At 43.2% G+C, this 72,089-nt stretch overlaps 1 protein-coding gene and 1 non-coding gene across 2 annotated transcripts; both read left to right on the forward strand.

Moving 5' to 3' along the window:
* Positions 1-6,535: 6,535 nt before the first annotated feature.
* NDP (norrin cystine knot growth factor NDP) lies at positions 6,536-32,313 on the forward strand. Its single transcript, XM_036122931.2, has 3 exons — positions 6,536-7,089; positions 20,910-21,289; positions 31,012-32,313. Exons 2-3 carry the CDS (start codon positions 21,116-21,118, stop codon positions 31,237-31,239), a joined length of 402 nt encoding a protein of 133 aa, XP_035978824.1. The 5' UTR covers positions 6,536-7,089; positions 20,910-21,115; the 3' UTR covers positions 31,240-32,313.
* A 13,652-nt stretch (positions 32,314-45,965) lies between these two features.
* LOC118555071 (U6 spliceosomal RNA) lies at positions 45,966-46,068 on the forward strand. The gene has a single exon (XR_004926783.1). It is a non-coding gene; the product is annotated as a U6 spliceosomal RNA (small nuclear RNA).
* Positions 46,069-72,089: the final 26,021 nt, after the last annotated feature.

The raw sequence follows: 72,089 nt of genomic DNA on the forward strand, positions 1-72,089 counted from the left end.
GCCATATAGTTGGAATCACAGTATGTAACCTTTCAGATTGGCTTCTTTCACTTAGTAATATGCATTTTTTTAAAGTGTAAGCTTTATTGAGGTATTATTGACATATAAAATTGTAAAGTAATATGCACTGATATGCTCGATTGTTTGATATCAAGCATATAAATTTACATATAAAATTAAATTTTATATGTATTTGTATATAAGTAATTTATATACATATAAAATTTGCATATAAATTACATATAAAATTGTAAAGTAATATGCAATATAGCTTGAGAGCTCATTTCCTTTGAGCACTGAATAGAATTCCACTGTCTGGATATACGACGGTTTGTTTATCTGTTCACCTACTGAAAACATCTTGGTTGTTTCCAAGTCTTGGCAATTATGAGTAAAGCTGCTATAAATATCCATGTGCAGGTTTTGTGTGGACGTAGTTTTCAACTCTTTTGGGTAAATACCAAGGAGTGCAATTGCTGGATCATATGGTTAGAGTGTGTTTAGTTTTGCAAGAAACTGCCAAATTGTCTTCCAAAGTGGCTATACTCTTTTGCATTTCCACCCACAATGAATGAGAGTTCCTGTTGCTCCATGTCCTCACCAGTATTTGGTGTTGTCAGTGTTTTGGATTTTGGCCCTTCTAATAGGTGTGTAGTGGTAGCTCACTGTCATTTTAATTTTTGCATTTCCCCAATGACGTAGGATGTGGAGCATCTTTTCATACGCTTATTTACCATCTGGGTATCTTCTTGGGTGATTGGATACTATTTTGGAGGGGGGAGAAGGTCTTCTGCCCATTTTTTAATCAGGTTGTTCATTTTCTTATTTTTGAGTTTAAGGCTTCTTTGTATATTTCGGATACCGGTCCTTTATCTGATGAGTCTTTTGCAAATGTTTTCTCCCAGTCTGTGGCTTTTCTTTTCATTCTCTTAATATTGTCTTTCGCAGAACAGAAGTTTTCATTTTAATGAAGTCCAGCTGATGAGTTGATTATTTAAATGGATTGTGTCTTTAATGTTGTAAGGGAAACTTAAATTTATTTTAATTAATTTGTTTTTATTCCTTGTCTTCTTTTTCTTTTTTTTCTCCAACTTTATTGAGATATAATTGACATATAACATTGTATAAATGTAAGGTGTACAATGTGTTGATTTGATGCACATATATTGCAAAAGGATCACCACCATAGCCTTAGCTAACATCTCCATGAGGTCACATAATTATTCATCTTCTAACTGAAATTTTGTACCTTTTGACCAGCATCTCCCCGTTTCCCCCACGCCCAACTCTTGGTGACCACCTCTACTTTCTGTTTCTAAGGGTTCAGCTTTTTTAGATTCCATGTGTAAGGGAGATCATATGGTATTTGTCTTTCTCTGTCTGACTTATTCCACTTAACATAATGCCTTCATGGTCCATCCAAGTTGTTGCAAATGGCAGGATTTCCTTCTTTTTCAGGGCCAAATAATATTCCAGTGTGTGTGTATGTGTGTGTGAGAGAGAGAGAGAGAGATATCTTTATCCATTCATCTGTTGATAGACACTTAGGTTGTTTCCATGTCTTGGCTATTGTGAATAATGCTACAATGAACAGGGAGTACATATACTTTTTCAATATCCTGTTTTCATTTCTTTTAGATACGTACCCAGGGGTGGAATTGTTGGATCATACAGTAGGTCTAGTTGTAATTTTTTGAGAAACCAAGGAGAGCTTTTTACTTTTTTTTTTAAGATTTTCTTTGTCTATTTGAGAGAGAGAGAGAGCATGAGTGGGGAGGAGGGGCAGAGGCAGAGGGAGAAGCAGGCTCCCCACTGAGCAGGGAGCCCAATGCGGGACTCGATTCCAGGACTCCGGGATCATGACCTGAGCCAAAGGCAGATGCTTAACCAACTGAGCCACCGAGGTGCAGTAAAGACCCTATTTCTAAATAAGGCTGCATTCTGAGGTACTAGACATACCATTTTCGAAGGGGACACAATTCAACCGATAACAAAGCCCAAACTCTCCACACTGGCCAATAAAACTTTATGTGATATATACAGCTCCCGCTCTCATCTCTGATACATTTCCTACCACTTGTCCTTCTCCCTCTTTCCAGCCACATTGGCATTTCTGCTTACCAAGTCCACTCTTAGCATTAAATTCAAACATCACGTCTCTCCACCCCCGAGAGACCAACTCTGGTCACCCTGTTCACTCAGCCCTCTTCCTGGGCTCCTTCAGTTACTCTTCATCTCCTTACTGTTTTGTTTTCCTCCTAGCACATGTCATACTCTGAAGTCACCTGGTGTACATCCGGTCTCTCTCGCTGTGGCAGATGCTACCAGTTGCCTACCCAACCACTGTTCATCCTCTTTTATCACAAAGAATCTGACTATGTCCTGTGGGCCATGCTCCCAGCTCGGGGCATGGATCATGATGACGCCAGGCCAGTCACAGCAACCAAGTTTCCCTTTGCAGAGATCACTGTTTGGGGGGGGTGGGGGGGTGGGCGGGCAATGTGGCCATGCTCTGGCCAACAGGAGGCAAGGGGAAGCCCCTGGGATTTCTGGAAAGATTTTCCTCCTGCCTGAAGAAGCAGGTGAAGAGCAAGCTCGTTTCTCCTCTCCTCTTGATTCCTGAATTTAGAGGTGATTTCTAGAGCTCTGCTGGCTATCTCGTGTTCATCTGCCAGAGCACAGAAGCCAACCGTGCTGAGCCTGATGGGAGTGGAGGGAGCTTGAGGTTTTGATGATAGCGTGGCCACTAAAGTACAGTACACACTGTACCCACCCTAGACCTACCTGCTTCTCGATGAAGGACCATAACTGTCCTTATGTTTTAAGCCACTCAGACTCAAGGTTTTTTTGGTTATTTGCCTTGAAAGGGTCTTTACTGACATACTCCTCCACCATTACCATAGAAACTTTGTCTGTTGTATCCCGTGCTGGAACCCCTGGGATGAGAACACCTGGAAGGTAGAAGGCACTCAAAGAATACTCATTGGCTGGACATATGGATGCATGAAAGTGCCTATTTGCTACTTACTTTTGCTCTTCTGCCTCTGTCCTCTCCTTCTTCATACATAGCTCTTTTTTGTCCCGGGCTACCTTTCCATTCTAATCTCTCCTTTTGGACCTCGTCTGGCCCAGGTCTGAGCCTGGCTTCTCCTCTGCTCACCTTGTCTCCCGGGCTCATCACAGCATAGGATTATGCCCAGCCAAGGGTCTGATCAGGTGCTACTCTACAAACTCACGTTTGTCCTCTGGTTCCCACTTGGTGCCTTCAAACCCAGACCTAGTGGACTTCTGGACATCCCAGCGCCAATCTCATCATACCTTTTGTTTTTTTGGCAACCCGGGGCACATTTTACCTGGCAGCGTTTTCATAAGTGAACATTCCTCTTTTCCCGGTAGTATCCCAAATGCCCGAAGAACTGAATCCATTTCCTGTTTTGATTTGTTCCCTTCACAGCTAGCAGATAGTAACTATCAAAGCTCCGCTTGGTGAATTTCTGTTGAATGGGGGCAGCATGGCATGGTGGCTAAACCAAGGCCCTTTGAGGACAGGAAAGCCAGGGCTCATATCTGCCATTTGCTTTTGCTGTGCCAACCACAGGGAAGTCACCTAACCGCCCAGGGCTTCAATTTCTTCATTTATAAGAGAGAATAATAGTATTTACCTGATAGGACTGTTGCGTATCTCTCTAAAAGAGATAATACATACAGAATATTTGGCTCAGAGCCCAGCAGAGAGTAAACACCCATTAAATAGTTACTATTATTGATAGGGATTTTTGAATGAATGCTATCATATTCATGAGGATGGTAAAGATTAGTATTCTCGTAGATAGTTATAAACCATGCCTAGCAGATTATGCCGGTATGTGGGATTTTACAGACACACACACACACACACACACCCCTATCTTTATCCATGTAGACATGATATCAAATGTCACGGGTTTTCAGTGGGTGCTTTGATAAGTATTGATATATACATAAGAACTATGGGTCTTGTTAGATGCCCACATAGGAATTTTCTAGCTTTGAAATTTTACAACAGAGACTATAGCAGACTGTCAATGCATCTGAAACCATTTGTTTATTTGGGGCAAGTACCTAGGAAGAAGTAAAGGCTGCATTTCCATCTGTATGCTAAGGATGTTGGTCCGCCTAAATTGGGAAGATGTAATGTTCAGGTCTGGACTCCTGGTTGCCAGCCTCAAAAACTGTCTGTCTCTCGTTAATGAAAGCAGAACGGGATTTATTGGCAGGATCTGGGTGGGTACGGTGATGGGGGGGCAGGTCACAGAATCACCAGGAAAGCTGGAGATCGAGGCTCATAAAATGGTGAATACGGACATAGCCCCCAAAGAGCAGACTGCTGAGGATGCCTTCGTGGACCTTGTGTCCCCGAGACAACCATCGTCAATCAGATGGCTGGGCTCTGTCGCTCCCGACATTGGCTGTTGTGTCCTCTGGGCTCTCCATTCCAGTGTGACTGGAGAGAATAAGCTTTGAACGCCTGCATGTCTTGGTCACTGCCACTGGATGGCACATCGGGTGAGCCAGGCTTGGCTGCACCTGGCTCTCAAACTGCCCAAAAAAGAGAGAGGACATACCTGCTCCCCTCAGGTTCTACAGGGAGGAAACAGGACGCATCTTGGGATTCCCCCATCCCTTCATGGGGGGTTGGATGCTGGGCGACTCCCCTAAAGAGCCCCGAGAGCCACCAAGAAAAAGAGAGACCACCCGAAAGCAGTACCCGAAATGAAAGGCTCAGAAGTGGTCCCTTGCAAGATTTCCCGTCCAGCTGATAGACGTCTCCTCCTCTACACAGTGACCTTTCTGCAAAGCACGATGATGTGATGAAAAGGGTTGCTGTTGCCAGGTACCTAGGGGTAGGCTCAAAAACGGGTCTTCTGGAGCCCGCTGGGCGGAGGCAAAGGCTTTCTCTTGAAAGGGGCAACAGATGGTATTCTTCGCCGCCCCTGACAGTATAACGGCTGGAGGAGGCAGTGAGGCTCCATCTGGGAGAGAGCCTGTCTTCCGTGGCCAAACAGCCAGTGTGTTTGCAATCTTTACACTTTCTGCGGTGCTCTCGCGGAAGGGCAGATGGTAGAAGGCTGGAAAATTGCAACCAGGAAGAACTGTACCTCTTCACGTTCCCTCGGAACAGACAGAATGGCGCTGAGAACCCAAAGGCAAAAGATCGTGGGGTGGGGTGGAGAGCCACACATTATTTATTAAGGGAGATGGAAAGGTGGATGGGCATCAGGCTCTGATATTTGAAAATGTTGGTGGCCAAAGAGTTTATCCTGCCTCCCAATCTGACCCAGAGAACTGAGCCAGCAAATGTGTTCATGACTGTTTCCATGGCTCTTAGTCAGCTCCAAGTCATTTCCCCTTTCAGATTATTTCCATTTTAAGGCCCAATTTCCATTTGCTGTTTGATCTTCTGCTTTTAAGACATTCAGCCAATATCACCATCGGCTCGTGCCAGGTTTTCTTGCGAGGCTTTGAACTTGTCCTTTATCCTTTATCCTTGTAGGTGGATGCTGTTTGTAACTGGCTGGTCCCAAGTAGGCAGGGTTTCGCTGGCAGGGCGAAAGAAAAGGCTTCTTCTGAAAAGGTGCAGGTCAAACTGAAAATTGGAAGACCCCCTCTTGTAAACATCAGTGGCTGTTCGGAGTAAAAGTTCTGTGGCAAAGTAATGATGTGATGATCAATTTATTAATGAATAATAAATGATTTGTTACAGCTGAACATGACAGTTCTGGCATCAACAATTACACGGAGTTCCCGAGAGAAATTTCTTCTTCGGTTTTAGGATACATTTACTCTTCCGTGCAATGCCTTTTTTTTTTTTTTTTTTTTTTAAATATTCTCAGTTTAATTCTTCACCAGTGTTAATAAAAAAAAAAAATTATTCTGGGGCTGGGTCCATCTGACATAAACTAATTTATAAATGGTTCAGTGGTTCTTTGTGTCGTCCAACAAAATTGCCCAATGCTTTTCTGCCTCCATTTTCAGCTGTTGAAGGAACTATTTCCCTTTGTATTTTCACAGCTCATAAGGGCATTATGCGGCTAGCGTGAGTACTTAGCCCCTACCCCCACCCCCCCCACAGTGACCTTTGCCACTTCTCTGCAAAACGAGCTGTTTGGAGGTGGGTTGGCCTTACCTGTTAGTTTCACACTCCAAGGAGTCAAAGACTACACTTTCCCATTGTTTCTAAATCCTATCGAGTTTTATTCTAAACGATGCAGATGAAGGCGCTTATTAAAGTGCCATTGTGGATTTCATCGCGTCTATACGCTGCTAAAAATCACGTAATGGATGAAAAACTCAGAAAAAAAGCTCTCGCCACCCACACAGGTCATGATAAAACAGGGCAGCGTTTTGCACTTGCCTCAGCCGCATCGCCTGCGAAGTCGTTCTGATCCCCATCGTTCTCCCCCCTTCCTTAGAATTTCAACTTCATCTCAGGCAGCTGCTGAATCGTGAAACAGAATGCCACTGTCTCTGTATTTCCCAAACTGTGTGTCTTCACCGCGGGACTGCGCACCTCAAGGGCATGCTTGCCACAGATTTAAACCCAGAATATTCATGTAGCCTCTTATTATTTCCCAAAAAAGAAAGAAAGAAAGAAAGAGAGAAAGAAAGAAAGAAAGAAGAAAGAGAGAGAGAGAGAACTTCCTCGCCCTTGCCCTTGTTCCTCTATGTTGTTCCCATCGCAAGATGCTCCGTGGAAGGGAGCCTAGTGGTGGGCAGTGGCTGAGTCCCCGATAAGGAGCGCCTCACATTTCCGTGGCATTCCCATTTGCTAGAGCGCTGCTGCGGCCGCACGCCTGATTGATATATGACTGCAATGGCACTTTTCCATTTGACATTCTCTCTCTCTCTCTCTCCCTCTCCCTCTCCCTCTCTCTCTCTCTCTCTCTCCCTGTGTCGCTTAAACAACAGTCCTAACTTTTGTGTGTTGCAAATATAAAAGGCAAGCCATGTGACAGAGGGACAGAAGAACAAAAGCATTTGGAAGTAACAGGACCTCTTTCTAGCTCTCAGAAAAGTCTGAGAAGAAAGGAGCCCTGCGTTTCCCCCAAGGTAAGCAGGAAAACAAGCGCTGACGGCTTGCCTAGGAAATTACTTCTTTCCAAACCGAGCATTTCATCCTCCTCTCAGACAAAGAGACAACCTTTAAATACCACTTAAATTTGCATTAATTGAATTTGCATTAATCGGTAGCATGCTAGCATTGTGGGTTTTTTTTTTTTTTTTTTTTTTTTTTGAACCGAACGGGTCTTTGAAGTCTGTGACAGAGCAGGGGAGCCTCACCGAGAGGCTGGAAAATCCCTTTGGGTTTGACCGAAAGGGATTTTATTTTCAAACTCTCTGCGTAGTGCGATGTAACTTTGTAATGGCTCTTCTATTTGACCCGGTGAAAGGAGACTGGGAAGCAGCATTGGACGACATGGATTCCTGAAGCCCCAGTATCGTCCCCACCGCCCTCATCCCGGTTACAATGGGGGCACTATGAACGCGGGCAAGCCTGCGAGTTTAAAAGCGCACTGTTTACTTTTATTACTACTTCTGTATGCTGCTGATCTCCTGCCAGGGCTCCGCTGGAGTGCTTAGAATGACTTCAAACAATAGGCAACATTTATTTCTAGCTTTCTGTGTCACGCTTTGCAGGAATCCTGTTCCTTTGCACTCCCAACGTGCAAGGACTTTGCTTCCATAGATGCAGTCAGGAGCACTGGGGAGAGAGGAGGATGGGTTTACTATAGGATTTTGATTGGGCAAAAAGTCCGAGGAAATGCATGCTGTTTGCCTTGGCCTTATTGCAAAGGGTTATTTTTAGTAGTCAGCTTGTCCCGATGCTACACTGTCCAAGCGGTGACGGAGAAAGGATGCTCCGACCAGCGCAGGGACGGGGACCTGTAGGAATGACTCCTACAAACACCTGAGGAATATTCCGGGGGTGGGGTGGGGGGTTCTTTCAAGCTCCTGAATGCAAGTTCTCTCTTTAAATGAACAATTGGGCTGTAGGAGGCCTGGGCATAACTCTTTCTTGGGGGACGGGAAGTTTGTGTACAGAATGTTAATGACTCAGAACGCCCTGTAACTGAGGCTCATTGTAATTCATGAGCCCAGATAAACCTGCCTGGACGAGCGGACTCCCTTCTCCACTGAGATTCAGGTGCAGGAAAGGAAGCTCTTTGGCAAGACAGGAGTCCCACTTTCTGTCCTTTGTGACTGGCATTGGTAACGGAAATGGATGTTGCGAAATGTCTCTTCATTTCTAATATTAGTGTATTTTAATGACAAGGAGTTGGCATCGGCCAATTGCTCCAACACAGAACATTAAATCCCTGGTGCGTTTGAAAACGTAGAGACGCTTAAAATGCAGTGTGGGCTGGGGGGTGTCAACTGAATACGGGGAGGGGGGGGCTGCAGAATGCTTCTCAAGGGTGCCTTTAGACCAAATGCAAATATCTGCCCATTTTCTTCTCACTTGTCTGGCTTCCGAAAGTGAACTTGAGGGTCTTATTGACCACATTTCATTGTGGAGTGGGAACGTGGTTTATGGGGGAACTTCGCTGATCTCCTCTAATAACTAGCCTAGCGGGCACTGTCGAGTGAAAATCCAGCTTTTGAATGAGTTAATTTACAACCCTGGGATATTCACGATTTGAGAAAGCCTGAAAAGATACTATGGATTCTATTGCTATGCAATTTTGCAGTGATTTTTTTTTTTTTCTTTAAAAACTTCTGCTGTGAACAAAGCAGTTGGCTGAGTCAAAACAATATTCTGGTACCGTTACTCAGATCATTATATGAGAGTGTCTGAACACTGAACGCCAAGTTTTGCATCATTTGCTTTAAGATACAATTTGGTTCAGGTAAAGGGAGGACTGGCGGAGGCCTTCTTGACCAACTGGGTACCAAGCAGCTGACACCCACAGATGGAAATATGCCTGTGGAGTTTTCAATCTTAATTCGAGTTCCAATGACACTGTCAAGGGGAAAATAAATCATTTTTCAATACATTTAACAATTTCCAACTCATGTATTTTCCCGGCCCTTGAAAAATGTGAGTTTCTCAGAATCCTAGCCACAGATGGTGGCCGGCAATTTCTACTGTACTTTAAGGACTCACAATTCAAGCGCTATTATTCCTATTGGTTAATTACTCATTCCATCATCCTTTTAAGAAATGATGCTAGTCCTGCTGGATGCCAAGGTGACCGAGGCATTGTCCCACGGCCTAATTCTTGGTCTGTATGCTGTCTGCAGTCAGGTTTGGGTACTGAAATGGACTTAGCCAATGGCTAAACGGGTCAATGACTTCCCCGTTACAAAGGACCATTTCAAATATCTGCTGACCCCCCGATTCACTTGCAATGATTGTCGCTTATCAATGGGTGTTCTTTCCATTATGATGAAGGGGCTCCCCTGAGGCCTTTATCACCGGATCTTGGGTACGCGTCACTCACAGCTAACGTGGCCCGGATCTTTCCTGCCTGGGTAGAGGAAGCCTGGAAAAAGGGCAGTTTATCCTTTCTCTGCTCCCTTGAGCACACTTTGGAAAGGACCACGTGCTGTCTCTATCAGGGATGGCTGTGAGTCACCTACTCAGCAGCTGACATCAGGGCCACTCGATGAATCACTGAATCAGAAACATGCACGGAGCAAGATGCTATCACCGGCCCCCACCACTTACTTGAACCGCCCCCAGGATCCAAACCAATGACCTCTGGGGCTGGCCTAAATTCAAGGGGCCCCTGGGAAGAAGTTGCCGGAAGTCGTTCCCCAAACCCAGGTCCCCATCGGAGCCACACAGTGTTGCTTTCAAATAATGCAGTCTTGTGTTTTCTGGCTTGGGTAGGTTATTGGGGGCGCGGGGGGGGAACAACCCTTGAAGACAGCATCACCAGAGTCCTTGATTTGGTCTTTATCCCCCGTGGTTGGATTAAAATGCCTCTGACTCCCTGGGGTGCCTGACTCACCCTAGCCAGCCTCAGCTTCTTGGCCATGAGCCTTGAAGGCCGACCTCACCTCTTCCCATGAACGTCAGCTCCTGCTATTTTGTCCAGCACGCTCCCCCCCCACCCCCACCCAGCCAGGCCAGTAGGGGCAGAAGGGATGGGGAAGCAGGTGGATGGACAGAAAGTCCTAGAGCCTAGAGCAGAGGCGGGTAGCTGGGCCAAGTGAGGGTGGGTGAGCTCCAGGGCCCAGATTGCTGTGGCGGGCCCTGGCTGTGATCAGCTGTCATTTCCTCTTCGTGTATGACACTGGGGAACATATTAACATTTCTCTGGGGTGGTATGTTTGGAATCCCTCTGATGCCCCACCTCACCAACTTACCCGGACAATAAAAGCAAGGTTGTAAGCCTTTGGACAGCTGGGAGGCTATATATCTCCCCGCTTTCTTTCGCATAATCTAATTCAGAAAAGAATCTAGCGAGACTGGCAGTGCCATGTCTGGGTACGGGCTCCCTGCAAGTCCTTCCTCCGCCACCTCCTTCCCGCCCGCCCTGGAATCTTCCTGGGTGGCATGTGGCTTTTATTTTCTTTGGCTCTCCACCACTCCCACCCCGCCCCCTTTTCCCTGCGCCTGAGCTCCTTCCATTGTGAGCTCGCTCTTTGCTCTGCCTGTTTTCCAGACAGCCTGGGTCCCGCTCTCCATCCGGGGAGAGTGGCCCGTGAGGTCTCCCCATCTTCATAGTATTCTCAGGATGTCATTCTTGGCAGCGGCTCTGCCGGGCCGAGAGGATTGGGGGGCTTTCTGGAGCCCTGAGCCTGGACCCACTCGCAGAGAGGAGCAACCACATGGCTCGGCTGCCCTTCAGGGCAGGGTTGGGGTGACCCGGGTTGGCAGGGACGAGAGCATACCATCACAGTGACCCGCACGTCTCCGGCGCAGGGCTGGGGGGTAGCGGAGCTCTGGGAATGCCTGGGTGCCCTTCGGCCTACATTAAGAGAAATGTGGTGATTCTCTGTTTCAGGGGGAGAGACAAGTGGCTTGCAACAAAGCGCCCCGGATCCTCAGGCCCTGCTCCGCCCCCTTTCTCCGTCCTGCCCACATCCTTCCCTTCCCAAGGAAAAAGAAGGACAGACAGGGTTTTGAATTTGGCTAGCCCGGGCCTGAATGTCTTTTGGAAACCCATTTGGGGAGAGGGACATGAGAGAAACGGATCCTAGCCAGAGCCGAACTACAAATGCATGGGGCCGGGGAGCTGGGGGGGGGACTTTTTCTTCCCTTTTTTTCTTTCTCTCAACAGCAGAGCAGCCGATTGGCTTACAAGTTGCAAATGGAAGGCACTGGACTTCTCAATTAGACCTTCCCATTTAAGAGCCTCGTGTCACCCCCTCTGTGCAGCATCCTTAAAAGATGCTGCTCATGTCCTTGGGACCAAAAGGTATCAGAGAGCGACCCTACAATGCCGCTTCCTATTCTCTTTCTTTTCCTGGGGGTTTTCATCGTCTTTTCCGAATTAGCTAAAGTTCATTAAAAGACCCAGAAGGAGAAATTTAACACAGTTGAATTAAAATGAGTCTTTTCCTGTTCGCTTGACGGGGGTGGGGGGGTGGGGGGGAGAGCAGAGAAAGGAAAGAAAGAAAAGAAAGAACCAACTCCCCTCCTCTGCCACTTCTTGGGTTTTAATATGAATTATTCCATACAAGTCCCTGGGCTAGAGGATCTATTTAAAGACGCCTGGCAGCATGAAGGGAGAGGGTAAAAATACAACCACTCTTTTGTCCATCAAAGGTTTTCTTTGGGAGGACATTAAGAGCATTCTGATTTTCCTGTCTGCCCCTGCCAGTGGCACCGTTCCAGCCGGGAGTACCCACTCCTCACCCGTCGGATCAGCAGCCACCAACTTGTGTGCCTGATTCCCGCAGAATGCCAAGGGCGGAGAATCCTTGCGCAACGGCCGGTGTGTGCGCAGCGGGGGCGGGAGACGCTGGTAGAGAAGGGGGCGCTGGCCCGGCTGTGCGGGTTTGCGTGCTGCACGTTCACACACGCACACATTCGAGGTTTCGAGGGAGACTGTCCGATGACGTTCTCCCCGCCGCCAGGGCCCTCACCTCCGCAAAGCTTTCCTCCCGCGGGTCTGGCGACAGCGTGCTTGCGGCCGTGGGCGCTCACTGTCCCCTCCATCAGAGGGTCTCAGAGTCTGACGGGTGAGCCCACACGGCTGCGAGTCACACCCCCTGGACCCATTCTCAATAGTCAGAACGTAACACCCTGCATGGGGTTCATGGTCTGGAACAACTACTTTCTTGTTCCAGGGAGTGCTGACTCAGACAATTCAAAGAATGGGTAACTTCAGTCGACAATATAGCCCCAGTGCTTATAATCAGGAATTCATCCAATCGGGGGTCCTTTTCACCCCCGTGTCAAAATCTGCACTTGAACGTTGACTAGTAGCTTTAAACTTGGTTCTGTAAGATTTGCCGTCGATGTAGGTTTCTTTTTTTTCTTTCTTTCTTTCTTTTTTTTTTTTTTCCTACCAAAAGCTAAGAATTTTTCGGACAGTTTTCTCTCTTCCAAGGCCTGGCTCAATCCCAACTTCTCCTTTTAAGCTGTGGTCCAACCAATTGCAATATCCTTTAAAAATGAAAGGGCAACAGGTTAATACATTCAAGAAAGTTGATGAGCTGTCAGAAAATGCTCAGGGGATGACCTTTCTGCAGTGTCGCAAACCAACAATAGCCCTAAACAGGGAGTCCCCTTCCATCCTGCCATCAATAGGGAATATGAATAGGGAGAGAGAGCAGGTCACGGGAGAAGTGACAAAAGAGAAGGAGGAAGGACTATTCTTGATGCTCCAAATCTGCTGCCACAGATTTTTCAAATAGCCCACTTTCAGAAAGGGAAGCTTCCCTTCATTTCACCTGCTCCCTCCCAGGGAGAAGGGTTTGAACTCTGAAGTTGCCTTCTTTACTTGGCGTTAGAAAAGGAGGTCAACTCCTCCAGGGAAGAAAACATCCCCCATCCCCAGCTTGAAGTAAAATGTAGGCATATACATGCCTAAAATGGACGTGAAGAATCAAAGTCCAATTTCTTTTTTAAACACGAAGCGATATTTTAGGACTTGATACGTTTCTGTGATTTTCCCTCCAAACGATGGGAAATTACTCCTTTTCAAGATTTACATTTTTCTTTCGAGGTTTGAAGCCCAAAGGCAGCAGAACGGAATGGTTAAAGGAGAACCAACAAGCCAACGATGTAGCTGTAGTGTGCAGAGCTTAAGCGAAGCAAAAATGCAAACAGGAGACCAACAGCCCAATGCGTTCAGAATTGTGAGCAATATAGAAAAGCGTATTTGATTGTAACCTCGCCCCTTTGACATAAGTCTGCATCCACAAGTGTTCCGGATTGCAATGGGATTGAATTCAGTATTCAACTCCTGCCGTTGGGCAGAAAAGACGAATTGAATGGAGGCTGAGTTGGTCCCATTGTTTATGCCCCATTTCTAACTAAGGGCCCTACAGCTGTTAGGTGAGATCACTACCCACCATTCCAAAACGCTGTTGCGGCTGAGGATATTCAAATGCAGCTTTGGAAACACTTTGCTAGACACTTTGAAGAAAAGCCAACATACTCATTTAGCTCCAGCGTAAGAGGAAGCCTGTACCCTGAGGTGACATTGGTCACCTCTCTTCTCCTAAGGCCATACCAGAGCCAGCAGCTCAGTGGCAGAGCGAATTTCAAATTGCTTCAACACCAGGGTCCCCAGAACACCTGGGCACCTTTTCTTTTCCACAGGGAGAGAATACATTCATGCTTTGGGGGGACTGGGTCCCTGGGCTGGGTGGGTATCTCAAAACTCTCCTGCTTCCTTTCCAAAGGTAAGTGGTAGAAGTGTGTCTCACTCCTGATGTGAGAGCCCCTTCCTGGGAAGGAGCGGGTGAAATGAAGGGAACCTTCCCTTTCTGAAAGTGGGCTATTTGAAATCAGTGGAAGGGCAGTGGCAGATTTTGAACATAAACACATCCTTCTTCCTTCTTCCTTCTCTGTTACTTCTCTTATGGCTCCCGCTCTCCCTGTTTGCATTCCCTGTTGATGGAGGAAGGAAAGGGACTCCCTGTTTAGGGCTGTCGTTGGTTCGCGGCACCGCAGAAAGACCACCCCGAAGCATTTTCTGACAGCTCATCACCATATCAGTCACAGCTCAGAGTGGAGTGGTAGACTTACAGAAATAATCCAAACCCCCAGAGCAAAAGACTTCAACCGTATCGTGCTTTTCGGCACACGGGTAATCAGACTTCATCACTTTCAATTTATGCAAGGTTTTGTACTCTAAAAGTCAGTTGGTTATGTCAACCATTAAGAACTCAGAGTGAGTCTTTCCATAAAAATTACAGAAGCCCGGCACTGGATCCAAGAGCCATAACCAACAGGCAGCTCTTTTAGACCCAAGTCCCCACCCAGGGCTTCAGGAATGTACCTCCCTTAGCACAAAGGTTCTGTAGATGTTTTACCAAGCAGAGTGCCTTGCTCTTGACCGCTAGGACCTTATCCATTCTGCATCTGCACAGGAGACAACTCTTCTAACCAGTCTTCCTCTTCTATCCTGAACCAGAGTGTTGCAGATGGCCCCGCTAGGGGATGAGGGTCCGTGGCTCAAGCTTGGTTTAGGAATAAGGTCACTCACAAGGAAGATCCAGGAGGGTTGAATTCAGCTTATATCACCATCATCAAAAGAAAGAAGTCTACTTCTACCCTGACTGCTCACTATTAGCCTTTGTCCTCTCCCCATTTGGTAAAGACTGGAAAGAAACACTACACATTTTAAGACAGCTCTAAGAGACATAGGGACTGGGTAAATATCCTTGCCAGCCACTCTTTATTATCAACAGCATATTCTTAATTTATAACTATATTTGGTACATTCAGGCACTGAGTCAATTGGTTATTAAAGGCTCTTTTTATTTCAGGCCACCAATATGGCCTCATCGAAAGGGCAAATTGTTATGGCTTGACCTTCGGTTTTGCTTCAGGCACCACATTATGACTTGTTTGGACTTTTCTGCAGTCATTAACTTCCTGAGTAAGAAAGGAACCCTTTCTGTAGTGTTGCTTTGGGGAAAACAAAGCCCCAAAGCAGGTGTTGCCCTCTGAGAAGGTAAGATAGAGTTAGAGAGTGTTAGAAATGGGGAGAACCACACAAGCATCCGGACCAATCTGTTCCAATTTTGTAGACGGGAAAACAGAGTCCCAGAGAAGGCAAGGGACTTGCTCAAGATGGCACAGCCAATGATGGGAAGGGTAGGGCTCAGAGCTTGGGGCTCCTCAGATGGGCCATCCTTCCAGTAGAGCAGACAACAATAAAATGCTCTTCAGGTTTCAGAATGCAGTGGAATAATTATCTAATATTTCTGACCAATGAATGCAAAACACTGGGCCACATGACACTTAGCAGTGGCTGGACATGGGTTTGGGGAAGAAGAGGTCAAAGCTGTAGGTAAGGGGGAGTTTGAATAACAATGAGAGCTTCCTCTGGATGGCCCGAAAATCAGGATTTGAAGTTTCAGTCAAGTCTCAAGGTCAAGTCCTCCCACACCAGTCCCTCCCAAGACAGTAAAACTATTTAATCCAAGGACACACACACACACACACACACACACACACAGAAGGAGCCATTGACAGTGGGCTCATTCTCCGAAATTACTTCTGTTCCCAGTTCTTATTTTTTGCACCTTTGTTTCCTCCAGGGTTGTGATTTATTGCTTCTCTCCCAGGCTATATTTCTCCTGCCCTCTTGCTTCCCCCCGTCCCTTCTCTTCCTCCATCACCGCCACTGTTGAGTTTGGCCATGCTTGGCTAGTAAAGCAGTTTGGGGGGAGCACAGAGTCCTGGACCAGACTGGAGGACTGCTGCTGAATTGCAAAGATGTCGCCCTCTCTCTGCTAAGGTGGCACTGCAGGGGCAGCCGTGGCCACCTCTGATTTGGAGAACGGACACTGTGAGCTGACAGGGGCAGGAGCCGTTAGCCTTGTGACCTTGTGGTTGTCCCGCCTTGGTCCCGCTGCCTCCGGGTCAGCCCAGGCTTGGCTACTGCACTGTTACTGTTGTGAGGCCAGAGAGGAATAATATCAAAAACCATTCGTTGAGCACATGGGATGCTTCATAAAATCCAACATGCTGTTTACAGTTTATAAATTAAGTGCCTTGGGAAGAGGCATCTGACTTATTCTCCAAGGCATCTAGTTGACTAGATCCAACTGGAATTCTTTGAGTTCCTGAGAAGGGGTTACTTAGCACTTCACACTCTCTGATTAGACCTAGAATTCTTTCTTTCCTAAGCCTCGTATGAAGCGTTATCTAGTGGCAAGCTTTCTTCCACACTTAAATCTTTGGACTTTTATTTTTGGCAATTCCTTGGAGAGGGGCTCTCTGCTCTGCCATCTTTACCTGACTCAAGCTTGATATGATTGTCTGAAATGAGAGTAAATATCAAATCACTCTTGTCCATGACGCTGACGCCATTCCAAAGTCATGATATTTTATCTGCTTAACTCGATCTCCTTAGAAATGATGCAGTGCATGTTGGATATGAATTAGATGCTAAGGGACTTTATCCTTGGGTCCCAAAAATCATCCAGGAAACAACAGGCCAAGACTCTTTGCTTGTAGATGCAGTGAGCTGGAAGAAGGCACTAGAACAGGACCTATTTTTTTCCCCCCGACCATTAACTGTTATCTGCTAGAGCAGATATTCATTAAGCTACAGGAGGCTTTACTCGCATATATTAGTACTGAAAACAGCCCAGGGTGGGAATACGGATACCGCAGTACCACCCTCCCTTGCCTGGCAAGCGGGGCAAGAATAAGGCCATTCTTGGCACATGCCCCTTGTCTTAGCCTGTTGCCGGAATAACTTGCGTGAAACCAGCACTTTACCCTCTGCCAGGCAGAAGGTCAGCCCAAGAGTGAGCTGCTCTGTGGACACAACACCATCTCTCACCCAGGAGGCTGGGCCCGCTGTAAGCTCTGCTATATTATTTCCCTGAGGATGACAGGTGGGGAAATCTGGGCACCAGTTGTTCTTTTCCACTGGTATCGTTTGGAGGGTAGCTCCAAAGTTGGGCACGCCGGCCTACGTGCCTCTCCTGCCGGCAGAGGCTCCACATTGGAGCTATGAGAATGTGGGCTCTGTACATCCGCCAAGTCCATGTCTCAGAGACCGTACCCGGAGCACGGAGCAGCCCCGGAGCCCCCGAGTTCAGCAAGCGAGTGGCTTTCTCAGTCAATCCATCACTGGCTGGGCCGAGGTTCTAAGTCTTGATGGGCAGCGCTTGATTTCATGCTCCGTGGCTTAAAAAAAAAAAAAAAAAAATGAAAGCAAGTGGGAATTAATTTAATTTTGAGGAACATGACCGCCGTTGATACCCATAGGCGGCCAGAAATCAGGGATCTCAAGCGATGTGAATTTCCTTCATTTTGATATTCCTCTTTGTGAGGGCTTCCTCTTTGTGAGGTTTTCCTCTTTGTGAGGGCTTCCCTCGGCACCGTGCCCTTCTCATCCAGGCACACCCCACCAACACCATGTTCAGACAACCTGACTTCACGCCACTCGTTTTTTGAGCATTATGCTTATTTCTTCATTCGATTTGAACACTTAGGGCAAAAATCCCAATGTTAAGTTGCAAGAATCTTACCTTTATGTTTTGAGAGTTCTGTGATCTACATTGTTGCTTGAATTCTTATTTCAGGGTATAATATAAAAACTGAACAAAAAGTACCATACTTTGTGAGTGTGTCCACCTGAAAAATGTATTTCTTATTAGCAGTCAAGCAACATCTTCTCTGTCACTCTTTTATACTTGATCTTTATTACTACTTCTGGGTTCAGCTTATCATCTTTAAAGAGAAAATCAGATAATAAAGTTACATTTTGTGTGACATTAACTGTCTCTTTATCATTATACGCTTCACAATATTTGCCTGCAAATTTTTATTCACCTTTCAGGAAAGGAAAAAAAAAAAAAAATTCAACTGTGCTTGCAATTCAGGATGTCACTACTAGGTGGCAGTAGTGCTTAAGAATTGAGTGATAACACCAGAAAGACTATCTGAGAAAAGAGACTAACTAGCATGTCTTCCAATATTTATAAGAAATAAAAATATAATACTACTACAATACTCAAACTGGCACAAACATTCAACATCCATTAACTTAATTACTATTTTTAAGCCAAATTTTGAAAAGAGAAAGTATAATTTTTTTAAATGAAGTTTTGGATAGGTGATACGTTCTCAAGTTCAGAAATTTACAAATAAAAATGTATATATACAGGGAAAAGTCTTTCTCCCATACCTGTCCATAACTAATTGCACAGCTTCTCGAATATCCTTCCAGAGCTTCTCTGTGTAAATACAAATGAGCACAAATATATATCCTTATCCTTCGGTGGTTTAACACAAATCAGTAGAGTTTCTGCATCCTTCTTTATATAGTTGCATAGTATTCCATTGTATGAATATTGTATAATAGATCCAACCAGTCCCCTAGTGCTGGATATTTTGTGCGGTTTCCAATTTTATGCTGTGACAACCAATGCCGAAGTGAATAACCATATGCTTGTGTGATCCCACATGTAGGATAATTCTCAGAAATGGACTAGCTGGGTCTAAACATTCACAAATATAGGGTCTTGTTATTGACTGTTGTTGCTTGTTTTTGCCATCAAGCTATATGTTTTTCTTTCATTTGCTTCTTTCATTTAACCATACCTCCTGGCCATGGCTCTGAAGAGAAGTTGCTAGCAGTGGGGAGGGAGGGAGGGCCAGGACTGGAATGTCTACTTTTCCCTTCATCCCTTTGCCATTGACTCCTGAGGGAAATATCGATAGACTGGAGTGGTGAAAGAAGAAATCTAATAAATTCCTTTTCTGAGACTAATTAAGGCTTCAAAGAGTCAGATAACCACTTGGGATAATATAGTCATATTGAAACTCAGGAAATGGTCAGTAATACTGCAGCCTCTGAATCCAAGAAAACCCTGGCTCTTTGAATTGAAATCTTGGTGAGTTTCAGTGTGATGTGCAGCTGAAAAGAAAACAAAAAATGTTCTTTGGCATCCCTTGCCAATTTGGAGCTTTACCTCAGGTTTGATCAATTTCAATGAGATGTTGCAATTAACATGCTCGCGAGGGAAAGTGGCACAAAGTTGTATGAAAATAGGGTCTTAACTTCAGGATTATCTTCTGCATATGGTGACTGGATCCATAAGTATGAGGTGGCACCATTTTAGAGCAAGAGGGGATTACAGAAGCCATCTTTTCCAATTCTCCTATTCCTACAGATGAGGAAACTGGGGCCAGACCAGTTTAAATGCCCTGTGCAAGGTCTCCCAGTTACTCAAGGGCAGGGCTCGAGCCCAGGTGGGTCTCCTCATTACTGGTCCCTGCCCTGCCTGCAATTTATAGGATTTCTCTGACACATACGCGCTGAGATTTTGCCATTGCCAGGGATGCTCTTGTCTGAAATGGCCCTTTGTCACACACCCTTTTCAGCCTGGGATCCCCTGCCCCACACTCACAAGACAGCTAACTGAGGTTAAGTAGGTCTGGGGCCATTCTATTAGAGCCAAACTAATTGACTTATATGGACTTGAACTTTTTTTTTTTTTTTTAAGATTTTATTTATTTGAGAGAGAGTTGGGGGGGCGGGGTGTGCAGAGGGAGAGGGACAGGCAGACTCCCCGCTGAGCAGGGAGCCCAGCGCAGGGCTCGATCCCAGGACCCTGGGATCATGACCTGAGCCGAAGTTAGACGCTTAATCGACTGAGTCACCTGGGTGCCCCTGGACTTGAACTTCTAATCTTCATCTTATCAATACTTTGCCCTATTTATTTAGACTGTCCATGAGTAGGAAGTTAAAAAAAAATGTTGTACAATGAATAAAATAATCAAACTCTTATCTGAAATACCTTTGAAAGTTTTTCTGAAGCTTTAATTATCATGTTCCTTTTGTTTGGGATGTAATGACAGGTCTCCCCAATTGTCATAAAAGTTTGAAAACATTTTTGACACTGTGTCTTCTGGTGTGATAAAAAGCACCCATGTTGGCCATGCTTAAGAGGGTTGGCGAGGTGATACGGGGAGCTCTCTGCTTTGTCCAAGATGCATATGGTTAAAAGAACAAAGCAAATTTCAAGAAAACCGATATGTCCTGATCCCATTTTAATGGTAAGTCTTTGTTCCAACGACCACTTCCTTTTTCAAATTACACCACGTGCTCAGGCTACCGAGGCTCTGCAGAAATGTGTGACTCTTTGGGGAATAGGCATGCGTTGTTTTAACCACACTGGAGGCCAGTGAGCATAATGTGTATTTCAGATGCAGTTTGTCATTGATGCTGGGTGGCACGGGGCTTAAACCAAAAACAGGATGAGCCTAGAGCAGGATGAGCCCTAGTGGAAAACTAGGTGGGTGGGTGTGTATGGCCTTGGAAAATGTACTTCTTTCCCATGGGACGTGGCCTGTGTTCATTAGGGCTGACCTGCCTCTTTTCTAGCCCCGTGAGCTGAGAAACTGAATAGACCCTCCCGCCCCCACCAGCCAGGGATGAGGATGAGACCACCCAATTCAGCTGTGCTGGGGCCAGAACCACATGTCTAATCTTTACCATGAGTTCCAACTATTCTTGCTCCTCGAAACATGGACTCTGGCAATTAAAGTCAACATGTGCTTCCATTAAACCACTGTGTCCACAGTGGTTTATGTAGCATAAGCTATGGGGGAGGGAGCGGGTTAGAATGGATGACGGCCTATGCTAATGGCACTCTAGAAACCAATAGTCGTCACTCAAAATGTCACAGAAAAAATTCTACTCGATACCTCCTGGGTTCCATTCGTTTTTCTGGGTAAATGTTTCTGGGGAAAATAATTTCTGTTTTCATTCCAGCTGTGCAGCAGATACTGTGATGATGGATTGCAAGTGGAAAGAGTAAGACAAAACTCAGGCCTTCAAAGGACAATGACAACCAGAAAGCTTCAGCCAGATCCTGCCCTTTGCTTGAAAGGAACTGGATCCTAGGAGGCGAAGGCATTTCCAATTTCTAGTCCTCTGCCTCCCTCTGCTGTTCCTTCTCAGAAGTTTTCCTTACAACAATGAGAAATCATGTACTAGCTGCATCCTTTTCTATGCTCTCCCTGCTGGCGCTAATGGGAGACACGGACAGCAAAACGGACAGCTCCTTCATGATGGACTCGGACCCTCTGCGCTGCATGAGGCACCACTATGTCGATTCTATAAGTCACCCATTGTACAAGTGTAGCTCGAAGGTAAGATCCAGATCTCTGTGAAGGTAGCGTTACTTCCCAGAGACAGGAGAGAAGCCCGTATTCCTTTGTCAGGGGATGGAGAACTATGACCGAAGCCCAGACCTGAGCTCTAGGGCTGGCCCATGGGGCTTGCGGGAGAATCGTGCTTTTAGGGTCTCCCAGCATGCTTTGAACTTTTGTCAGTAAAGCTGCCTGACTGACCACGTACATACCCAGACAGCTTCTCTCTTTTCAGGCTGCTCGAAGTCAATAGGAAAGGCTGGAAGGTTCTCACCATAAAATTGTTGCTCCACACAAGGTGAGAGAGGTGTGTTTCGTCCCTGGTTGTCTAATTTATGAGCAGTAGTGTTCTTTATCAAGAAAGAAAAGTGGAGTCTACAGGTTCTCGTGACTCCTTCTACCTCCACCAGCAATAAAGAGGAAGCGGATGCAAGAAATACGATTGAGCAGTAAAATGTACTTCTTGGGGGTGGGGGGGGGCTCTTCAAAGAGATTCCTGTTGGAATAGTTGCTCGCTGACCTTGTGGTCCAAGCCTTTCTCCACCTGCCATGCTTATGTTTAAATGATTTCAAAAGATACATGGCAATTGGATCATTTCTCATTTTTACATGGATTATCCAAATCGTTCTTGTTTGGAGTAGGTTGTATATTTTTTGTGCAGGCAACCTATGCGAGGGATGTCTCAGTGTTGGGACAAGGTCTTGCGAAGGAATACCATGCTTCAAAGGCCACCGAGAGTGGCCGGCCACCTGGACCACCCAGAAGGAAGGCACAGAGTAGAATACACTCAGAATGAGAATCTCACGACCATCATTGCCCCCCAAACAGTCACATGAATGAAATTTGCCCACATTTGGTAAAAAGAATGTGTTTAGCCCAGCCTCAGAGATTTTCACTCTAGTCCTGAGACCAAAACCACTTAAGCATTCTCAGATGGCAAGTATTTTTTAAATTACCGGTATAATTAAGAAGTTTTTGTAATATCAACCACTAGAATTAAGACCATAGAAGTTAATGTCTCTACCCTCCATTTACAAACATGATGACTTCTGTCTGCCTTTAAAATTTCCATCGCTTCTCTGATTACAACTCCATGACAATGGCTTGTTTTAGTTTGGGGAAATCAGAATTTGAGTTAAATCATTTTAACCATTATATTAATAAGATCTAGGACTGTGGGAAAAAATGGAGACTTTCCACTTAAAAACTTTCTGGCTCTTATTTGTACTTGTAGAACTAAAAAAAGGAGTAAATAGATAAACTTAAATTTTTGTAAGGCTGCAATCCCTTCTTAGGCAAAAAAAAAAAAAAAAAAATTAAAGCAAAGGGAGGAAAAAAAAAGATGGGACATGTTTTTGCAATTGTGATTGCTCAGAAATTGTTGGCCTGAGAAATTATTAGCTTCTCCTCCCTTCCCCCTACAGATAGCACCAGTATTTGGTGGTCCTTAGTCCATGGATGATTTCTCCCTCTATTGAGCTGTTCTCCATAATCAGGATTCTTTTAACTAAAGCGGGGGTTATTAAAATTATTTCAAAGAAAATGTCAGTGTGATGATAGGAAGGAACAGAGAAATAGGAGCATCTCTAAAAACTAAAAAACAATCCAGAAGGATTTGATGAAATGATGGAAGAACACCTTAACAATGATCACACTAGTTAAGAGAAGGTCAGAGAAGACATGTCATTAACTCAAGCCCAACAAACTCACGGTGCTTGAGCGTGACTCCTAGAAACAGACTTTAGTCTACCTTTGCTCACATCCGTTCCTTCCAGAATGCCATGGTAAATGGCACAAAATTGTGATAGTAGCAGAAATGTTTGTAATTTCATGGGAACAATCTGTTTTCAAACATCCCAAATGATCTCAAATATAGCAATAGTTTTATGTAAATGGTGCTTGTAATTATAAACCTTTCTTTCTTGGCCTTAAAATATGCCTGGCAGAATCTCAACTACTCAGACCTTTTCTGGATTAGATTTTCTCTATGTATCCAAGAACAAAAACTGTTTTTCATTTTTAAATAATCTATGATTCTTGACTCTCACTGACTCGGGCTGGTCTTCTTTCTAATGGGTCTCATTAACGAAATTGTTCTTTACAGACTTGAGATAAAACATTTAACCTGTGTCTAGAAAACAGCCAGCGAGGGTTTTTACAATGAGACTAGGCTCGATCTTTCCTCTCTGCAAAAAATTTCCTTTCGCATGATGTTCAAAGGCCTTTACTAGACACATGCCTATACCATTTGCCTGTCTGTTGTTGATGCTTCCCGACTTACATTTATCCAGTGTCTGGCCTTGGGAAGACAGGTGTCCGGGAGAGTGTGACCCAGGCTCAGGGGAGGGAGGGCATCTGCTTGAACACCTAAAATGTGTCAGGCGTCTCATAATATATGATCTAATCACTGCCAACAAACCTGTGTTGGAAGGCATTACCAATCCCATTTTACCAGTAGGGAAAACTAAAACGCTAAATAGTATTCAGATCATTTCTCTTTCAACTACTTGGATCTTCATATCAGAGAAATGCAGGTAGAATGCAGAAGCCACTATTTAGAAGTCCAGGCTCAACTTCGGGTCCACTGGAAATAATGATTTATACTCAGCGATCTTTCTAGAAGATAGGAACCATTGTGAAAGTTCTGTGGGAGCCTGCCATGAGACTGTCTGTTCCCTAGCCCTGAGCTCCAGGGACCTGTCACCCATCGCTTAACAATTCAGGAAAGGGCTGAGACAGAGTCAGGCAGAAAAGATGGGCCACAGCAGTCCACCAAGGAGGTCATGTGACCGCAGATTAAGATGTGCCTGGTAGTTTTCAGTGGTGACACCTCCTAGGACTGAGTACAAAAATCCCAGGAGTGGCAGGCTCATTGACAATCTTCCCCAAAACTCTGAGTAGTAAAGGGAGGGCCCAGTAGTTAATGGTGTTAGAGCAAACAGGCAAAAGGCCAGTGGTTAGTGAAAACGAGCCATCTGGAGAACCTTTAAGGCAACTGAGACATCCCAGACTTTGAAGTGAGAGAGACCTGGCTTCATATCCCAGCTTCGCGGTGTGCCCAATGGGTGACTTCGGGAGAAGTAAAATAAGTCTTTGGTGCCACCACTTATTCCCATGTAAAATGGGGCAAACGCTGTCTACCTAAAGGCGGAGGTATGGGTATTGGTGATGGTATCTGTAAAGCCTTCAGCATGGTATCTGGCTTATACTAGACATTAATAAGTGATATTATGATCTTGATGATGAAGCTACAAAGTGGACAGGTGTTTAGACTCACTTTCTATTTCAGTCACCGTTGAGACCTCAATAACCGTTGGGATCTCGTAGAGCCTGAAAGGATTAGGAAAATGAACCTCATCGGGGTTCTTGCTAAACACAGAGATCTGGCAGGGGTGAGGGGAACGTGCAGAAGAGCAAAATGAATGTAAGCCATCATGCTGGGTGTTAAGAGTGGGGAGAGAACAGTAGAAGAGAAACAGATTCTGCTGTCTGACCTCCCTTCCCAAGTGAGTGGAGGGAGCAGGGGGTGGGGGGCGGAGGGGACAAGTTCTGGATGCGAGCCAGGGAGGACTTTTCAGGGACTGAGGCTGGGAAAGTGAGCTAATAGGGCAGGCCTGTGAAGTCTGAGTTGGGTGAGGAATGTGGGGGGAGATGGTGGTCCCACAGGGACACAGAACCAGGACATAGGGTCGTCTGAACACCAAAGGGCCAAGGAGAAGGACAGTTCATGGGATAAAACCTGGAGAACTTCCCAGAGGAATTGGAGAGGAAGTTAAGATCCCCGATCCTCTCCTAGGGCTGCTGACAAAGCTCATAGTATGGTAGGAGAGTCAGGAACATTGAACTTCTAACACCATTAACTACTGGGGAGATATCACTTTTTTCTTTTAAGGAATGAATTTATATTGCATGCCTACTAGGTGCAGGCCTCGTGGCCGGCAATGGAGGCACAAAAATAGGGGGAAAAAACAACCAACCAAGTTTTTACCCTCATGATGCTGATCAGTAAATGAGGGAGAGAGGGAAGGGAAATGTTCTGTGTTCAAAGACTTCACGTCGGTTTGAGTTGTGACCAGAGCGAAGGGACCAGATTCCATCCTTCCCCTTGCTGCTTCATTCCTCTGGTTGCAATTTTGCTGCTGCCCTCAGCCTGGCACAGACCCTTTGGGGAGTGACCGGGGTGCCTGGAGATGATCTGAATGGTCATTTATGGAGGGTGCCGGGGAGAGAAGGAATGGGTGCTGTAGAAGGTGCCACGGGATAAGGGGTACATAGTGTTCACTGCCGAGAAAAGGGCAAAAAAAAATGTTTCTCATTTAAATGAGGTACAACGGTCAAATTCCCCTTCTAGGGTAGGCTGTTCTGTGTGCAAAGTCTTTATTCTGGGTCCTTATTCTGATACCGATGAAGACATCTAGTCAGTCATGGTCTGAGCCAAGAATTCGCAGGAGTCCCCCATGACAGAGGAAGAAAGTGGCTTTGGCAATGGTAAGAATCTTTCAGCAAGGAGTGATGAAAACCATCTGTGTTTGGGTTTTCTCTCACTCAGAAGATAGTTGTATATTGCAGCAGAAGACAGAACTGCCTAAGAAGTATGGTGGGGTCACCAGAGAGAGCTGGGGCCTGGGGTCACCAGGTGCAATCTTTGGTCAGGACCCAGGGAATCACAGCTGGCTATAACCCTCACAATGTAGCCTGAACTTGCCCATGACCAGCTTGAGTAACTTAGGAAGTTCCAGGCTGACTGCCATGGTTAGGACAGAGGACTCAGGAATCAAGGTGTCTCAGGTCAGAATCCTGGCCCTCCATCGGACAGCGATGGGACCTCAGGCCAGTGACTCATCCTCCGTCTTTTCATGTCTTCATTTGTAAAATGGGGAAAGTTTACCTTTTGAAATGGCTGTTAAGAATCAGGTTGCATATGAAGGGCTTGGCACTGAGCCTGGAGCCTAGTAAATGTCCAATACATGTTATATGTCATCATCATTACCATTCTTTTATGATCACGCAAGGACCTTTCATGACTCTTAGCTTCAGCACATGGAAATCAGATTAGAACACGAAGGAGCCCATCCCTGAGCAATCTCCCTGAACCCCGCGGCTCTGTTCATATCAGAAGGAACTGACTTTCACATCCAGCTGGAGGCAAGTGACTCTAAGGTTGGGGGGATACAAAGGGACCACTGGAGAAGTTGCCTAGCTTCCTGGCATCAGGCCACTTGCTTGGGGGAACCGAAGAGAGCAAAAACTAAACTGGACGCAAAGCAGATAACATGTATCTGTCACCCACCTGAGCTGTGAGAAGTCCATCGAAGGTCAATGAGCAACAACCAACGGCGGCACCTGCTCCTTTGATGATAGAACCCCACGTGGGTTCTTTGTCAAAAGAAATTCATTTCCTGATTTCATAATGGAGCAATGTGGATGCTCTCCATTATGAGCAGTTACATGCGGTGCCAGATGCAGAGGAGTGTTCCCATGGTAGAAGGCAGCGCCAGGTCACCCAGGCATGAAGGACGTGTGCTGACCACAAACTGGGTTTTGGCAGGTGAACTGATGTTTGATGACTTGGTTAAGGAGTTAGACACTGAGTGGTACCATCCAAGGAGTTTCTGGGAGTTTCTGGGAGTCTCCAGATCACTGGGAGATGCAACTGTGGGAGGGTCTTGACAGTGGAGGAGATATCATTTAGGAGTGCTCTTTCAAGATTCAGCTCTGCAGGCCATCAAAAAAAAAAAATGAAATCTTGCCATTTGCAACGACGTGGAAGGAACTAGAGGGTATTATGCTAAGCGAAATAAGTCAATCAGAGAAAGCCCTCTCCTCTACTTCGAGGAGTGGGCATTTGAATACATAATGATCTCACTGATATGAGGAATTTGAGAAACAAGACAGAGGATCATAGGGGAAGGGAGGGGGAAATGAAACAAGACGAAACCAGAGAGGGAGACAAACCATAAGAGACTCTTAATCTCAGGAAACAAACTGAGGGTTGCTGGAGTGGAGGGTGGTGGGAAGGATGGGGTGGCTGGGTGATGGACACTGGGGAGGGTATGTGCTATGGTGAGCACTGTGAATTGTGTGAGACTGATGAATCACAGACCTGTACTCCTGAAACAAATAATACATTATACGTTAATAAAAAAAATTAGAAAAAAAAAGATTCAGCTCTGCAGAAGCTTGGGGGTGGTGATGATGTATCCCAAGAAGTTCATAAGAAAAAGGTCAGACTTGTATGGTTATGATATTTTTAGGGCTCCCAGAGGCAGGTCAAAGTAGATTGGAGAAGGGTGTGAGTTGGCTCATGCTTCAGGAAAACATTTTCATATCAGGAAGCAGGATATGACGGTGATTTAGACCAGGGGCTTGTTTTTAGGCAGAACTAGGTTTGATTCCAGCCTTGCCTTGTACCAGACATGTGAGTTTGGGCAAGTTAGTTCAACTCTCTAAAGCCTCGGCTTCCTCATCTGTAATAATAGTACGGATTAAAAGAGTACCTTTAGCATTGGATTGTTATGAGAATTAAATGAGATTAAATGTTGTAAGCACTCAATAAATGTTAGCTGCCATTATTATTATTTGCTAAATGATAGCTACCTAGTGACCAACCTAGAGCAGAACTTCTCAGACTTTAACAGGTCCGGAGCCTTGCTACTCAATGTGTGGACGTTAGCAGTACTGACATCAACCAGAGTCTTGTGACAAATGCAAAATCTCTGGCCTCAGCCAGAATTACTCCAGCACAATCTGCATTTTAACAAGATCCCCAGCTGATTTACATGCATTTTATAGTTCTAGAAGCTCTCGTCTGGAAGAGGTGAGAAGATGTTCATTAAATCTATAGAACAGGTGAGGCATGACAGACTAAAGCATGGAATATCAGGAGTGAATCTGGAAGGCAGGTATTTATCTCTTCCATTCCTTAATGGCACTCATTTCTAGATCTTACCTTCCAAACTCCCCGCTGTAGCCCTCCAACACAAATTTACAAATCAGAGCTAGATTTGTATGTCACTTCCAAGTTTGAAATGGGATCTATGGACTGGAATTCTCCCAGAGAGGAGATTTGCATGTGTGTTGAGAACGTCAAGGGTCCTATAATTGTTTCATAGTCTCTTCTTAGAGGAGTGGGCATTTGAACTTGGCAATGGAGGATAGTTGGGATTTCACTAAGCAGAGCTAGGAGGAAAGGGCATTTCTGAGAGGGGGAAAGACATGAGCAGAGGCAAGAGGCAGGGAAATTCAGGGCAGTTCCATGAACTCCTGAGTGATTGAGCTTAATTAGAATAGGGAGTGATGAGAACTAGGACAGTTGTAAGGGAGTGGGTGACAAAAATGAGAACAGTTCTAAGTAAGACAGGAAAGATGTGAAATCCAAGTCATGGAGGATCTTAATACCCATTCAGGATTTTGGACTCGATTCCAAAGGCAGCAGGCAGCCACTGAATGTGTTTATTGTACGTACATGTCTGTGCATTCTCCTTGCCCCAAAAGTCCAGCTCCTGAGATAGAGTGACCCATTGGAGGTGGCCCCAGGGTCTTCAGTGCTGGAGTTCTTGTCCTTCAGAACGAGCTGAAGGTGGAGCTTGAGACCCTGAAAACGTTTAGTGAAATCACAATTGGGTCAATACTTCTACAAATGGCCCAACATTGCTGACTTGGTCGCTTTACAGACAGTGCTAACTGCCGGGTCATTCCAGGTCTACATCCGGTTCACCAGCATGTGCATCACTTGGGTAGGATGCACCACCATGTCTGTGTCCCTTGGAATTAGGTCTGTTAACACAGGTTCACTATATTCATCTAGACTGAAATTGGATCTCTAAAGACTCCATTTGGGGAGGTGACCTCTGAATAGTGCTTAATCTGCGGGAGAGATGACCCTCATTAGAGATGAGCACATCCTTGGGCTCCTTCTCATTAGATGGGGTGGGCGCCAAGGACTGGCCCATGTACTACTGATCTATGGCATAATCTCTCAAAACCCATTTCAGATCATGTTTGTTTTGCCTATCAATGTAAAGAGCGGGCAAGATAGCACCGAGCCTTCACAAATTCAAACCAGCTCATAGCTGCCATTTTCTCTCTGCCTCTGTGATCTTTCAGAGAAAATAAATCCATAGGTCCTACTCCAACTTCACCAAGCCCTGCTGGTTGCTCCCTAATATCTCATATCCTATCTTTGGATTCATCCCAGCATCTTTTTTGATAATGATGTTAATAATCTATAATGACCAGAAGTCATCTTGTCTTCCTTTTAGAAAGATGAGTGGGCCATTTTCTTCTTTTAATTCTTAATGAATCAAGTTACGCACCCTACCCTACCCATAACTGCCACTCCCAGGATACCGGGATGTATGTATGGGAGACATAAGCATCCAGCTTCAGTGTGTGCCTATGTCCATTGTTCTGGGGATAACCTTGGTAGTTTGCATCAGATTCTTAAAGAAGGCTTTCACCAAAGCCACATTAAGAGCCCCTACAAAGAACACACAGCCTCTGTTACTTCAGCCCAAGCTTTATATTTTTTTAAAATTTATTTATTTGAGAGAGAGAGAGAGAGTGAGAGAGAATGAGCAGGGGCAGGGGCAGAGGGAAAGGGAGAGAGAGAATCTCAAGCTGACTCTCTGCTGAGCACGGAGCCTGAGGTCGGGCTTGATCTCACAACCCTGAGATCAGGACCTGAGCTGAAATCAAGAGTTGGACTCTTAACTAAGGCACCCAGGCGCCCCCGGCCCAAGCTTTAGTATAATCCTAACCTACCTCTGGAAATGGAGATGGTCAGAATGAATGCATCCTGACATATGCTGGAAGTGACTCTAAGATTCAGTTGCACAAATCTCAGGCTCCTTCAGTGTATAAGCCCAGATGTGTGATTTCAGGGCCCGAAACATACCCTGTTTCTGTTTCATTCTCTTGTTTCAAGTTGTAGTGCCCAGAATATTTCTTCCTGAGTATCACTCAGGTTACCCTCTTTTTCTTCTCCAGAAATCATATTCCTTTTCTTTAGCAATTCCTTGCACATAACATATTCCTTTTTTCTGTAGCCCTTCTTCATTTACTTCCTGATTTCAATTCGGAATGACTTTCTGCATTTCAAGACTGGTCGAACTGACACTGGGCCCATGGTGGACTACCACCTGTCCTGAGACATTTCTTTCGTTCTTTGGTTTTTATTTGCACATCATGGTGGTCGGCCTCATGTAGTGGTTCTACACCCTCAGTGCACTTCGAAATCAGCGGAAGAGCTTTGGAAACCATAAAAGCTCGGGCTCCATCCCCAAGGATTTTAATTTAATTGGTTCGAGATGGGGCCTGGGTGCTGACATTTTATTTATTCTTAATTTTTATTTTTTATTTTAGAGAGAGAGAGAGAAGGTGCGAGCGGGGAGGGGGGTGAGGAGAGCAAAGGGAGAGGGAGAAAGAATCTCAAGCAGGCTCCACGCTCAGTGCAGAGCCCAATGCGGGGCTCGATCTCGCAACCCTGAGATTGTGACCTGAGCCGAAACCAAGAGTCCGTGGCTCAACCCACTGAGCCTCCCAGGCGCCCCTGGGTTCCTGACATTTTAGAACCAAGTTTGCCAGGCGATTCTAAGGTGCAGCTGGGGTTGAGAGCCACTGAGCGAACCCAGCGGAAATTGGTAAAGGGTGTCAGGGTGCTGTGGGATCTGGCTGAAGTTTTGGCTTCCCCACAGGGTAACCATGTCTCTTCTCTCCCCAGATGGTGCTTCTGGCCAGGTGCGAGGGGCACTGCAGCCAGGCGTCCCGCTCGGAGCCCTTGGTGTCCTTCAGCACTGTCCTTAAGCAGCCCTTCCGCTCCTCCTGTCACTGCTGTCGGCCCCAGACCTCCAAGCTCAAGGCACTGCGGCTGCGCTGTTCAGGGGGCATGCGGCTCACCGCCACCTACCGGTACATCCTCTCTTGTCACTGTGAGGAGTGCAGCTCCTGAGGCCTCCCGCAGAGTGGCTTCTGGATGGGACAACCTCCCCCCACCCCTCACCGAAGCAGTTCAACCAGCCAGGGAAGGACTGGCAAGAAAAGAGTTAAGGGGGGGGGGGAAAGAAAAGAAAAAAGATGCAGCAATTCCCACAGGATTCTGCATATTCTAGTAATAAAGACTCTCCATGCTTGTTGACAGAGAGAGATGTTCCGGGAACTGGTCTTCCACCCCTGTCTCCTTTCCCTGGTACAATTTCTTTTGGTTCCTTTTCAGATTCAGGCATTTGCCCCCTTGGCACTGAATGCTGTTCAAGTTTCCAACAATTCCAGCCTTAGCGGGGAAAGTGCCCCCCCCCCCCCCCGCCGCCCCCCGTGCCCGAGTGGGTCAGGCTGTCACTGTTTGGTGCAGATTAGGGAAGCCTTCGCTTTGGAAAGCAGGAAGAAAGCCCAACTCTTTCTGCGATACTGTCTGGGTTGGTTCGGTTTGATTTGGATCTTGCCCTTCAATCTAAGGTTGCCATCACTGCTAAAGCTGACCAGTGGTGAATTCCGGGCACCAAGCAGGTTGGAGATGTGTAGCCAGGCTCACTCATAGCCAGCTAACTGACATTAAAATAACTAACAGATGGATTCTCTTACGTGATGCTGGAACTCCTGATAGCAGTCATTATTATTCAGAAATGACTTTTGGGAAGTAAAGGTGGCATACGGAATTTGTCACCTGAAGGCTCTTGCAGATAAATTATGGTAAAATTTTGTAAGGGAGCAGACTTTTAAAGACCTGCACAAATACGGATCCTGCACTGACTTTGAAAAAGGCATATATGTACTAGTGGTATGGAGAACGCACTATACTCATGCATGCAAATTAGACAACCAAGTATGAACCTATTTGTGGGTGTGCTATAGCTTTAGCCATGTTGCGGGCATCATTCTCTACCATCCACTTGTCCATGTGAAGCTTGCTGCCAAAATGGTGGCCTGGCTCATCTTCTGAACATTTGGCTCAACTCTATTTTGGTCTCTGAGACTCAAAATTTGAGTTATTCCCATGTTGTGAAATAAAAAGACAGTATCTTCAAAATTGTGACTGTGTGAGTATTGCTTTTTCCTACTAAATATTCTACTATAATGCATCCCTTATGGTGCGTGTGGGGGAGGGGTTCAGAAAAAGAGGGAGATGGGGTTCTAGAATGCATGGGGAGGACATTTTTTGAAATCAATAGACGAGGGTGATAGGGGCTTAGGAAATTTGGTTTTTAGTTTCAGAAATTAGCTTATTGAATGAGCATAAAATCTGATGCATTCTGGCTTCCTTAGGCACTAAGGAATGAAAGAGAGGTCATCTCTTTCTTAACCTCTTCACTTTTCTCAGAAAAGAGTAAGTATCCATAAATGAAGGACCAGGAGGACAAAGAATTCGCCAACCATGGTTTCTGTGCCATTGACAGTCTCGTGTTCCAGGTCCAATGATACTCCTGAGCATTATGAGAATAATCATGGTGCTGGCGTAATGCTATGCCCACTTTAGGCACCATAATGCTACCCTAGGTTGGCGGCTAAGTTTCCATGGCAACCTTGACACCATGCTGTCTTGGTTCACCAGAGATGACAGTGCGTCCCACTGTTCATATAGTCAACCTGTGAATTACTTTTGCTGTAGAGATGATGGTTTTGTACACTCTCTAGCACATAGCTTTCACACATTTTTTTTTTTTTTTTTTGGAAGCCAGCAGGGTTAAATTTGTATTTGTGACTTTGGGACAGAATAAAAGTAATGCTATTAAACCTTGCCCTTGATCTTCACCTTCATGGTGATGGAGCCAGCCGGTTCACTAATTAGAGGTCTCCCCATTTTGAAGGCAAATGTGAAATGGTAATTTGAATCATTACATCAAGAGAAATTTTGTCATAAAAAAGAATTAAATTTAATACCTAAAGTTAAATGGTTATAATCCTTAACTGATAATGCAAGTAGTAACTGCTGGTCACATTTATAGCTATTCTTTCATGTCACTAATCAAAGATTGAAAATAATACTTCTAGCCTTAAAATATCTCTTCCTGGTTTTGAAAATTCAATTTGCTTTGAGAGTCATATGCCCCAAACTCCGATCTTTATTTCCTTACTACCCATTTGGGACTGGAGGGGGCACTTAATGTGACTCATATTTTCCAAATTCCCTGGAAGCCATAGAAAATATTCCCGTCGAATCCCATTGCATAGTCTATTGTCAAAGCTTTCCCCATAGAAATGAGCAGAATATGCTTGGAAGACTAGCGAATCATAGAACAGTGGCATTGGGAGGGTCATTAAAAAGCATCCATCCTCTTCTCTCCCTAAACAGATGAGCAAATGGAGACCTGCCGAAACCCAGGTTTGCCCGAAGGCACACACTTAGTCTTGGATTTGGAACCAGAACCCAGGCTTTCTGTTTCACAGCCATGGGCACTTCCCTTCCCCCACCCGTGAACAGATTCTCAGTCTTTTTAGGCTCTTGGATGCTGAATATGGTGAATGGGCTGGAAAAGAGTGAGAGAGACAGAATAAAGTTTAATGGGGCATATCAAGGCTGAGAAAGAGGAAAAAGAATTACATTTTCCCCAAAGACCTCAAAATAGCCCTGGGAACGGAGAGAATTTAGACATTATTGGATATTGAGTTACTATGGAATTTGTATTATGTCTTTTAAAAATTTAACATATTTAGCTTTATTTTAATGTCTACCCCTAAGGATTGAGAGAGAACCAAATGAAAACACTGATCTGTTGAAAACACTACTCCCGGAATGCCTAAGGAATGTTCACCCATCTTCCCCATTTGCTATGCATGAGTAAAGGGAGATCAAAATATGTCATAATCTTAGTAGCTTACATCTTCAAAATCTGTATGATAATCCATGATGGTGGAGGCAAGCCTCTTGTAAACTGATTTTACCCTCATCATTTACAAGTATTTAATAATAGTCAGTTAACACTGCACTGGAAAATAGAGGGGATTATGGACTGAATTGATTTTCTTGAGTTTTTCAGACCAGTCTCTTAAGTCTTATTCATGTAAGCTTCTGAACTTTCCCCAGAAGCTTAGAATGAAGGACCAATCAGCCCTCCTTGGTCTCAAGGAAATAATGGTTGATTTTCTTCTAAACCCAAGTGCTTGCTAATCCACCCAACACATTATTTTGTATTTGGTGGAGCGGGCTGCATACACATTATGACTGGGGAACTATTTGGGTACGCTCATTTCTTCCTCGTGACATCAGAGGAATTAAGGTCCAGACGTGCTTTCGGCGATCTCTTCAGGTCCTGCTGAAACATACACACTTGAGCAAGACAGCTGCCCAGTATGGAACACCAAATGCATGGGGGTCAGGCCGTTGGGAAGGCTTCTATCAGAAAAGCAAACCATATCCTGCTGATGCTGCCCCCTTCATGACCCCAGGGCATGGCCACATCATGGTGGATAGACATGTCACTCCCTTCAGGAACTAGAATACTGGAGAGGCTTGGATCTGGGAAGAGAGGTTCTGCGCATGGCTATATCGTTACACACTGGGAAGAGCGTTTGCTCCGTAATGCCTGTTTCAGTGCACAAACAGGTACCCAGCAGCTACTTGCTGAAGGACGGTACTTCTTGGGAGAACGACATCACATGCCAACAAATCAATGTTTTCCTTTAAGTAGTCACTGTATTAATGACGTGTTTGGGTATATTCTACCATAAATCTGTAAGAGCATTGGCCTTTTCTTTAATTCAATTATGAATGGAATTTCCAATTTCTCATTGAGTAAAGTCATTCTGTGCCCTCAAATATTAATACCATCTTCTCACGTGGTAGAGAGAACCTTTTAAATTTGGTGACTGCAGGGAATATGGACATGCACCAAGGAAAGCTCCAGCCATCGATCCCTTCAGGAACTGCCTGAGCTACACAGTCACCTTGCCCAAGAGCGTGTTCTTCCAGGGGTGGCTCAGATCCAGTAACTGATGGAGGTGGGGGGGGTTCTAAGAGCCTGGTTATCCTGGCCCGATGGAAGACAACGCTAGCAGGCCGTCCTGGTTCCAGAGCTGGCCACTAGGTTGACTGAGGCATGCGTGTTTGGGCCCAAGCTTGCTCCCCCACCGCCTGCTTCCACGGGTGCTGATCCCTAATCAATACCTGCACCGAAAACTCCACCTCAGCGTCTGACTCCTGGGAACCCAGCCCACAGCAGTAATTTATACATCTTTTAGTGGCCTGTAAAAGGAGACAAGTGCATTTAAGCCATCTAGTCTCATGACATGACTGGCCCGTAATACATGGGGTTCAAATCAATGTTCGTGCTTCCTCTGAAAGTATCATTTAAACATATATGCCAGGACCTATTATGCATCAGCTGGAATGCCAAATGCTGGAGAAACTGAGGTAAAAAAAAAAAACAAACCCATAGCCTTGCTTTTAATATGTACCCAGGCCAAAGAGACCGAGGGGTAACTATAATAAGTGATAATCCACCAAGCAGATGATCTTACGTGCTTGGCTTTAAGCGGTCATTTTATTTTATTTATTTATTTTTTAAATATTTTACTTATTTATTTGAGATAGCGAGAGAGAGCATGAGCAGGGGGAGGGGCAGAGGGAAAAGCAGACTCCCCATTGAGCAGGGAGCCCAACGTGGGACTCCATCCCAGGACCCCGGGATCATGACCGGAGCCGAAGACAGATGCTCAACGGACTGAGCCACCCAGGTACCCATGGCCATTTTAAAAGTAAGGAGAAATGTGACTTGAGATATAACATTAGCATTTTACAACATTTGCACAGAGAGTCTGTCATTTAGTTTTCAGAATATCCTTATGGAGTAAGTTAATTATTACAAAAATCTTACAGATAAGAAACTGGAAGTTGACTTTTGACCTTAAAGTTTGTGCTTTCTTCACCATTTCCAAACACCCTCTTTTTCCTTTTTCTAAAACGTGTGGACAGAAGGAAAGGAGCTCCAAACCACTTTGTGTCAGAACGTGTCAGTTCTCGTTAGCAAACTATGATTCCAGGACGAACACAGAGCACCCAGGACCTTGACCCAGTAGAACTTCAGAGAATATACTATTCTAATATAAACATCTGGAGAAAATAAATGCATTCCAAATTAAATTATGTGAGGCCAAACTGTGCCTATGACTTTAAAATCCAATCACATTTGGCTGTAATCTTTTGAATAGCTTCAATGTCCCAGTGTCAGACGTACGTACATGTTAACTCGAATGTTCTATTTTAAAATTGTTGAGAGTTGGACAGGGCTCCCTAGGAGCAGTTTGACTCGTGTCATCACCATCATCATCATCATCATCAACCTTGAATAACAGCGTATAACGAAGCAGAGATCGTGATTAGCACTTTCTTGGCTTTATCTCATTTAATCCTCCCAACTGACCTTGAGGTTAATATTACCCTTACTTTACAGATAGTAGGAATAAGTGCTATGGTTTTAATCACTCGGACTTTTTTTTTTCTTTTTTTTGGGCATTCTAGAGTTCTTCATTATCTTCCAAATCACCACCAAAACTAATATTGCCATCATCATTGCAAGGTGTATATCAAGTATCTGGACATGCATATGTGCCATGGAAATAAATTTAAAGAGGTAAGTTCTCTCTTTGTAAGAGCTGACATTCTAAACCCTGCTTATGGTTTTAAATAACTAAATTCTTCACAATGCGTTCTCTTCTATTTTGGTCTACACCAGCAGTGTGTTTTTCCACAATCCTAACATCCAATGATTTCCTTTTTCGCATCGGGACAATCTTGTTCCCTTTCCCTTATTTGATTCCACAGCTCCATTTGTGATTCATGACTTTTTAGGTACCTGTTGTGGGAAGAGGCCATGAGAAACCACAGGGCTAACATCAACACCGGTCTGAAAAGGAACAGGAAGGCATATTGCTCAGCTCTCATTTTATAGAGGTTTTTTGATTCTGTGTCTTCTGACTTCTCAACCCGTGCTCATGCCATTGGCCAATGCTATATTTTCCCGATTCTTCTTGCAGGAGTTTCTCATGAACAACACAAAAAGCATTCTTCACTGTTGTCATTGAAACTAACAGCCCAAGATTTTGTTTGACCGAGTGCCCACTTTCACTGACTAATTCATAGTGCTCGGCACACACGCTGTTGCATGTCAAGAGCATGAACTCTGGGGCCAGACTGCCTGAGTTCACATCCCTGGTCTGCTGCTTATGAGCCATGTGACTTTCAGGCAAGTCGTGTGGCCTTTTTGTGCCTTGGATACTTCCTCTGTAAGTATGTCTAAACTTCATGATACCATTATGGGGAGTAAATGAGTTAATGGGTGATGTGGAGAAACCCAGAACCATCCTTGACACCAAGTAGCACAAGGATCGGCTACTGACCCCACTATGCATTCATAGTGTCAGCAAGTTGTAACTTCTCAACTACAGCTTTGCTTAAGCTGAACATCATTCTTACCCCTATTTTTCCCCAGCAAAAATTATGCATTCTTAAGCTTTCTTGTTATATGGCTCTACAATAAAAAGGTTTTATTTTTTTTAAGGTTCTGGTACTACATTGATAGAAATAAATCAGAGCCCGTTGTTATTTTATCACTTCTTTTCTGCCTTAAGATTGCATTCATCCTACTGGCAGAAGATACCTATTAGATCATTTTATTTGCCCTCCTATATTCCTGGAAACAGCCAAAGCAATGAAATGTGCAAGTCTCTCAAAATACCTTTTCTGGGAAATCAATTTATTCTGAAATAAATGTATAGCCTTCTTATCCTCCAATTATCCAATTATTCTTAGAAACACTGTCCTCTCTCCCTTCTTCCCTCCACTCCCCACCCCCCTTAACAATTCCTCTTACAGGTTTGAGTTAACAAACCCAGTCTGAAGTATGTCCTGAGTGCTGGCTTGCTGAAAGAACTTTCTGAAGACACATTTTTTTTTATTAAATTTACATTTGGGAACACCAGAGAGTCTGGCTCTACCTGTTACACCCCAAGGAAGGGGGGATTATAGTAAATTGTACAAAAATCAGACTATTCCTTACATTCTATTCCTTACATGCATTTCTACTTTTCCAGAACAGCACAACTGTTGATTAGCGCCGCTTAGTACATCTAAATCATTTATCTCTTACATGCATTCCTATTTTTCCAAAACAGCAGTCTTTCACCCTGAGCCAGACAACTCTGTAGCAAGTCTTGGATTTGAACAAAGGGTAGAACATCAAATTAAAATCAGAAAATTACAGGGGCGCCTGGGTGGCTCAGTCGGTTAAGTGACTGCCTTCAGCTCAGGTCATGATCTCAGGGTCCTGGGATCGAGCCCCGCATCAGGCTCCCCGCTCAGCGGGGAGTCTGCTTCTTCCTCTGTTCCTCCCCACCTCCGCTCGTGCTCTCTCTCTCAAATAAATAAAATCTTTAAAATAAAATCAAATTAGAAAATTACAATTCTTTATTACCTAAGTCCACGCTGCCTAACAGAAATGTAATGTGAGCTACACAAATCATTTAAATTTCATAGTAGCTGCCTAAAAATATATATATATATGTATATATATAAAAAAGTAAAATCAATTTTGACAACATATTTTACTTAATCCAATATATCCTGAATATTATCATTTCATCATGTAAACAATAGGAAAATTGATTGAGATATTTTACATTCTTTTTGTCATACCAAGTCTTTGAAATCGGGTGTTTCTTTTACACTCACACTGCCTAAAAATTCAAACTATATATTATTTTTGAGTTTTCATGGATGTACTGAAATCCCTGAGAAAAATAGCAGATATGGTGTGCAAGTCTAAGAACAAAAGCAGAGAGGATGAGCCTGCAAATTATGAATGAGCCAGCTTGGAGCCTGGCAGCAAATAGCTGCTTGGACATTTCAGAGACTTTATTGTCAATGTGGCTTTGCCCAACATATCCTAGGAGTCAAGAAACCTGAATGCAGGGGCGCCAGGGTGGCTCAGTCGTTAAGCATCTGCCTTCGGCTCAGGTCATGATCCCAGGGTCCTGGTATCGAGCCCCGCATCGGGCTCGCTGCTCGGTGGGGAGTCTGCTTCTCCCTCTCCCACTCCCCCTGCTTGTGTTCCCTCTATCGCTGTGTCTCTCTCTGCCAAATAAATAATAATAATAAAAAGAAACCTGAATGCACTCCTGGCTCTACCACTAACCAGCTGTGTGATCCAGAGTGAATCACTTAGGCTTTGCACTACTCAGTTTTCTAGACCAGATTACCAAAATCTCTTCCCGTATCACGAATACTCTAGCTATACGCTCACGCACACACACAGCCCTGCTCTAACACTTACCTATTCTCAAGGTAAAGGAGATTTTTTTAAAAAATTGAAGTATAGTCAACACACAATGTTACATCAGTTTCAGGCGCACAACACAGTGATTTGACAAGTCTATATGTTATGCTATGCTCACCACAAGTGTAGCAACCATCAGTTTAAAGGTGTTTTTAAAAAAATCTGTTTCTGTTGTATTTTCACGAATACAAACACCTTATATTCTTGCTTATAGAGTTTCTCCATTTTGCCTTTTCTTCAAGAGTTGTGCATGGTGATGTTTTTATATATATAAGTGATTAAAAATGGAAGTGAGCTCATTAAAGTATTGCTTTGGGTAATATCTCGGAGCATAGTGAATTGCTGATAATGCATCATTCATTTTGAGAATGAGAATTTTTTTTTAAGTCTGGAATATTTCATGCAAAATGTATTCCACGTCTCCTTTCCTTTTCCTCCTAGCTTGCTTTTCCTCTCTTCCTTTCTAACAAAGGCAGCGAGCAGCAGATGGAGGGGAAGAGATCGGGGGTAGTTCAGTGGTGGGTAGATGGGTCAGCCACCCTTTTGCTTTTGTGCATCGAAGCCCTGGATAGATGCCAAGGGTATTTGAGGAAGCAAGAGAGCAACGCAGGCTTTTAGGCAGAGTGCTCATTCATAATTAAGTTGCTTAGTTGCAGGACCGTCAAAGGCAAACTTCAAATACCCTGACAGCAAAGCCACCTGTGCCAGAAGCAGAAGCAGGATTGTGCAGGAGAAAGGCAGAGCCGATGGCAGGCACTCAGGAAGCCTTGAGCTGAGAGGCACATTTTAAAATACAAAGGCAAGAGCCTGAGTTATGTGTCAGAGGAACCTGGCAAGGATTTGTGAGGTCGGAGACGCAGCATCTACCACTGGGGCCTGTGCCAATAGGCAAGAAGCTTAAGCCTGTCTTTGTGCACTGTGTTGTCTCAAACTGGAGAGTGATTTCAAAATAATAAGCCACGGGCGCCTGGGTGGCTCAGCCGTTGAGCATCTGCCTTCAGCTCAGGTCATGATCCCAGGGTGCTGGGATCGAGCCCCACATGGGGCTCCCTGCTGGGCAGGAAGCCTGCTTCTCCCTCTCCCACTCCCCCTGCTTGTGTTCCCTCTCTCGCTGTGTCTCTCTCTGTCAAATAAATAAAATCTTTAAAAAAACAAAATAATAAGCCAATGACGCCACTCATGGAATCTTGACTCTGCATCGAGTATTGTGCTAGACGTGATGCACATGATATCTAATTTAATCCTCTCAGCAACTTTGTCGTTAGCTGCATTTTGCAGACAGGAAAATCAAAGCTCGGAGAGGTCCAATGATTTGCCCTGAGTCTCGCTATCAGCAAGGGGCTGAGGCAAAGTGAGCACAGATGTCTGCCTATGAAGCTTGAGATTCTGTTTCTTTTTGCTCCATCCTCCCTCTGTCCCCACACCCACCTACATTTGACCCTCAGACCAGACACATTCCCACTGGATGACTCATCAGAGGGTCAGGATCAAAGATCAATCTCTTCTAAAAACCTCCTACCACTCAAGTCTTTTTAAGACCAGCCCCTATTCCTAAACGGTCTTTGGGAGCTTCTAGGGAATCTAGGGACTCCGGCTAAGCCATGGGGCCCTGTAAACGTGCCAAGGAAACTTGAGGTTAGAATTTCTTTGGCCTTGAATCCAAAGGATTTGGGTGAAACTCAGCTGGGCTTAAGAACTCCATAACAGAAACTTGCCTGGATCATTTTATTTGGCTCCCTGCAAAGATGTGAAGTAGAGGTGTGGGACCAGGCCATCTGATCTCACCTTCCCGGAACCCAGGGCCACACTGATGGTAGAACAGGAGAGACTCCTAGAGATGATCTAGTTGAAGGGCCTTGTTTTATGCATGAGAGGCTCAGAGAAGTTTAGGTCACGAGCCTAGCAAACAGCAACATGGGACTGGAGCTCCCATGTCTCCCACCAAGGCTAATGGTTACTGGATGGCCACTCCATCCACCTCCCCCAAAGCCTATCCTCCCCACCCACCCAACGCTCCTATTCAATACCAAGTTCAGCAGAGGCCAGGGGCAGGGTGAATTTCCCTGAGCTAAAGAATGACAGATACCTACATAAGAAAGCAAGCCAACACAGCTTCTGATAAACGTGGTCCCCTCTTTCCAACGAGCCAGCATGACAGACAACATGCACCTCTCCAAGAATGTCACGGTCACCCCCACATAGCACGTGATAGGGGCCTAGAGCTTCATTCTAGGTTAGGCAGAATTTTCCACAGCGTCAGTCCCCCAAAGAATGATGTCCTCATAGCAAACAGCATTGTGAGGAACAGTCACACTAGCAAGACGTTTGGTACGTAGCCTTTAGATGGTGCTAACGTTCTACCGTAACACAGCCTGCCAGCACTCGAGGCTCAGAAATCAAGGAAGTGGAAGGGAGCTCAAGGGGCTAGCTGTAGTTCAACCGTGCTGTCCTGTGTTGGGCCCTGAAAACACCCCCCCCCACACACACACTTTGGGAGGTATCTTGATACAAAGACATTTCTGGGGCTTTCACTGCCACAGCAAAGTCTTGGCAACGTTGAATGTGCCAGACTATTCTAGGCAGGTCTCATGCCATCCAGGGAGCACCATCAGTCAGCACTTTAAATGTGAAGGCACATCCTCCAAATTCAGATTCGTCCTGTGTCTTTGTGCATCGACCAGAGCTTGTGGTGATCTCGGTTCCTAAGGTCCGATTGTGTCCCTAGATTGGGTGATGGAGCCATTCATTTCGTGTGACAGTTTTCTTCAGGAAACCCTCTTTCATTCACTTAAGAAAGGGCTGGTGAAACCTACCATCATTCATTTTTTTTTTTTTCCTGGCTCTGAAAAGAGGAGTGGGGAAAAACACATCACCCCGGAGCAACCTTTCTAAAGCAGGCTTTTATGTCTTAGTTCTTCTCTTTTCCACATGATGTGAGTTCCGAAGGCTCTATTTGTCTCATAGTGCCACCAAAAGGGACAATGCTTTGCTATGCAGTTTTTCTCTGCCAGTGGAGTGGGTGACAGGCTGTGTCACGGTCGCCCTGAGAAGCCCTAGACATGGTTGAGGTTTTCTATGTAGAGAAGAAAATAACTCCTTGCCCATTCACATGGATGGTTCCACACCTGTGGGAGCTGATAGGGGTTTCCAAAATAAGACATCACACTTAGTATTTATACACGTGGTGCTGATGGGTTTGTGTGTGTGTGTGTGTGTGTGTGTGTGTGCCCACCTTGAGTACAGGAAGACTGGGGATCAGGGAGACGTGAAAGTCAGGAGGGAGCTAAAGTTCCCATCCAGATCATCTGGTGAAAACAAATTTGGGAGAGTCACGATACCATTATTCTAATACACCGAAATCCTATTACAGTGGAAAAAAAAATCAATTTATCCAGAAAGATCATGTAAGAAGCAAAATTAGAACCAAAGGGATGGAAATTGTTGGAAGATAGACTTCAATTAGACTGCAGCAAGAAATTTTTTTAGTTTTTAAAATTAAAATAAAAGATTCTAACTTACAGAAGCATTGCAAGAAAAGTACATTGCTCAGACGCTGTTTACCTAGATTCTTCAGTTGTTAATATTTTGCCACATTTCATTTATTTCTCTTTCACTCATATATGTGTTGATATTTTCCTGAACTTTCTGAGAGTAAATGGCATTATAATATCCATATATTCCTAAATATTTCATCATGGGGTTCCAAAGAATAAGGACACTGTCTTGCATAACCAGAGTAAAATTATATACTCCATATTCAAATTTCAGCAAGTGTCCCAATGATGTCCTTTGTAACAATATTTTTTCCTCTGATTCAGGATCCATTAAGATACATTACTAATGATGTTAATAAGGATGAACTTTTTAAGATTTAGGATTTTCAAAGAAAAGCAAAGCGGGAGGCATCACAATTACAAACTTTAAGTTATATTACAAAGCTGTAGTCATCAAAACACTACGGTACTGTCACAAAAATAGACACATAAATCAATAGAACAGAATAGAAAACCCAGAAATGAACCTACAGTTATATGGCCAATTAATCTTCGGCAAAACAGGAAAGAATATCCAGTGGGAAAAAGAATGTCTCTTCAACAAATGGTGTTGGGAAAACTGGACAGCAACATGCAAAAGAATGAAACAGGACCAATTTCTTACACCTTACACAAAAATAAATTCAAAATGGATCAAAGACCTAAATATGAGACCTGAAACCATAAAAATCCTAGAAGAGAACACAGGCAGTAACTTCTTTGACATCAGCAGTAACAACTTCTTTCTAGATATGTCCCCTAAGGCAAGGGAAATAAAAGCAAAATAAACTATTGGGACTGCAACAAGATAAAAAGCTTTTGCACAGCGAAGGAAACAATCAACAAAACTAAAAGGCAACCTACAGAATGGGAGAAGATATTTGCAAAGGACATATCTGATAAAGGGTTAGTATCCAAAATCTATAAAGAACTTATAAAACTCAACACCCAAAAAATGAATAGTCCAGTTAAAAAATGGGCAGAAGACATGAGCAGACATTTTTTCCAAAGAAGATATCCAGATGGCCAACAGATAGATACATGAGAAGATGCTCAACATCACTCCTCATCAGGGAAATGCAAATCAAAACCACAATGAGATATCAGCTCACACCTGTCAGAATGGCTAAAATCAACAGCACAAAAAACCCACAGGTGTTGGTGAGGATGTGGAGAAAGGGGAGCCCTCTTGCACTGTTGGTGGGAATGCAAACTGGTGCAGCCACTCTGGAAAACAGGGAGGTTCCTCAAGAAGTTAATAGAACAACCCTATGACCCAGCAATTGCACTATTAGGTATTTACCCAAAGGATACAAAAACACTAATTCAAAGGGATACATGCACCCCAGTGTTTACTGCAGCATTGTTTATAGTCGCCAAATTATGCAAGGGGCTCAAGTGACCAGGGATTGGTGAATGAATAAAGAAGATGTGGTGTATAAATATACAATGGAATATCACTCGGCCATAAAAAAGAATGAAATCTTGCCATTTACAGCGACATGGATGGAGCTAAAGAGTATTATGCCAAGAGAAATAAGTCAGTCAGAGAAAGATAAATACCATATGATTTCACTCATACGTGGAATTTAAGAATCAAAATAAATGAGCAAAGGGGAAAAAAGAGAGAGAGACAAGCCAAGAAATGGACTCTTAACTATAAAGAACAAACTGATGGTTACCACAGGGGAGGTAGTGGGGGGATGGATGAAAGAGATGATGGGGATTAAGGATGGCACTTGTCGTGATGAGCACTGGGTGATGTATGGAAGTGTTGAATCACTCTATTGTACACCTGAAACTAATATTACACTGTATCTTAACTAACTGGAATTTAAATAAAAACTTACAAAAGATTTAGGAGTTTCCCAAAAATGAGAGGGGCTGTATCAAATAGCAAATTCTAAATATCAGCTTGGCAAGTGTATCATATACACCTTACCAACTCAGAGCATATGACAGAATAAATAACCTATTTAAATAAATAACCTAAATCATCAAAAACTTGTTCAGGCTTTTTGTGTCCTGTGTGTGAAATTTGCCTGCCCCGAAGTCATGAAAATCTCCTCTCATGTCTTCTGGAAGCCTTACAATTCTACGTTTTGCATTGAGGTTTATAATACACCCCAAATAGGGGCGCCTCACTGGCTCAGTCGGTAGAGTGTGTGACTCTTGATCTCAGGGTTCTGAGTTCAAGCCTTGTGTTGGGTAGAGAGATTACTTAAAAATAAAACCTTTTAAAAAATACATCCCAGGGGACGCCTGGGTGGCTCAGTCGGTTAAGCGTCTGCCTTCAGCTCAGGTCATGATCCCAGGGTCCTGGGATCGAGCCCCACATCAGGCTCCCTGCTCAGTGGGGAGTCTGCTTCTCCCTTGCCGTCTGCCCCTCCCTTACCTACTTACCTTCTTACCTACAGATCTCTAGAATCAAGAGGAACTCCAAGCCACGCAAGGCCACATGCAGAATTACCAGGGTCAGTCAGGAGGCAGAAGAAGTGAGGCGGAGACGTGGGCCAGAGCTTTTATTGTGGTTTTCACAGGAAGGAACGGGCGGGGCAGGGTAGGCAAACAGAGGGGACTTAGGATTGAATAGTTTGAATAGTTTGGGCAGGCTCTGGGCTATAACGGTGATCCCTAGTTGTCTGATACCTGACTCTGAGGTGATTTAGGGTGATTTAGGGCAGAGGTATAGTGTCCTGGACAGCAAGGAGCCTGTTAAAAGGAAGGGGATGGTGGGTACAGACTCAGGATTGGTTGGTTTGCAGCAAGTTGTTTGCTATCTCTAGGAATTAGCTAATTTTAGGAAAGGCAGTCCCTCCCCAAGGACTCAATGCCCCAAGATGTCAAAGCATCAGAAAATAGAGAAAATAAAAAACACAGTGTTTAGGCAGCACGTGTACTAAAATTGGAACCATCCAGAGAAGATTAGTATGGTCCCCGCACAAGGACGACACACAAATTCGCTAAGCGTTCCATATTTTTAGATGAAGCTTTTCTTCACAAAAAAAAAAAGAAAGAAAAGATAATGCATTGATTAATAAACCCTGAAACTCCCACCCAAGATGAAGTGGGCAGTTGTTGGGAAGTCCTCCATTTTGTGGTCAGCAGTCATCTGAGACTTAACCAAGCACACCGATTTCAGGTCCTAATATAATATCACATAGGATTTCTGATCTGAAATTATTCATCTATCATATTGGGTGGGGCCCCGCTTGGGTCCTCTGTAATTCCCTTTTGTATAACCACCAGCAATGCCCTACATTAGAGCCCATTACATCATGCATGAGTAGAATTTTGAACCCTGTGCTCTGGCCTCATTGTGCCATTCATCTCTTTTCTCTTTCTAAGTCCCATATGCCTTATGAGTTGCTCTTCTGTTCTTACTTTATTGGCTTCTTCATACAACAGCTAATTGTCGAGGGCTCGCTGTGTTCCTGACACCGTTCTAAGTGCTGGGGACACACCAGCCAACAAACCAGACAAAAATTCCTGGCCTTGTAGAGCTTTAATTCAAACAAGAAGACAGACAACAAGCAAGGCACGGGACAAATGGGTTAATCGGTTAGTGCGTCTGAAGTTGGTAAGTATTATGGAAAAAAGAAAAAGTAGGGCAAGGTCAGGGGCATTGAGAATGCCGGCAGGGGTGTGAGAGAAATTTGAAATAGGGCGGACAGGGGAGCCTCACAGAGAAGGGAGCATTTGAGCAAAGGCTTCACAGTTACTAACGGAGTGAGATGATTGTATCTGAAGATCAAGGCTATGGTTCAGGTTAGATGAAGGCACAGTAGGAAGAAGAGTAGGGAGAGAAGGGACATGTGACCTACAGATGAGGTGAGACGTTTAGATGTGGAGGGCAGTGCTGGGGTGGCCTGTGTGTGAGTTGCCCTGCACATTCTGCAGGGTGTGGGGTGCTGGGCCCTTAGAAGTGCTGGACTGGGCTGGGCAAGATGAAGGCCAGACACAGACACGTGTATAGCAGTCTTCGTCCCAGAAAGGATGAGCGGAAGCCACAAGAATGAGCAAACTTAAAAGGAGATCCTGGGAACATCCATATTTAAGGAACAGGTTGGAAAGAGGAAACTGAAGGAGACATCTGAGTGGTTTCAGCCTGAGATGCTGGGGCAGGACCAAGGAATAAAGGAACTAAGGAAGCAGAGATTGGAGAGGATCCAGGGGATGGGGAGTGGTGCATCCCCCCCCCCCAAGGATTGCATGAGGATCGGGAAGTTTGGTGGTGGTATGGGGGAGTCTTTTTGGTGACCTTTCAATATAGAAGCTTTAGGCAAACTTTTGTGAATCTACAAGGATTCAGGAAATATTATTCCCATGAGCCTTTTCTGAAAAATCTCCCAGACAATAAGCTTCAGAAAACCAATTTAAAAAATGATCTAAGGGCGCCTGGGTGGCTCAGTTGGTTAAGCGACTGCCTTCGGCTCAGGTCATGATCCTGGAGTCCCGGGATCGAGTCCCGCATCGGGCTCCCTGCTCTGCAGGGAGTCTGCTCCTCCCTCTGACCCTCCCCCCTCTCATGTGCTCTCTCTCTCATTCTCTCTCTCTCAAATAAATAAATAAAATCTTTAAAAAAAAAAAAAAGAAGAACTTTTAAAAAAAATAAAAAATAAAAAAAAAATAAAAAATGATCTAAGACTAAAATTGTGGTAACAAGGGAGAAAGTAGGGGTGCCTGGTTGACTCAGTCGGTTAACCATCACACTCTTGATTCCAGCTCAGGTCATGATCTCATGGGTCGTGAGATCGAGCCCTGCATCAGGCTCCACACTTAGTGAGGAGTCTGCTTGAGATTCTCTCTCTCCCTCTCCCTCTGCCCATCCCCCTGCTTGCACATGCTCTCTCTCTCTCTCTCAAATAAATAAATCCTTTGAAAAAAAGAGAAGGGAGAAAGTAGTTTGTAATGGTTATGTCTGACAATGTAAATATAGTACATAATAATAATAATGAATGAAATAATAATTTCTAAGCTCAAATCTAGAATACTTGACTCCAAATCTCTTGCTTTTTATTGCTTCACATGATAAAGTTCAGAGACTTGTCTCTTAAGAAGTGGTATAATGATTGTCAGTCTGGTCCTTATAAAGAAGGAACGTCTAAAGATGAGGACAGGTAGGATTATGATCAGGATTGTCATTCCCAAAGAATGCCAAAAAACTAATCACGGAAGGTGGAGGAGGTCGAGAGGAGCCAAAGGGATAATTACTATCTTGAAATATATAATACGATTTTTGTGGGGATGAACTGGGTCATTTTTCTTAATTTTTTTTTAGGAGACAGAAGTACAGTAATAGATTTAAGTTAAAACTGCAGGCATTTTAGGGGTGCCTGGGTGGCTCAGTCGTTAAGCGTCTGCCTTCGGCTCGGGTTGTGATCCTGGGGTCCTGGGATCGAGCCCCACATTGGGCTCCCTGCTCTGCGGGAAGCCTGCTTCTCCCTCTCCCACTCCCCCTGCTTGTGTTCCCTCTCTTGCTGTGTCTCTCTCTGTCAAATAAATGAAATCTTTAAAAAATAAATGCAGGCATTTTAGATCTGCATTAGAAGGAAAGTCTTTTTTTTTAAGAGCAGAAAACAGGGCGCCTGGGTGGCTCAGTCGGTTAAGCATCTGCCTTCGGCTCAGGTCGTGATCCCAGGGTCCTGGGATCGAGCCCCGCATCGGACTCCCTGCTCTGCGGGAAGCCTGCTTCTCCCTCTCCCACTCCCCCTGCTTGTGTTCCCTGTCTCGCTGTGTCTCTCTCTGTCAAATAAATAAATAAAATCTTTAAAAAAAAAAGAGCAGAAAACACTGGAAGAGGCCTCCAGTGGAAAAGATTGGGACTCTCTGCTTAGGGAACCTTGAATTTGAGAGAGGTTGAGGAAATTCCCCGGCCTTGAGGTGAACACCGGACAAGATGGTTGATTTCCTAGGACCTCTCTTAATTCTAATGAGAGGACAAGATTCTGAGCACAGGGTAGAGAGTGTGTCACGGGTCATGGTCCAAACCCCAAACGGTTGTTGTTTCTGACAGTCACTGGGTAATTGGGAGAGCTCATCAGGCCAAGTGCGATGGAAAGCTTGGGTATTAAGCATTTGGAAAGTGAATGCTTCTTGCTCTGAAGGGATGAGGCAACACAATGGAAGAAAATGCCCATGTTATTTTTCCAGTCTTGAAGGAAGCAGTTGGAGTTGTCAGACCATGTTTTGGGTTTCTACTCTGATTCTGTCATGTACTCATGGAGTGACCTTAGGCAATTTACTGAACTGCCCTGAGCCTCAGTTTTCCCATCTGTAAAATGGGCGTAACAATACCTCTGCCAAGGGGTGTTTAGGAAGACTAGATGAGGGAATGTAAGGTGGGCCTACACATGACAGACACTCAGTTAATGAGATTCTCTGTCCTCCAAGCAAACTATGAAACAGGCTGCATTTGATCTGAGATGTTTTCATGCTGCCAATTAACTGGCCTGAGTGACACCTCCCTAGGATCTACCTTTTTTTTTTTAAGATTTTATTTATTTATTTGAGAGAGAGAGAGAGAGAGAGTGAGCACAAGATGGGGGAGGGTCAGAGGGAGAAGCAGACTTCCCGCTGAGCAGGGAGCCCAATATGGGACTCCATCCTGGGACTCAGGGATTATGACCTGAGCCTAAGGCAGACGCTTAACCAATTGAGCCACCCAGGTGCCCTAGGATCTACCTTCTTAAGAATGTGCCCTCTATGCCCACATTTGCTCTCGCCCACCATATTCATATCTGTACCCCAAATAGGCATTTGAGTGATCCTTCAACAGATGTTGGGTGGATAAGACATGCTCTGATTCCAAATGACAAGAAGAAAACAGAAATGAAGAGACCATTATAAAACACCATGAAAGCACCACGAGAGGTGTTGAGAGCCACCAGCAGACCTTATGGTACCCTTAGGGTCATAACATGCTTGGCAAGGTGGCAGGTGCTAAATCTGAGCTATAAGTTGAGCTTTCTGCTGGCCTGGCTGCACTTTGATTGGGTGGGTGCTCCTGGGGACAGGTGCCTCCCTACTGTTAACGCCAAAGAAGTGGCTCTAACGTTATTGGTAGTGATTGATGCTTTGGGGCTAATTGGGTACTTTCTTATTCTCAGATTGCCCTACTTGGCCCCTTACTGCACGCAAGATGCATATGGTTGCAATCTCTCCAGGGCCATCTAACCGTTTCATCTTAGAAAGAAGCATTCTAAGAGATTTTGTGAATTCCAGCTCTGTCAGCAGAGGGGGGCACCCAGGGGCCCAACGCCAATGTCTGGCTACCATAGCTCTAGCTGTGTTTTGATTCTTTAGTAGGTGTTGTGGAAGATCATTTAGATAAGTGACTTATGGTTGGCTGGGGGCTAAAAGATCACAAATTCTTCCCCTCCCATCAAGAGGGGTAGTCTAATTTTGCACCCCTTGAATTTGGGTTGGCCTTGTGATTTGCTTTGGCTAATAAGAAGGTAGCAAACAGGATGCAAAGAGAAGCTTGAAAAGTGCTTGCTCTTTCAGCTAACCCCATTCTAGACCAGCCAGCCCACAGCCAACCAGCATTGGACCCTAGACCAGGGGATGGCAACTACAGTTTGCTAGACAGCTGCCTGGTTTTGCAAATAAAGTTTTATTGGAAAATGGCCATGCTCATTCATTCATGCACTCTCTATGGCTTCTTTAGTCCTATACTGGCAGGGTTGAGTAGTTGTGACAGAGACTCTATGGCCCACAAAACCTAAAATATTTACTATTTGGACCTTTTCAGAAAAAGTTTGCAACCCTTGCCCTAGACATGTGAGAAAGCACAGCCAAGACCAGCAGAAGAACCTCCCAGCCCGTCCTGGCCCAAATTGCCCATCCATAGAGTTATAAGCTAAACAGTGATTGTTTTAAGCAACCTAATTTTGGAGTAGCTCGTGATGTAGCAAACACTAACTGGTACAGTCATATAAGGGTTTCTTTTTTTTTTTTGTAGTTTTTAATTTTATTATATTATGTTAGTCACCATACAATACATCATTAGTTTTTGATGTAGTGATCCACGATCCATTGTTTTTGTATAACACCCAGTGCTCCATGCAGTACGTGCCCTCCTTAATACCCATCACCGGGCTAACCAATCCCCCCTCTCCCCTCCCCTCTAGAACCCTGTTTGTTTCTCAGGTCCATAGTCTCTCATGGTTCATCTCTCCCTCCAATCCGCCCCCCCCATTTTTCCCTTACTTCTCCTAATGTCCTTCATGTTATTCCTTATGTTCCACAAATAAGTGAAACCATATGATAATTGACTTTCTCTGCTTGACTTATTTCGCTTAGCATAATCTCCTCCAGTCCCATCCATGTTGATGTAAAAGTTGGGTATTCATCTTTTCTGATGGCTGAGTAATATTCCATTGTATATATGGACCACATCTTCTTTATCCATTCATCTGTTGAAGGGCATCTTGGCTCTTTCCACAGTTTGGCTATTGCGGACATTGCTGCTATGAACATTGGGGTGCATATGGCCCTTCTTTTCACTACATCTGTGTCTTTGGGGTAAATACCCAGGAGTGCAATTGCTGGGTCATAGCGTAGCTCTACTTTTAAATTTTTGAGGAACCTCCACACTGTTTTCCAAAGTGGCTGTACCAACTTGCTTTCCCACCAACAGTGTAAGAGGGTTCCCCTTTCTCCATAACCTCTCCAACATTTGTTGTTTCTTTCCCTGTCCATTTTGGCCATTCTAACTGGTGTGTCAGGTGGTATCTCAGTGTGGTTTTGATTTGGATTTCCCTGATGGCTAATGATGATGAACATTTTTTCATGTGTCTGTTAGCCATTTGTATGTCTTCTTCAGAGAAGTGTCTGTTCATCTCTTCTGCCCACTTTTTGACTTGATTATTTGTTTTTTGGGTGTTGAGTTTGAGAAGTTCTTTATAGATTTTGGATACCAGCCCTTTATCTGTAGTGTCATTTGCAAATATCTTCTCCCATTCTGTGGGTTGCCTCTTTGTTTTGTTGACTGTTTCCTTTGCTGTGCAGAAGCTTTTTATCTTGATGAAGTCCCAAAAGTTCATTTTTGCTTTTGTTTCACTAGCTTTTGGAGATGTATCTTGAAAGAAGTTGCTGTGGCCGATGTCAAAGAGGTTACTGCCTATGTTCTCCTCTAGGATTTGGATGGATTCCTGTCTCACATTGAGGTCTTTCATCCATTTTGAGTTTATCTTTGTGAATGGTGTTAGAGAATGGTCGAGTTTCATTCTTCTGCATGTGGCTGTCCAATTTTCCCAGCACCATTTATTGAAGAGACTGTCTTTTTTCCATTACATGTTTTTTCCTGCTTTGTCAAAGATTATTTGACCATACAGTTGAGGGTCCATATCTGGGTTCTCTATTCTGTTCCATTGGTCTGTATGTCTGTTTTTGTGCCAGTACCATGCTGTCTTGGTGATCACTGCTTTGTAATATAGCTTGAAATCGGGCAACGTGATGCCCCCAGCTTTGTTTTTCTTTTTCAACATCTCCTTGGTGATTCGGGGTCTTTTCTGATTCCATACAAATTTTAGGATTGTTTGTTCCAGCACTTTGAAAAATGTCATTGGAATTTTGATCGGGATGGCATTGAAGATATAGATTGCTCTGGGTAGCATAGACATTTTAACAATGTTTATTCTTCCGATCCATGAGCATGGAATATTTTTCCATCTTTTTGTGTCTTCTTCAATTTCTTTCAAGAGTGTTTTGTAGTTCTTAGAGTATAGATCCTTTACCTCTTTGGTTAGGTTTATTCCAAGGTATCTTATGGTTTTTGGTGCTATTGTAAATGGAATCGTTTCTTTAATTTCTCTTTCTACAGTTGCGTTGTTAGTGTATAAGAAAGCAACTGATTTCTGTGCATTGATTTTGTATCCTGCCACATTACTGAATTGCTGGATGAGTTCTAGTAATTTGGGGGTGGAGTCTTTTGGGTTTTCCACATAAAGTATCATGTCGTCTGCGAAAAGAGAGAGTTTGACTTCTTCTTTGCCAATTTGAATACCTTTTATTTCTTTTTGTTGTCTGATTGCTGTTGCTAGGACTTCTAGTACTATGTTGAACAACAGTGGTGAGAGTGGGCATCCTTGACGTGTTCCTGATCTTAAGGGAAAGGCTCTCAGCTTTTCCCCATTGAGGATGATATTCGCTGTGGGTTTTTCATAGATGGATTTTATGAACTTGAGGAATGTTCCCTCTTACCCCTATACTCTGGAGAGTTTTAATCAGGAAAGGATGTTGTATTTTGTCAAATGCTTTTTCTGCATCAATTGAGAGGACCATATGGTTCTTCTCCCTCCTCTTATTAATGTGTTCTATCACATTGATTGATTTGCGAATGTTGAACCACCCTTGCATCCCGGGGATAAATCCCACTTGGTCGTGGTGGATGATCCTTTTAATGTATTGTTGGATCCTATTAGCTGGGATTTTGTTGAGGATTTTGGAATCCATATTCCTCAGGGATATCATTCTGAAATTCTCCTTTTTGATGGGGTCTTTGCATGGTTTGGGGATTAAGGTAATGCTGGCCTCATAGAATGAGTTTGGAAGTTTTCCTTCTGTTTCTATTTTTTGAAACAGCTTCAGTAGAATAGGTATTATTTCTTCTTTGAATGTTTGGTAGAATTCCCCAGGGAATCCATCAGGCCCTGGACTCTTGTTTTTTGGGAGGTTTTGGATCACTGCTTCAATCTCCTTACTGGTTATTGGCCTATTCAGGTTGTCAATTTCTTCCTGTTGCAGTCTTGGCAGCTTATAGGTTTCCAGGAAGGCATCCATTTCATCCAGATTGCTCAGTTTATTGGCATAGAGTTGTTGATAATAATTTCTAATAATTGTTTCTATTTCCTTGGTGTTAGTCGTGATCTCTCCCCTTTCATTCATAATTTTATTAATTTGGGTCCTTTCTCTCTTCTTTTGGATAAGTCTGGCCAGTGGTTTATCGATCTTATTAATTCTTTCAAAGAACCAACTTCTAGTTTCGTTGATCTGATCTACTGTGTTTCTGGTTTCTAATTCACTGATTTCTGCTCTAATTTTAATTATTTCTCTTCTAATGCGGGGCTTAGGCATCATTTGTTGCTTTTTCTCTAGTTCTTTAAGGTGTAGAGTTAGTTGGTGAATTCGGGATTTTTCCATTTTTTTGAGTGAGGCTTGGATGGCTATGTATTTCCCCCTTAGGACCGCCTTTGCAGTATCCCATAGGTTTTGGACCGATGTGTTTTTGTTCTCATTGATTTCCATGAATGTTTAAGTTCTTTTTTGATTTCTTGGTTGACCCAAACATTCTTGAGCAGAGTGGTCTTTAGCTTCCAAGTGTTTGAATTTCTGCCAATTTTTTCTTGTGATTGAGTTCCAGTTTTAGAGCATTGTGGTCTGAGAATATGCATGGAATAATCTCAATCTTTTGGTATCAGTTGAGACCTGATTTGTGACCCAGTATATGGTCTATTCTGGAGAAAGTTCCATGTGCGCTCGAGAAGAATGAGTATTCTGTTGTTTTAGGGTGGAATGTTCTGTAAATATCTATGAGGTCCATCTGGTCCAATGTATCATTCAAAGCTCTTGTTCCCTTGTTGATTTTCTGCTTAGATGATCTGTCCATTGCTGAGAGTGGAGTATTGAGGTCTCCTACAATTAATGTATTGTTATCAATATGACTCTTTATTTTGGTTAACAGTTGGCTTATGTATATGGCTGCTCCCATGTTGGGGGCATAGATATTTACAATTGTTAGATCTTCTTGTTGGATAGACCCTTTAAGAATGATATAGTGTCCTTCTGTGTCTCTTATTACAGACTTTAGTTTAAAATCTAATTTGTCTGATATAAGAATTGCTACCCCAGCTTTCTTTTGAGGTCCGCTGGCATGGAAGATGGATCTCCATCCCTTCACTTTCAGTCTGGATGTATCTTTAGGTTCAAAATGAGTCTCTTGTAGACAGCATATGGATGGGTCCTGTCTTTTTATCCAATCTGCAACCCTGTGCCGTTTTATGGAAGTGTTTAGGCCATTCACGTTGAGAGTGATTATTGAAAGATATGAATTAATTGTCATCATGTTGCCTGTGAAGAAGTTGTTTTTATAGATTGTCCCTGTAAATTTCTGTTGTAGATCACTCTTGGGGTCTTTCTCCTTTTATAGAAGCCCCCTTAATATTTCTTGCAGGGCCAGCTTAGTGGTCACATATTCTTTCAACTTCTGCTGGTCGTGGAAGCTCTGCATCTCTCCATCCATTCTAAATGAAAGCCTTGCGGGATAAAGTATTCTTGGCTGCATGTTCTTCTCATTTAGTACCCTGAATATGTCTTGCCAGGCCTTTCTGGCTTGCCAGGTCTCTGTGGATAGGTCTGACGTTATTCTGATGTTCCTCCCTCTGTACGTAAGGAATCTCTCCCCCCTAACTGCCCTTAAGATGGTTTCCTTGGTTCTAAGATTTGCAAGTTTTACTATTACATGCCGGGGTGTTGGCCTGTTTTCCTTGATCTTAGGAGGGGTCCTCTCTGCCTCTAGGACTCGAATGTTTGTTTCATTCCCCAGATTAGGGAAGTTCTCAGCTACGATTTGCTCAAATACATCTTCTAGCCCTCTCTCTCTCTCCACTCCCTCCGGGATTCCAATGATTCTGACATTGGAACGCCTCATGGTGTCACTTATTTCTCTGATTCTATTTTCATGGATTCTGAGTTGTTTTTCCCTGGCCTCCTCTTTTACCTTTTTATCTATTATACTGTCTTCCAGATTGCTTATTCTCTCTTCTGTCTCAGTTACCCTAGCTGTTAGATTATCTAGATTGGATTGGATCTCATTGATGGCATTTTTAAGTTCTGCCAATTCCCCTTTTATTTCTGCCCTTAGAGACTCTATGTTGCCATTAATTGATTTCTCCATTCTAGCCACTGTCTTCACAATTGCTAGCCTGAATTCCATCTCCGACATCTTGGTTATGTCTGCATCCATTTGTAAATCTGCAGCATAAGTCACAATCTCTGAGTCTTTTCTGTTTTGGGGGCTCCTCCTCCTAGTCATTCTGTTGATGGGTGTTTGAGGGAATGTATAGAGTCCAAATTATTGACCAGAACCCAAGCAAGATGCACCTGTTTTCTTGGGACCTTAGGGTTGCTGGCCTCTTGTTTTCCCAGCCTGTCTTCTGCGGGAGGGGCCTGCCGCGCTGTTACTCAGGCAACCCTGTTTGGGCGGAGTTGCCCTGCGCCCCTGTGGCGGGGGATGGGCTCAGCAGGAATCAGTCTTTGGGGCTTTTGTTCTCTGGCGCCTTTCCCTGGCGGCTTTCCGTGTCTCTTCCGCGAGTCAGAGCAGAAGAGACAGTTTCCAACCCTCTGCCTCAGAGCAGAGAGAGCGCAGTCTGTTCTTCAGTGAGCTCTCCAGGCCACACCGTCCCCGTTTCTGTCCGTGCTGCTATAAACTGCAGCGTCCTGGGTAGTGCTCCTCCGTAGTGCTCCCAGTCCTGCCTCCAGGTCGGGGCACGTCTCTGCCCTTTATGCTTCTAAAACCACCAGCCGCTCCCAGTTCGCGCGCGCGACTCCGCCGCTCGGGGTTTCCACCCCGGGGGTTGCAGTTCACCGGCGGGATCCCGGCGCACCGGGTTTCCGTCTCGGAGGCTGCAGTCTGCGTGCGCATGACCGTCGCTCCGGTTTCTGTCGGGGGGGCTGCAGTTCGCGTGCGCGTGACCCCGCTGATCCGGTTTTCCACCCCGGGGGCTGCCCTAAAGTCCTTTCCCGACGCTACCGGTCTGCGAGTCTGTGCCCCGTCGCCAGCACGTGAGGCTGTCACTCATCGGTGGTGTAGGATCCCCACGGCCAGGCTCCCTCCCGCTGCCGTTTATCCTCCGATATCTGCCCGCAGAATCACGGCTCTCCGCTTCGTACCTCAAAACCAACCGCCTGTGATATTCTGTTTGTAGAGATCCAGATCTTCTTACATCTCAGGCTGGTTTCGTGGGTGCTCAGAGTGGTCTGGTAGTTATCCAGCTCAATTCCGGGGACCAGTTGAAATAGGGTCCCCTACTCCTCCGCCATCTTTCCCCTCCCCCCATATAAGGGTTTCTTCGAGAAGTCTGAGATCTTCGTGTAGCTGAAGGAAGGCTCAGAAGTCAGACAAAGCCAGCACAATATTTTTGCCTTCAGCTCTGACAATGTTTCAGAGGAGGAAATTGATTTATTTTCATAATATCCCTGCACACATATATGAACTGAAAACAGAGCAATTTGTCACAAGAGTTATACCTACAGTTCCACACCTATCAATCTATTAACATCTGTCAGTCCATCTCTGCCGGGTGCTGGTAGCGATTGTAGACAGATTAAATAATTGGATGGTACAGCCATAAGAGATAGCAGAGAATTTGCAAATAAAGACCCTCGGATATTAAATTTTGACAAAACTTCTGTTAAAACCAGTGAGACTCTGTTTTTTCTTGATAACTATGAATATTGAGATACTGTCATTAGAATGCACTTGCCCCAAAACTAAATAAAGGCCGTTGTGTGGTTTTTCAGTCTGTCAAGGAAAGATTGTCTGTGTGGTAAGAAAAATGAAGATGATCTTTTTAACTCCCAAAGACCAGATGCATTATTTCTATTTCAGCAAGTAGGACTATACTTCCCCAGCCCCATTTTCCAGGCCCCCCAAAATTCTCACAAGTAGAATGTCATTGGGAGAGATCACTTCATTATGTCTCTATGCAAATTGCTTATTCTTTTTTTTTTTTTTTAGATTTTATTTATTTATTTGACAGAGAGAGACCCAGCGAGAGAGGGAACACAAGCAGGGGGAGTGGGAGAGGGAGAAGCAGGCTCCCTGCTAAGTCAGGAGCCCGACGTGGGGCTGGATCCCAGCACCCTGGGATCATGACGTGAGCCGAAGGCAGATGCTTAACCATCTGAGCCACCCAGACGCCCCAACAAATTGCTTATTCTTAATCATTCTTTGTGTCTGTTTTGAAAATTTCAAATAAACATAAAGACCACATGTGCCTAGAAGGCCTAAAATAAATACTTTTGGTCAGTTGATTGATTTCTTAAGCCAACATTTATCAAGATTTTTGTGAGAAAATAAGGAATTGCAATTCCCTCCATTGTGTGTAGGAATAAAGCCAAAATGACATACAACCGTCCAATGGATTGTCATTAATTCTAAGTTTGGTACTCATGACTCCTGGCCCCCAAACCCAAAGTTAAAACTTCTGCATATGAATTGGGGGGGTGGACATATTTCAGCCCATAGGAACATACTATTGTAGGGACATCTGGGTGACTTAGTCAGTTAAGCATCCGACTCTTGATTTCAGCTTGGGTCATGATCTCAGGGTTGTGAGATGGAGCCCCATGTTAGGCTCTGAGCTGGGCGTAAAGCCTGCCTAAGAATCTGTCTCCCTCTGCCCCTCCCCCCACTAGCGCTTGCATGCTCTCTCTCTCTCTCTAAAAAGAACATGCTACTGTAAATCAGTGTCACTCTAGAACTAGGTGAAAAGACTTCATGCGTGTAGTATTTCTTCTTCCTTTGCCACCATCTTCCCTCTCCTCCTCCTTTTTCTCTCTAGCCTCCTTATCATGAAATATAGCATCAGGGAAGGTGAGACTGAGAACACAAAGCCTACTCTGGCTCTAGTCCTACCTGTGACACTGTACCTTCGGCTCACTGGTTCTTGATTTTCCTCTCTATGAAGTATTGGTGGAAAGGAAGATCCTCGAGACTATTATTGTATTTATTTATTTATTTATTTTAAGATTTTTTAATTTATTCATTCGAGACACAGAGATAGAGACAGAGAAAGAGAGAGAATGAGCAGGGGGAGAAGCACAGGGAGAGGGAGAAGCAGACTCCCCGCTGAGCAGGGACCCCGATGCGGGGCTCGATCCCAGGACCCTGGGATCATGACCTGAGCCAAAGGCAGACACTTAGCCATCTGAGCCACCCAGGCGCCCCCCATTATTGTATTTATGACCATAGGCGAAGTAAGGAAGATTGGAGGTTATCCCAGGATGATTCTTGGTGCTCCCTAATCACACCCAGCTCACTTGTTACACTATTAAATTATGCTCAGAAGTTCCTTCTTGCTAAGGGAAACAAGTCAGACACAGAAAGACATCCGTGATCTCACTTATATGCAGAATCTCAAATAGTCAAAAACGTAGAAGCAGAGAATAGCATGGTGGTTGCCAGGGACTGGGTGGAGGAGGAAATGTAGAGGTCTTGGTCAAAGGGTACAAAGTTTCAATTATGCAAAATAAGTCCTGTAGCTCTATTGTACAACATAGAGCCTATTCTTAGCAATACTGCTTTGCATACTTTAAAATTTGCTATGAAGGTAGATCTTACATTAAGCACTCTTACAGGTTCAAGGAAAAAGAAAAGAACAAAAGAGTAAGAGGAAACATTTGGAGGTAAGGACTAAGTTTATGGCATTAATAGTGACAGCGATTTCATGGATGTGCCCTTATCTCCAAATACATCAAATTGTATACATTAATAAATAATAATTTATTATTATTTAATAATTAATATATTATTAATTAATATTATTAATTATTATTATTAATAATAATACATCATCCCTCAATAAAGTGATTTTTTAAAAAGTGCCTACTTGGGGCGCCTGGGTGGCTCAGCCGTTAAGCATCTGCCTTCAGCTCAGGTCATGGTCCCGGGGTCCTGGGATCGAGCCCCGCATCGGGCTCCCTGCTCAGCGGAGAGCCTACTTCTCCCTCTTCCACTCCCCCTGCTTGTGTTCCCTCTCTCGCTGTGTCTCTCTCTGTCAAATAAATAAAAATAAAATCTTAAAAAAAAAAAAAGTGCCTTCTTTGGGTGAAGACTGTGTCCCTCTAAGTATCTTGTTAAAAATATTACTTGTGGGAGGAGCAAGTATGTAAAGAGTAATGCACAACCGTACCTATCAAGATCTCTTTGCTATTTTTCCAAAGAGTGTAACTGATTTCATAATTTCAGTGCGTATCCCTTCCATTAGTCAGCAAGAAATGTCTAGTTAGCCCTTACCCTACGAAATGTTACTACTGATAATTGATAATAGCTACAATTTGTTGAATGCCTATTAAGCGATTGGTTTTTTGTGTCTGTTATATTTTAACACTTTGCAATTGTGGGAAGTGGGTTTTACTGTCTCCATTTTGCAGGTAAAAATCCTGAGACTCAGAAAAGTTTATTAGCTTTTCCAGATGTACAGCCAGTAAATTTAAATCCTGGTCTACCTGATAACACTTCTTCTATCTCTAATATGGCATTATTTAGGAACTGATTCTGACAAAGATTTTACTCCCCAGGACCTTGCAGATTAGTAAATGAGCTACAAAAATAGAAATGAAGTAGGAAGAATAGAAATGAATGAAGGAAGAACTCCTTCCTGAGAAGTAAATTACTGACCAAACATTTTATCACTAATGAGGTTTTATCTTCAGCTCCAGGAGGTAATGAAAATATTAATAATGTTAACAATAATGATAATTCTTAGACCAGGAAATTTGAAGATTTTCATATCTTATCAGTAAAACTACCCAGAAGACATCAAGCATGAGATCTATTTTAAAGTAGACCTTGTAATAAATTTTAAATCCATCTTGAAAATTGGTATTTTTCCATCTTAACTTTTTTGCTGATTATAAAACTAATACATGTTCATTGTTAAAACTGGGGAAATGCAGAAAAATGCGAATAAGAAAATACACTAGTCTATATTCTTACTTCTAGCGATAATAATCAATAATGTAGTGTGAATATTATCCTGGTTATAGGTTTTGTGAAATTTTCATATGGTTGAATAGTTACTATATTTTTGATTTTGCTCCTGTTTTTAAAACTTAATGTTTTGTCCCTAAATTCTTTGTGGACATTATTAATGATAGCATACCATTTTATTATTTAGATATATCATTTTTAAATCAATATTAGAAGATTTCCAATTTCTTACAATTTGAACTTTTCCATGTACAAATAGATGTTTGCATTTAGAATTGTTTTTGCTTAAGGGTGCTTTCCCAGAAGTGGAACTACAGAATCAGAAGAGAGGAACACTTTTAAGACTGTTGGTAGGGGCGTCTGGGTGGCGCAGTCAGTTGAGTTTCTGACTCTTGGATTCGGCGCAGGTCATGATCTCAGGGTTGTGAGATGGAGCCCAGCCTTGCGCTGTGAGCTCAGCACCCGGTCCACTTGTCCCTCGCCCCTCCAACCTCCCGCCCCCTCCCCCTGCTCGTGCTTTCCCTCTCTCTCTCTCTCTCAAATAAATAAGTAAAATCTTTAAAAAATATCGATAAATATTGCCAAAGTGCTTTCACAAGGAGAATTCTTATTTTTATTTCCACTGGCTATATAGAAAAGCACTCATTTAATTTCCTCCACCTTGCCAACTTTGGGTTTCATCTTTTCTTAATCTTCTTTAATTTGATAGGTAAAAATAAATTCTCATTGTTACTTTTAGTTTGCAGTTATTTGATTACGACCATTTTCAGTAATTTATCACAAGCTTACTCGGTAATTGAATTTAACATTTTGAGGAATTTATACTCGTAACATGGACTCATTTGTATTTTGGGATCATATTCATTTTTCTGTTAATTTCAATTTCTCTTTAATTTACAAAAAGTTATTAACACTGTTTATAAATGTTTACTGAAAATAGTTTTCTCAGCTTTTCTTGTTTGCATTTAATATTTCTTGAAATGTAGGGCTTTTAATTTCTTCAATCAGATCTATTATTCTGTTTCCTAAACAGTTTTTAACTTAAACTTAGAAACTCTGTGCATGGAGGAATTAAACAAATATTCATATCTATTTTTGTTGTATTTGCTTTTTGTACTTTTTCTATCTGCTTGTTTTTGATTTATAGTTATTTTTTTTATTCCAACTGACATTTATTTCAAGTATTTTTTGTGGTGAGGATATAAATTGATTTTGTTCCCAAATAGCTAAGTCATTTTCCAGCTCATTTTACTGACTGAGTCCTCCTTTTGGTCACAGATTATGATGCCCCCTTTATTATGCATTACATGACTATCTGCCAGTGATGTACATATTTATTGACTGTCAAGGAATTCCTGCATTAGTTAAAGAAAGGTTTAATAATTGCACCTTGATGATACATATTAAAAAATGCTTATTTTGGATTTCTGCTTCCATTCAAAATGGAATAACAGGGCCATGAAACCATTTTTTAATGGAAAAAATAGACAAAACAATAGTTTTCAAACATTGGACATCAGGCAGTGCAGGATGGTGATCCCTGAGAGACTGTAAACAAATGAGTTGAGTCCTATGATTGCCCCAGCTTGCTGCTCGAAGAGAAGATCCTGGCAACAACATAGGAATGCAGAACCCTGATGAAGCCTGGTGATCTCCTTGAGTTGAGTTTGCAGGACAGGGTACTGAAGAAGAGAGTTTTCCAGAGATCTGCACAGGGCTCCCTTGACTCTTCAGCTGAGAGCTGATCCACGCATGTGCAGAATGGAACTACCAGAGGCTGGAGAAGAGAACAGCCCAAAAATAGCAGAAGAAAAAAATCTCCAGAACTCACACAGGGTCAAGAATAGTTTGTGTTCCCATCAGCCAGAGAGGCATAACTCATAATTCACAGGGCATCTGAGAGAGTAATTACATGGATATTGACAAAATCATGAGACAAAATGAGAACTACACTAAAGCCTACCCAGGTCTCATCTAACAAAGCTTAAAACAAAGCCTCAAAATAATCAGCTGTTTCCAAGTAACTTAACTACATCCTAGAACAAAGCTCACAAATTTTTTTTAGGAACACAAAAGATGCAACCACTAGCAAGGTAAAATTTACAATGTCTAACAACCAATCATAAATTATCAGGCATGCAAAGATGCAGGGGACTATGAGCCAAAATGAGGAGAAACATAAACTAATCAAAACATATCCACAAATGGCAGAGAAGACAGAATAAGTAGACAAGGACATTAAAACTATTATAGTTATATTCCATATGTTGTAGAAGGTAGGAGACGACCAAGTGTATTAAGTAAAGATATGGGGGTGCCTGGCTGGCTCAGTCAGTAGAGCATGTGATTCTTGTTCTCGGGGTTGTGAGTACAATCCCTGTGTTGGGCGTGGAGCCTACTTAAAAAAAAAAATACATCATTAAGTAAAGATATGGAAGAAATAGAAAAGACTCAAATGGAATGTTAGGGATAAAAATGGAAATATTTGAGATGGAAAATACTCTGCACAGGATTAATAGCACATTGAACTTTGCAGAGGAAAAGATTGGTGAACTCGACACAGAGAGCAATAGTAATTATGAACAATGAAATAGTGAGAAAAAAGACTGAAAAGGTAAATAAAGAGAGGACCAGTATGATGTGGGGCAGTGTCAAGTGACATAAGTCTAATTGGGATCTCAAAAACAGAAGAGAGAGAAGGGGACAGAAAAAAATTAGAAGTACAAAAAAGGCCAATTATGAAGAAAATGATAAACCCACAGATTCAAGAAGCTCAATGAACTCCAAGCATAAGAAACATTTAAAAAACTACAAAATTTAGAACATAATCAAATTGCTTAAAACCAGAATTCTCATTCTTCTCATTATCAACTGCACTTTTTTTATTACTCAAGTAATAAATAGGAATTATATGAAAGTCTGAAAATTCAAATAAGCAAAAAAAAAAAAAAAGAATTGCCATTTTCATTAGGTATGACAAGTATACAAGAAAGACAATGCTTTTGTATACTCTTTATTGATCCCCTAAAATAAATTCACTCATTAATTATAATAATTTTCCAACTGATTTCCTTGTAATTTTCAGGAAAATATTATGTAGTCTCCCAATAGTGGTAATTTCAACTTTTTTCATTAAAATGCTACCTCTCTCTTTATTTTATAAATGTCCTTTTATGGCAGCTATCCTGACTAAGATTTAAAGCAGATATTCTGGGTCACCTGGGTGGCTCAGTCGTTAAGCGTCTGCCTTTAGCTCAGGTACTGATCCCAGGGTCCTGGGATCGAGCCCCGCATTGGGCTCCTTGCTCAGCGGGAAGCCTGCTTCTCCCTCTCCCACTCCCCGTGCTTGTGTCCCTTCTTCACTGTCTCTCTTTGTCAAATAAATAAATAAAATCTTTAAAAAAAAATAAAGCAGATATTCTCAGCCCTCTTTTTCCAACCAAAAAAATCTTAGAGGTATGTTCTTTCTCTACTTTGAACATCATAAAAGGGAACCTCTTATCTTGTATAGTCTTTAAAAATTTTTGGCTATTTTTTTCCTGATTCCTTCTTTTGTCTTCTTTTTTACTTTTTGTTTGCCACCTTTTTACCTTTGTATTAGTTTCCTGTTGCTCCTTACAACAAACTTACTGGCTTCAAACAACACAAACCTCTTAGATTTCTGGGAGTCAGACGTTCAAAGTCCTCTAAATCAGGCATGGCGCAGGGGTATGGCCCACCCTGGGGCAAAATTCCCCTGCATCTGTGAACCTGTGAAACCAGACAACAAGCTAACTGCTTCCAAAAGACAATGGTAGGATAGGGGCGCCTGGGTGGCTCAGTTGGTTAAGCGACTGCCTTCGGCTCAGGTCATGATCCTGGAGTCCCCGGATCGAGTCCCACATCTGGCTCCCTGCTCAGCAGGGAGTCTGCTTCTCCCTCTGACCCTCCTCCCTCTCATGCTCTCTGTTTCTCATTCTCTCTCTCACAAATAAATAAAAAAATCTTAACAAAAACAAAAGACAATGGTAGGATAAACACAGGCTAGACATTCTTATTCCAAAAGGGAGAAATTGGTGAGAGGATAAAAGGGATCATCAATCCTGAGGAAGTTTAAAATTCAGCAGGAAAAATTTCATTAGATTTCAAGGTCTCAAAATGATTCTCTGTGGCTCCATGCTCTGTCCTCTCTGCCCACGGGGACAGCCCTGACCCCTTGGCCCTGGGTGGCGGCCCTACCCGTTGACCCTGAGTGGTGGCCCTGTGCTCTGAAACTGAGGAAGTCCCATTGACCCAGGCCTCTGGGTCTGTGGCTCTGTCCTTCTTCCTTCATTTTAGCCCATCTCTGTGTCTTCCATTCCAGGCTGGCAGAGTTTGTGCTGGTATAAAATTGTCTAGTCTGTCTTCTAGAAAAGATGGTTCTCCACAGATCTTTCTGGGACGGCTACATCTCTCATTCTGGTTTCTGGTGAAATGGTTGATTGGATTCATGAGTCACACAGCTAATCTCTTTAGCAAGACTGGTTGTCCAGCCAGATGCTTGGCCTTGTTTTCAGAGCATGCTCTCTGAATAGCCTGAGAAGTTTCCAAATCATCAAGTACATCTTGGTTCCTTTTTGCTTAACAATTCATTCCTCAGTTTATCTCTGTCTTCACCCTTTTTATTATAAGCAGCAAGCCAAACCAGGCTGCACCTTCCACACTGTGGAAGTTTCCTCAGCTAAATATCTAAGTTCATTGTTTACAAATTTTTTTAAAAGATTTTATTTATTTATTTTATATGAGAGAGAGAGCAAGTTGGGGGGGGCAGAGGGAGAGGGAGAGAGAGAATCTCAAGCAGACTCCCTGCTGAGCGCAGAGCCCTATGTGGGGCTCGATCCCACGACGCTGAGATCATGACCTGAGCTGAAACCAAGAGTTAGACACTGAACTGGCTGAGCCACCCAGGCGCCCTCATTGCTTACAAATTCTACCCTCCACCCAACAGAAGAACACATTTCAGGTAAATTTTTTGCCACTTTATTAAGTGTCCAATAACTTTCCAACACTTTCGTCCAGTGTCCAATAACATGCTCCTTATTTCCATCTGAGACCTCGCCAGAAGCACCCTTAACATTGCTATTTCTAGTAACATTCTGTGTATAATAATAGATGTATTCTCTAAGATGATAGCGATAATAAGATGCTTTCTTTACTGCTGCCCTCTCTTCTTTTCGGAGTCCTCACCAGAACCGTCTGCAACTTCCATGTTTCCACCAACTGCCTCTTCAAGGCAATGGTAAAAAGCCTACACATGACATCATAGTTCATGAAAAATATTGAATATCTTACCCTTAAGATTGGGATTCAGATAAGAATGTCTGCTCTTGCCACTTTGATTCACCATTTAACTGGAAGTCCTAGCTAGTGCCCTAAAGAAAGGAACAAGAAAAAAATATATAAAAATATGAAACAAAGAATTAAAGCTGTTTTTATTTGCAGATGACATGATTGCATGGTTGTGTATGTAGCAAACCCTTTTTTAAATTTATTTTTAAATTTTTTGGTATTTTTTATGTATAATAATTTGTATATAGCAAATCTTAAGGATTCCACAAAAAGATGATTACAACTAATGTGAATTTAGCAATCCATAGGATAGAAGGTTAACACAAAAGCATCAATTGTATTTTTATGTACTTACAACAAACACTGAAACACAAAATTTGAAAAGAACATTTGGAGCAATGTCAAAAGCATAATATACATAGAAATAAATTTAACAAAAAATATGGAAGCCATCTATGCTACAAACTATAAAACATTGCTGACTGAATGATCTAAAGAAATGGAGAACAATATGTTCGCTGAAGAGAAGATTGGATACTGTTAAGATGTCAATTTCTTTCAAATTGATTTATGTTGAATGCAATCATGTTCTGAACAGGTTTCTTGTTTTGAGTAAAAATGGACAAGCTGACTCTAATATTTACATAGAAATGCAAAGGACATAGAATAGCTAAAACAAGGTTTTTAAAATTTTTTTATTTAAATTCAATTTAGTTAACATATAGCGTATTGTTAGTTTCAGGGGTAGAATTTAGTGATTTATCGGTGGCATACAACACCCAGTACTCATTACATCAAGTGCCCTTCTTAATGCCCATCACCCAATTACCCCACCCCCCACCCACCTTCCCTCTAGCAACGCTGTTTGTTTCCTAGAGTTAAGAGTCTCTTATGGTTTGCCGCCCTCTCTGTTTTTATCTTATTTTATTTTTCCTTCCCTTCCCCATGTTCATCTGTTTTGTTTCTTAAATTCCACATATGAGTAAGATCATATGGTATTTGCTTTTCACCGACTGACTTATTGTGCTTAGCTTAATACCCTCTAGTTCCATCCATGTCATTGCAAATGGCAAGATTTCATTCTTTTTGATGGCTGAGTAATATTCCATTGTGTATATATACCACATCTTCTTTATCCATTCATTTGCTGATTAGCCAAAACAAGTTTTTTTTAAGATTTTATTTATTTGTCAGAGAGAGAGAGAGCACAAGCAGGGGGAGCGGCAGACAGAGAGAGAAGCAGGCTGCCTGCTGAGCCACGAGCCCCATGTGAGGTTTGCTCCCAGGACCCTGGGATCATGACCTGAGCCAAAGGCAGATGCTTAACCAACTGAGCCACCCAGGCGCTCCGAGCCAAAACGTGTTTTTTTAAAAAAAGAAAGTCAGAGAACTTAACACTGTTTGATTTCAAGGCTTACTATAAAGCTCATACAGTGTGGTTTAGCATAAGGATAGATAAATAAAGCAATGGAATATAATAGAGTTCAGAAATAGGCTCATACCTATACTATCAAGTGATTTTTCAATAAAAGCACAAAGTTTATTTAATAGGGAAATAAAGTATTTTTAATAAATTGTTCTTAAACAATTGCATATCTATATGGAGTCAAATGAACCGCATCTTCTACCTCATCCCATGACCAAAAATTAATTTGAGAAAGTCATAGACTTAAACATAAAATCTAAGGCTATACAATCTCTAACACAGAAGAGCATATCTTCACAACCTTAGGCTAAGCAATATTTCTTAATGAGGACACAAAAAGCACTAGCCGTAAAAGGTAAAATTAATAAATTGGATTTTAGCAAAATTTTACAACTTTGGCCAATCAAAACACACCATTACAGGAGTGAGGAGGCAATTCATTGGGAGAATATATGCATAATACATATATATGATAAAGACCTATATTCAGAAAATATATATATATATATATTTTATAATTGGCACATCAGTTCAGTAGAAGGTATAGATGGTAATAAGAGGAGAATATATTTTTAAAACTCCCAGGAGGGGCGCCTGGGTGGCTCAGTCATTAAGCGTTTGCCTTCAGCTCAGGTCATGATCCCAGGGTCCTGGGATCGAGCCCCACATCGGGCTCCCTGCTTGGCGGGAGGCCTGCTTCTCCCTCTCCCACTCCCCCTGCTTGTGTTCCCTCTCTCGCTGTGTCTCTCACTGTCAAATAAATAAAATCTTTAAAAATAAATAAATAAATAAATAAAACTCCCAGGAAATGTTGTAATATATTTGATTTAATTCTATATATCCAAAATATTATCATTTCAACCTATAATCAATATAAAAGTCATTAATGAGAAATTTTACACTTTTCCTGTACAAAGTCTTCAAAATCTAGTGTGTATTTTCCCCATGGCATGTCTCCCTTTGGGCTAACCACATTTCAAGCGCTCAACAGTCACAAGTGGCTAGTGGTGACCATATTCGACGGTGCAGATCTAAAGGATAAGGACATTTTTACTCAAAACTTGAAACTCAGAAACCACTGAGCACAGTATAGATAGTTTGACTGTATCTCGGGACAAATGTTACCATAAACAGTTAATAATGAAATTGGAACAAATATGTGTGATACAGAGGGCAGACAGAGGGTCAGTATCTATTACAAAGGGCTCTTATGATTGGACAAGAGGAGTAGTCAAGGGATATGAATAGACAGTTGACAGAAGAGCAAATACGAAGACCCAACAAATACATGAAAAGATGCAAATTGAATTAACAATGAGATTTCACTTTATTCTACCAAATTAGCAAAAGTTAAAAGGATTAATAGCAGCTACTGCTGGCAAGAATTCAAGGGAAAAGATTCTGTCATACATGGCTGTTCAAAATATAAAAGATTAAAGTCATTTTAGAAAGCAATCTGGCAATGCCTCTTAAATTAAAAAATGCATATGCCCTTTGACTGAATGCCTCAGTCTTGGAAATCTCCTCCTTAAAAATAAATTACCAGTATATAATGGTATTTGTACAAGGATGCTTATTGCTGTGTGGTTCATAGAGATAAAACACTGCAAACAAATGAAATCAAAAGGGGAACAGTTAAGTACATGATGCTCATCCACTGTAGACTATTATCTCACCATTAAGAAGAAGGTACCAGTTGATTTGAAGGGATTTTTTAAGAATGTTAGAGAAAAAGAAGATGCAAAAATAGGAGTGTAGTATGATCCACTTTTAATAAATAAACGATGACAAACACACAATTGTGTGTATGTGTATATATGATTAAGGAAGCTCGGTAAGAAATATGGACGGATACATACTAAGTGGTCAACATGGTGTGTGTGTGTGTGTGTGTGTGTGTGTGTGCATAGGAGGGGTGTTTGTGGGTGAGGGTGGACAAAAGAGGTTGGTAGAGGTGCCAAGCAAAAAATGGGAAAGGGAACAAAAAATTGGCATTAATAAAATACATGCATATGAAAACATATATGAATCTGCATAAAATTTTAAAATATATTTTTAAAAGAATGTTATAAAATTTTGCATGCTTCATATCCAAACTTAAAACACCTGTGGAATTTGAAGTTGACTCCTAGAGATGTCTTTTGTTTTGAGAGACCTGAGCTAAATAAAGGAAGCATTGTTTTCTTCTAGGAAGGATTTCAGGACCATGTAGTTCATAACTTATGATCTTACTGCCAAGAAAATATCAGAACCTCAATCTATGAAATCCATCCTTTGTTTTATACCCACATCCACCATCCCCCCCATTGCCTTGTTTCAGGCATAAACATCTCGCCAGCTTATTTTAAGAATGTCTGTTGTTGTTATGAACTGAATTAAATACTCTATGATTGTTACTGAAGCAAATGGAAGATAATATAATGAAATTTGTCCCAGATAAAATTTTTCAGGGCGCCTGGGTGGCGCAGTGGCCTAAGCGCCTGATTCTTGGTTTCGGCTGGGGTCATGATCTCGGGGTCATGGGATCGATCCTGGCATAGGGCTCCACACTCAGCTGGGAGTCTACTTGAGATTCTCTCTCCCTCTCCCTCTGCCCCTCCCGCTCGTGCTCTCTCTCTCAAATCATTAAATAAATCTTAAAAAAATTTTTTTTCATTGCTTTGGATGGCTTGGGTCTGAGCAATTACCTTGAAAAATCAAATAAGCAAGGTCTGTTTTCCCCCTAGAATTTAAATGACACCTGCTTTTTCTCAGAACAGTCAGATCAAGCCCTGTCATATGCTATTTACTGTAAAAAGGGCCTAGATAGGAAGCACCTTGGGCCCCGATGTAATTCAGAATGACTTAAAGTGCACTCGCTAAATGAAAGATGGTGTCTTGAATCGACAGACTGGCTCAGTAGCGTAGGAAAAATACAGGAAGTATTTAAGTTTGAAGCACACAGGACAAGGTCCTGGTGGCTGCTCCTTACCCCCAAAATCAAGTGAACAAACAAACAAAACCAGAAGGCTTCTTTAGGAGAAGTGAGATTCTCTGGGGGTGTTTAAAGAAATGGAGGGACTATTTGCCATTTTTTTATATGGAAATGAGAGGAGAATGTGACCCAGAAAGATAAAAATATAATACAGGCACAACTGTTTTTAATCTAATAACCCTGAAAACCTGTTGCTATTTTTTTAGATTTATTTATTTATTTGTGAAGGGGGAGGGACAGAGAGAGAGGGAGAGAATCTCAAGCAAACTCCTGCTGAGCAGGCAGCTGGATGCAGGGCTCGATCTGACGACCCATGAGATCATGACCTGAGCCAAAACCAAGAGTCGGAGGCTCAACCAACTGAGCCACCCAGGTGCCCCAACCTGTTGCTACTTGAAACTAACATAGAATTTTTGAATCTCAGCAACCAATAATTTTATAGAAAGTTAACCTCAAGCTTAATCATTTAAGTCTTGGGGCGCCTGGGTGGCTCAGTCAGTGAAGCCTCTGCCTTCGGTTCAGGTCATGATCCTGGGATCCTGGGATCAAATCCCACATCAGGCTCCATGCTCAGTGGGGAGTCTACTTCTCTCTCTCTCTTCCTCAGCTCCTCCCCACTGCTTGTTCTCTCTCTCTCTCAAATAAATAAATTAAATATTAAAAAAAAATCATTTCTGTCTCTTTATCCTGAATTCTGATCATACTGCAGAGGTGAACTTGCCTGCAGAATCTAAATACGTGGGACCTTATAGATTTTGTGAATATGTTTGTCTCTAAGGTAAAACTTCAATATTTCTGGACTGTATGCATAAATGAATTGTGGAACTACATGTACTTGCTTCCCTGTGGGACACTTATATTTGTCTTTATGCCCACCCAGTGCACTTAGGGTCAGAAAGAAGATGCATGCAATTGACCCCAAATAGTACTTTTCACTGGAAACATAACAGTTAAAAGCTAACTCTTGAGTGATTTGCACCAACACTCAAAATACACCCAAATTCTGGGCATTCCAAGTAACTTTTATTCCTTTTGTTTGTAATTCTGTAGATTTTTTTCTGTTTTTTCTAGATCATCCTAAATAGTAGGTATTAGGTATATTTTAGTTGGGGGGTGCCTGGCTGGCTCAGTTGGTAGAGTGTGCAACTCTTGATCTCAGGGTCCTAAGTTCAAGCCCCATGTTGGGCGTGGAGCCTACTTAAAGTAAAAAAAATCTGTACATTTTAGTTGGATGAAAAATTGGTATTTAAGACTCCCCTTTGGGGCACCTGGGTGGCTCATTTGGTTAAGTGTCTGCCTTCAGCTCAGGTCATGATCCCGGGGTCCTGGGATCGAGCCCCACATCGGACTCCCTGCTCAGCGGGGAGCCTGCTTCTCCCTCTCCCTCTGCCTACCGCTCTGCCTGTTTGTGCTCTCTCTCTCTCTGTCAAATAAATGAATAAAATCTTTTTAAAAAAATAAAATAAAAATAAAACTCCCCTTTGAGGCAGCTAACAGTTTGACTGTGTTTTCTTTGGTTCAGACCCCTCCACTCCTCTCCTGGATGAAGGAAATCCAGTTTCTTTAAAGTTTTTATTAAA

Source organism: Halichoerus grypus, chromosome X (genome assembly GCF_964656455.1).
Source record: "Halichoerus grypus chromosome X, mHalGry1.hap1.1, whole genome shotgun sequence".
Lineage (NCBI taxonomy): Eukaryota > Metazoa > Chordata > Mammalia > Carnivora > Phocidae > Halichoerus > Halichoerus grypus.

Excerpts from the sequence above, each read along its gene's own strand:
- NDP (XM_036122931.2), top strand. The coding sequence starts at position 21,116 with ATGAGAAATCATGTACTAGCTGCATCCTTTTCTATGCTCTCCCTGCTG. Across the intron at positions 21,290-31,011 it reads TGTACAAGTGTAGCTCGAAG|ATGGTGCTTCTGGCCAGGTG; the intron begins GTAAGATCCAGA and ends TTCTCTCCCCAG.